Consider the following 72,089-nt stretch of genomic DNA (forward strand, 5'->3'; position numbering starts at 1 on the left):
GTGACTTTTGATTGGACAGAGGAGTGGGACTGCGAGGACCAGCAGTCTGTGCGCGTTATCATCCAGCGCACCTGGGTCCTCTTCCCGCCCCCTTGACCTGTGGCTTTTAACGGGCTCGCGGCCCCCGCTTCGCGGGAGCCGCTCGCAGCCGTGATCTCCTGCTGCCACTTCTCCCGTGTGGAATCTTTTTTAAGGACTCTTGCCTCGTCTTTCTGCCCGTTTGAGGCCAATACCCGCAGTGACTTTTGATTGGACAGAGGAGTGGGACTGCGAGGACCAGCAGTCTGTGCGCGTTATCATCCAGCGCACCTGGGTCCTCTTCCCGCCCCCTTGACCTGTGGCTTTTAACAGCTCGCGGCCCCCGCTTCGCGGGAGCCACTCGCAGCCGTGATCTCCTGGTGCCACTTCTCCCGTGTGGAGTCTTTTTAAGGACTCTTGCCTCGTCTTTCTGCCGGTTTGGGGGCAACACCCGCAGTGACTTTTGATTGGACAGAGGAGTGGGACTGGGAGGACCAGCAGTCTGTGCGCGTTATCATCCAGCGCACCTGGGTCCTCTTCCCGCCACCTTGACCTGTGGCTTTTAATGTCTCGAGGCCCCAGCTTCGCGGGAGCCACTCGCAGCCGTGATCTCCTGCTGCCACTTCTCCCATGTGGAATCTTTTTAAGGACTCTTGCCTCGTCTTTCTGCCGGTTTGGGGACAACACCCGCAGTGACTTTTTAATGGACAGAGGAGTGGAACTGTGAGGACCAGCAGTCTGCGCGCGTTATCATCCAGCGCACCTCGGTCCTCTTCCCGCCCGTTTGACCTGTGGCTTTTAACGGCTCGCGGCCCCCGCTTCGCGGGAACCGCCCGCAGCCGTGATCTCCTGCTGCCACTTCTCCCGTGTGGAATCTTTTTAAGGACTCTTGCCTCGTCTTTCTGCCGGTTTGGGGCCAACACCCGCAGTGACTTTTGATTAGAGAGAGGAGTGGGACTGCGAGGACCAGCACTCTGTGCGCGTTATCATCCAGCGCACCTGGGTCCTCTTCCCGCCCCCTTGACCTGTGGCTTTTAACGGCTCGCGGCCCACGCTGCGCGGGAACAGCTCGCAGCCGTGATCTCCTGCTGCCACTTCTACCGTGTGGAATCTGTTTAAGGACTCTTGCCTCGTCTTTCTGCCGGTTTGGGGCCAACACCCGCAGTGACTTTTGATTAGAGAGAGGAGTGGGACTGCGAGGACCAGCACTCTGTGCGCGTTATCATCCAGCGCACCTGGGTCCTCTTCCCGCCCCCTTGACCTGTGGCTTTTAACGGCTCGCGGCCCACGCTGCGCGGGAGCCGCTCGCAGCCGTGATCTACTGCTGCCACTTCTCCCGTGTGGAATCTTTTTAAGGACTCTTGCCTCGTCTTTCTGCCGGTTTGGGGCCAACACCCGCAGTGACTTTTGATTGGACAGAGGAGTGGGACTGCGAGGACCAGCAGTCTGTGCGCGTTATCATCCAGCGCACCTGGGTCCTCTCCCCCCCCCCTTGACCTGTGGCTTTTAACGACTCGCGGCCCCCGCTTCGCGGGAGCCGCTCGCAGCCGTGATCTCCTGCTGCCACTTCACCCGTGTGGAATCTTTTTAAGGACTCTTGCCTCGTCTTTCTGCAGGTTTAGGGCCATCACATGCAGTGACTTTTGATTGGACAGAGGAGTGGGACTGCGAGGACCCAGAGTCTGTGCGCGTCATTATCCAGCGCAGCTGGGTCCTCTTCTCGCCTCCTTGACCTGTGGCTTTTAACGGCTCGCGGCCCCCGCTTCGCGGGAGCCGCTCGCAGCCGTGATCTCCTGCTGCCACTTCTCCCGTGTGGAATCTTTTTAAGGACTCTTGCCTCGTCTTTCTGCCGGTTTGGGGCCAACACCCGCAGTGACTTTTGATTGGACAGAGGAGTGGGACTGCGAGGACCAGCAGTCTGTGCGCGTTATCATCCAGCGCACCAGGGTCCTCTTCCCGCCCCCTTGACCTGTGGCTTTTAACGGCTCGCGTCCCCCGCTCCGCGGGAGCCGCTCGCAGCCGTGATCTCCTGCTGCCACTTCTCCCGTGTGGAATCTTTTTGAGGACTCTTGCCTCGACTTTCTGCAGGTTTAGGGCCAACACCCGCAGTGACTTTTGATTGGACAGAGGAGTGGGACTGCGAGGACCAGCAGTCTGTGCGCGTTATCATCCAGCGCACCTGGGTCCTCTTCCCGCCCACTTGACCTGTGACTTTTAACAGCTCGCGGCCCCCGATTTGCGGGAGCCACTCGCAGCCGTGATCTCCTGCTGCACTTCTCCCGTACGGAATCTTTTTAAGGACTCTTGCCTCGTCTTTCTGCCGGTTTGGGGCCAACACCCGCAGTGACTTTTGATTGGACAGAGGAGTGGAACTGGGAGGACCAGCAGTCTGTGCGCGTTATCATCCAGCGCACCTGGGTCCTCTTCCCGCCCCCTTGACCTGTGGCTTTTAATGTCTCGAGGCCCCCGCTTCGTGGGAGCCACTCGCAGCCGTGATCTCCTGCTGCCACTTCCCCCGTGTGGAATCTTTTTAAGGACTCTTGCCTCGTCTTTCTTCCGGTTTGGGGCCAACACCCGCAGTGACTTTTGATTGGACAGAGGAGTGGGACTGCGAGGACCAGCAGTCTGTGCGCTTTATCATCCAGCGCACCTGGGTCCTCTTCCCGCCCCCTTGACCTGTGGCTTTTAACGGTTTGCGGCCCCCGCTTCGCGAGAGCCGCTCGCAGTCGTGATCTCCTGCTGCCACTTCTCCCGTGTGGAATCTTTTTAAGGACTCTTGCCTCGTCTCTCTGCCGGTTTGGGGCCAACCCCCACAGTGACTTTTGATTGGACAGAGGAGTGGGACTGCGAGGACCAGCAGTCTGTGCGCGTTATCATCCAGCGCACTTGGGTCCTCTTCCCGCTCCCTTGACCTGTGGCTTTTAACGTCTCGCGGCCCCCGCTTCGCGGGAGCCTCTCGCAGCCGTGATCTCCTGCTGCCACTTTTCCCGTGTGGAATCTTTTTAAGGACTCTTGCCTCGTCTTTCTGCAGGTTTAGGGCCAACACCTGCAGTGACTTTTGATTGGACAGAGAAGTGAAACTGCGAGGACCCAGAGTCTGTGCGCGTTATCATCCAGCGCACCTGGGTCCTCTTCCCACCCCCTTGACCTGTGGCTTTTAACGGCTCGCGGCCCCCGCTTCGCGGGAGCCGCTCGCAGCCGTGTTCTCCTGCTGCCACTTCTCCCGTGTGGAATCTTTTTAAGGACTCTTGCCTCGTCTTTCTGCCGGTTTGGGGCCAACACCCGCAGTGACTTTTGATTGGACAGGGGAGTGGGAGTGCGAGGACCAGCAGTCTGTGCGTGTTATCATCCAGCGCACCTGGGTCCTCTTCCCGCCCCCTTGACCTGTGGCTTTTAACGGCTCGCGTCCCCCGCTTCGCGGGAGCCTCTCGCAGCCGTGATCTCCTGCTGCCACTTCCCCTGTGTGGAATCTTTTTAAGGACTCTTGCCTCGTCTTTCTGCCGGTTTGGGGCCAACACCCGCAGTGACTTTTGATTGGACAGAGGAGTGGGACTGCGAGGACCAGCAGTCTGTGCGCTTCATCATCCAGCGCACCTGGGTCCTCTTCCCGCCCCCTTGACCTGTGGCTTTTAACGGCTCGCGGCCCCCGCTTCGCGAGAGCCGCTCGCAGTCGTGATCTCCTGCTGCCACTTCTCCCGTGTGGAATCTTTTTAAGGACTCTTGCCTCGTCTCTCTGCCGGTTTGGGGCCAACTCCCACAGTGACTTTTGATTGGACAGAGGAGTGGGACTGCGAGGACCAGCAGTCTGTGCGCGTTATCATCCAGCGCACTTGGGTCCTCTTCCCGCTCCCTTGACCTGTGGCTTTTAACGTCTCGCGGCCCCCGCTTCGCGGGAGCCTCTCGCAGCCGTGATCTCCTGCTGCCACTTCTCCCGTGTAGAATATTTTTAAGGACTCTTGCCTCGACTTTCTGCAGGTTTAGGGCCAACACCCGCAGTGACTTTTGATTGGACAGAGGAGTGGGACTGCGAGGACCAGCACTCTGTGCGCGTTATCATCCAGCGCACCTGGGTCCTCTTCCCGCCCCCTTGACCTGTGGCTTTTAACATCTCGCATCCCCCGCTTTGCGGGAGCCTCTCGTAGCCGTGATCTCCTGCTGCCACTTCGCCCGTGTGGAATCTTTTTAAGGACTCTTGCCTCGTCTTTCTGCGGGTTTGGGGCCAACACCCGCAGTGACTTTTGATTGGACAGAGGAGTGGGACTGCGAGGACCAGCAGTCTGTGCGCTTTATCATCCAGCGCACCTGGGTCCTCTTCCCGCCCCCTTGACCTGTGGCTTTTAACGGCTCGCGGCCCCCGCTTCGCGAGAGCCGCTCGCAGCCGTGATCTCCTGCTGCCACTTCTCCCGTGTGGAATCTTTTTAAGGACTCTTGCCTCGTCTCTCTGTCGGTTTGGGGCCAACACCCGCAGTGACTTTTGATTGGACAGAGGAGTGGGACTGCGAGGACCAGCAGTCTGTGCGCTTTATCATCCAGCGCATCTGGGTCCTCTTCCCGCCCCCTTGACCTGTGGCTTTTAACGGCTCGCGGCCCCCGCTTCGCGAGAGCCGCTCGCAGCTGTGATCTCCTGCTGCCACTTCTCCCGTGTGGAATCTTTTTAAGGACTCTTGCCTCGTCTTTCTGCCGGTTTGGGGCCAACACTCGCATTGACTTTTGATTGGACAGAGGAGTGGGACTGTGAGGACCAGCAGTCTGTGCGCGTTATCATCCAGCGCACCTGGGTCCTCTTCCTGCCCCCTTGACCTGTGGCTTTTAACGTCTCGCGGCCCCTGCCTCGCAGGAGCCTCTCGCAGCCGTGATCTCCTGCTGCACTTCTCCCGTGTGCAATCTTTTTAAGGACTCTTGCCTCGTCTTTCTGCCGGTTTGGGGCCAACAACCGCAGTGACTTTTGATTGGACAGAGGAGTGGGACTGCGAGGACCAGCAGTCTGTGCGCGTTATCATCCAGCGCACCTGGGTCCTCTTCCCGCCCCCTTGACCTGTGGCTTTTAACGGCTCGCCGCCCCCGCTTCGCGGGAGCCGCTCGCAGCCGTGATCTCTAAGCATGGGCGTAAAATCCGCTCCGATCGCGGATTTTTCGGATTTTCGGCAAATTCGCAATCCGCGAACTCTCGCGAATTTGTCGAAAAGCCGTGAATCCGCTCGCGGCGGATTTTTTGCTTGGTGTCGGCGCGCGGCGTGGTGCACGGCGTTCACTTTCCGTCATTTAGCGTTTGCCGAGTTGTTTTTCTTTGCGAGTGCCGCGCCATTTTGGATCTTGCTGCGTGATCCCGCGGGAGTTTGGCGCCCGCGAATACGTAATCGCGGCTTGCCACCTTGCACAGCACACCTCGCGAGAGTTCGCAATTGCGAACACGTAGTTGCGGCGGAAAGGAACAATCTTGCACTCGCGAAATAATGATTTTGCAATTCTGCACAAGAAAATCACCAGCAAACAGGATAAACCTTCAGAAAATTATGATTTTTATCAGAATCACTCCTCAGGTTGACATTTGCATGGCCTTTTTTTTTTGCAAGGAGTCCATTTTTGGGGGGGGGGAGGAAGGAAGTGCCCCACAGTCTCCAACTTCCTGTTCCTGTCCAGCAGGCTCCTCCCAGTGCTTTGTCCATCTCCTGGTCACTTTCATTTGGATCTGGAGCTGGAAGGATTACTTTTTGTGGGTGCTGCTGGATATTTGGATTTGAGGCCTTTTTGACTGTCTTTGGATCACTTTTGGATTAGAAATCAACTTTCACAAGTAAGTTTGTTTGGGGCATTACAGTTGCTGCAAGTACAATTTTGGAACTTTTTCAGAACATTAAATAAATTATATTGTGGGTAGCCACAGTATCCAGTAGGACCAGGGTTGGTTAGGGGTGCATGATACAACTGTTTTGTTGAATTTAAACACCATTGAGGCCATGGATGGGCTGGGATTGTGCTGATTTTTGTCGTTTTTTTGGGCCTTCTGGTGTGGCCCTTTGCCCAGGGGTGGTGAGTGTTGCATGGGCCTAGTCTTTCTGTGGGGTGTCTTCTTGAATTTAAACATCATTGAGGCCATGGGTGGGCTGGGATTGTGCTTATTTTATTGTTTTTTGTCGTTTTTTGGGGGCTGCTGGTGTGGCCTTTTGCCCAGGGGTGGTGGTGCATGGACTGAGTGTGCCTGTGGTGTGGTCTCACTCTCTTTAATGTAAACATCATGGATGGCATTGGATTGTGGTGATTTCTGGCTGGTTTTCTGTTTTTTGGGGGTGTACTGTTGATGTGGACTGGCCATGTGGGTGGTGGTGGTGGCCATCTTGAGTGCTGGCTGGTACAGGCAACATGTGCTTGGGGTGTAAGGGGCCATTTTGAGGAGAGGCAGTGTCTGAGGCCTGCACTTATTTTGTCTACTTTTCATCCATTATGCCCAGGGGTAGTGAGTGTTGCATGGGCCTAGTGTTTCTGAGGGGTGTCTTCTTGAATTTAAACACCATTGAGGCCATGGATGGGCTGGGATTGTGCTGATTTTATTGTTTTTTGTCGTTTTTTTGGGGCTGCTGGTGGGGCCCTTTGCCCAGGGGTAGTGGTGCATGGACTGAGTGTGCCTGTAGTGTGGTCTCACTCTCTTTAATGTAAACATCCTGGATGGCATTGGATTGTGGTGATTTTTGGCTGTTTTTCTGTGTTTTTTGGGGTGTACTGTTGATGTGGACTGGCCATGTGGGTGGTGGTGGTGGCCATCTTGAGTGCTGCTGGCTGGTACAGGCAACATGTGCTTGGGGTGTAAGGGGCCATTTTGAAGAGAGGCAGTGTCTGAGGCCTGCACTTATTTTGCCTACTTTTCATCCATTATGCCCAGGGGTAGTGAGTGTTGCATGTGCCTAGTGTTTCTGAGGGGTGTCCTCTTGAATTTAAACACCATTGATGCCATGGATGGGCTGGGATTGTGCTGATTTTATTGTTTTTTGTTGTTTTTTTGGGGCTGCTGGTGGGGCCCTTTGCCCAGGGGTAGTGGTGCATGGACTGAGTGTGCCTGTAGTGTGGTCTCACTCTCTTTAATGTAAACATCCTGGATGGCATTGGATTGTGGTGATTTTTGGCTGTTTTTCTGTGTTTTTTGGGGTGTACTGTTGATGTGGACTGGCTTGGGGTGTAAGGGGCCATTTTGAAGAGAGGCAGTGTCTGAGGCCTGCACTTATTTTGCCTACTTTTCATCCATTATGCCCAGGGGTAGTGAGTGTTGCATACTTGCATGTCCCTAGTCTTTCTGTGGGGTGTCTTCAATGTAAACATCATGGATGGCATAGGATTGTGCTCATTTTTCTGTGTTTTGTCGATTTTTTGGGGTGTATAACTGAACTGATGTTCCTCTGTCTTCCATTGCTTTTAGGTGCACAAGACTCAAGAGAACCACCAGTGCCAGGAAGAAGTCCTGCAGCGGTGTGTGTGTGCAGCATAACGTCAAGCGACGTCACGTCTGGACACAGACAACTCTGCAACTCGTGCAACTGCTGCCTGCTGTTCTGACCTGCTCTGAAGAAGATGGCCCCAAAAAAAGTAACCCGTAGCTCCTCTAGCAAGAAAGGTGCCAGTAAGGAGCAGAAGAAGCAAGTTACCAAGGAGACTGGTGTGCCGTCCGCCCCTTTTTTTGGGAGTAAAAAAAAAAGTATGCCTGCAGCAGCAGCGGGATCTGCTTGGGACCAAGCTGGCAGCAGCACCCCCACTCCATTGGGCTCAGTGCCACCACCACCACCACGCCAACTTAAGTCCAAGCCCTTGAGTGCTGCAGAGGCAGCCAGTATAGTTCTTCAATCACCATCGACCAGTGATGTTGGCTCATCGCAAGAAAGCAGCAGCAATGTCCCTCAATCAACACAGGTTGTTGTAGCTCATCTGACGAGTGTTGAACAACCACAGCCGCAACAACAATCACATGTGCAAGTACAAGCCCAAGTACATGTGGAAGGAGAGGCAGCGCAAGGAGATGCGCAAGCAGAGGTGCATGGAGGGTCACAAGTGCCCACAATAGTTGTTCCTCCCGAAGTAGGGGCACATCAGGAAATCGACAATCAAGGCGAGGTATCATTTGAGGAAGCCACTCCTCCTGATGATCCTTCATTGTCTTCCACACCCCTAGCAAGGAAGAGATCAAGGGTGGTGTCTACATCTTCTTCAAGCACACCTCCTTCTGATGATACGGATCAAACTTGGGAACCAGCACCACTGCCGTCTGAGAGTGAGGCACACCATGATCCGACAAAGGTAGTTAAGCGTAAAAGGAAGCTCGTCCAAAGTCTCAGAGTTATGGAGTGTGATGAGGTTCAACAAGAAGTGGCGGATACTGCTGCTGATGAAGACTCTGCCAACGACGACCCAGTCATCATAAAGGTCACTGCAGCCCCAGCGGGCATGCAGCAAACAGACATTTTGACCCTAGCCCGAAGAGCTGCTGAGCGTGAATGTGGAAAAGTAAATTTTGCCATGTTATATGTGCCTACGTGTTCCCCATCTTATGCTATATGTGCATGATCGATATGCGTGTATTCCCTTCTGATCGATTAAAGACGCAATTACAGTTGTGTCCATCTCTAGTATGCCAGTTTCCAGTTATCGTGAATACAACTAATATTAGGCCTATGTAAAGTTATGTTGCCACGTTTCACAGTGTGCACGTTAATTCATTGAATTATCCCCGTTTCTAGGCCTCAAAAGGGCCCGGACTCAGATTCAGCTCCTGTTTCCTGAACCCTCTCCGAGGAGCGATACAGCCCCCACCTGTATCCCTGACCCTTAGCTTACTTTCATGCCTCGCAGTGCCCGGCTCGGCCTGGCTCTGCCTCCCAGTCTGCCAAGAGTATGTTATGATTCTAGTTATCAGTCCAGCCCTCCTTCTCTGCATTCCTAAGCTACTGAATCGCATCAATAGTTTCCGTCATGGTCTAGCCTTTATGTCTCCATGTAAGAGAAATACTGTATTAATATTCATAGAATATTCCTCGCACACACACTACATGTAGGATTATGTATGCACCAGTCTTAATGTCTGTTAGCCTTTGCCCTGATAACTTTTGGATTCTATCAACATGTTCTCTAAACACCAGATACTAGATAGGCTCTAGGTACATGTCGCTCTGACACTCCAGACTTTAGTCTCCTCTTCTAGCGCAGAAGTCATAGCCCCCCAGTTCTCCCTGGTAACACGTCATTGTCAGTTTGCGCGCACCACTAGGTTAGAGGTCCCAGCTGCTCAGGTAGCCCCCTCCATGTTTCCGCCCCTTTTATGACATATTCTGTTACGTTTGCATCACATGTCTATGTATACGCCCTGTACACGCCTTCTTGTTACCTCATTCTGCTCTTATCTTTCGCGACTGCTACAAACCCCGCCTACTGCTACGCCTACTGTATTGACTGTAATGTATTTGTTTAACTATAAATATTGTGCACTGTTATTAAAAGTTATCCCTTATGCTCCCAGATCCTGCCCCCGGCAGCTGCCATCGAAGTCCCATGCAGGCTGTCCTGTTCCAGTCCTTTATGCTTGATTAAAGCCTGTATACTCTAGCTACCTCGTATCTTGACTCTTATTTATTGAGCTAACTGTTTATTAATTATAGTCAAAAATAGAACCGGTAATTAATTATTTATTTACCACATAATGGCGCCCGAACAGGGACTTGCCCTTTCCCCACGCGCCGGAGAAGCCACGCAGGCCCCATGATCCTCTGCAGCCGTGACGGAACCATACTGGCCACGTGCAGATATTTCTGCTTCAAGTATCCCTCAGGCCCACGGAGGAGACGGAGGTTGCGGTCCAGCGTCCAGACGAGGCGGTGGAGGAACGCGGCGAGTCCCGACCAGAGCCCAAGCCGAGAGTCCAAGGTCCGAGGTATCCGGAGGCCCACCCGTAACTGAAGTCCGAAGTTCGTCCGTCCGTCGTCGTAGCAGTCCAGTCCAGTCCGAGGCCTTCCGTTCTTGCTGCCCGGTGAGTACCGTTGCTGGGGTAGTATCTAGACAGGGTCAATTAATTTGTCTCTGGTCCGTGGGTTTGGGTACACAGATCCAACACGAAGTGTCCACCTAGGTGGATGCGGGTCCTGACGTGTCTCTTTATGGGACCGGTAAGTTTCGTGCTGTTTTAGCAGTACATCTAGTCATTCCAGTAAGTTCTGTTTCTCGAGAAATTCATGTGTTCTGTTTTCAGTATTCCAGGTAGTATTCTGTCCGAACTGTTATTATAAATGTTATTTCATGTGTTTTCAATGTCGTGGTATGAATGATTTGTCTTCAAAGTTATTATTGTGTTTATCGTGTATTGTATTGAGTCCAGCCTTAGTTATGCCTCTGTTCACGAAGTTACGTCAGTTAAAAACTAGAAAAGGTCTGCTCGAAGAAGCAGTTCCTGTCCCGCCTAGGGACAGTCCAGGTCATTTTATGTATCACAAGCATGGCATAAGTGCCATATTATATCTAGATTTATGGGTAGAGTACACCAAGGAATTAGAGGAGAAATATAGATGGCCTGTATCAGGTACATGGGATGCCGAGTGCATCATGCGAGTAGAAGAAGTATTATGGAAAAAGAAATCCAGACAGTCCCAGAAAGATGCCATCGAGTTATGGCGCAAAGAATCTCATAAAAGAACCGAAAAAGAAATCAGAAAGTCAGAATTAAGTAGAGAATCCTCTGAAAGAGCCCAAGAAAGGGAATTAATTGAAATAGGTGAACGAGTTAAAGCCGAACAGTCAGACCGACAGAGAAATGCCCTCATTAAGGGTATGTATCCTCTTCTTGCTGAGGGCTTGCCGAAAGCTACCCCGGAAGCACCATGTAATTTCCCGCCGCCATTAGTTCCGATTAAGCTACGTCACAAACCGACCGCAGCTGATATTTTTCTCTCGTCCTATTTGGACGACACAGTCCCAGAATATGCAAATCCTGTTCCGCCAGCTCCTGTAAATAATGTGATTCCTGTTCTCCCAGCCACCGGGGCACCTGTTACAGCACCTGTTACGGTACCCCCGGTCCAGCCCATCGTACAAGTTCCCGCTACCTCAGTCACTCTGCCAGCACGAAGAGTATCAGTCGACGATTCCAGTTTAGGGGCCGCGGGGGGAGGTCCTCCTGGTACCCCGCCGCCACACAAACGTGTAACATTAGTCGAGTTACATGAACGTGCGTTACAGCGTACGCCCAAATATCAGTCTGTTGCAGATATCAGACGAGCTCTTACCGAATGCCGTTATGATCCAGTCCCAGGCGATGATAATATGGTCATATATTCATTGCGCGTAAGACGGGTGACCGAGTATTTGGACACCCTACCGAATATGAAAGAGGATCTAGACAGAATATATCGTTTCATCCGTACAGGAGACGATCCAGAAAGTATTAGCGAAATCATGTCTCTAAGGAAAGCTGAGACCCAGCTCATGTTATTAAAGTTTCTAATCAATTGTTTAATAAGGGAACAAGATTATCCGACTAAAGATCCGACCGAAATGAAAGTCCTGACAAGGTGGAGTGATAATATAGCCGAGGGTAGACACAAGACACTCAGTAGTATAGAGAGTATGTACAAGAAAATACGTAAGGAAATAATAAGGTTACACGAGAAACGCAAAGAAGCACAAGTAAGCGAGAAAGAAAACGACTCTTCTACTGAAGAGGTAGACGACGAGAATCCCGCCAGAATAGCGTATGTAGGTAAATCTAGATTTCCAGACCGACATTTACGCCTAGAACACAAGAAAGTCTTTCATCTTCCAGCACCAGAACAAGGTTCTCTGGAACAAGTATTTCAAGCTACCGATCACATTCTGAAATCACGAATCGGTTATAGTGAACTTAGTACCATGCATGAACAAGAACTAGCCCGATCAGCAATCCGATGGGTTACTGATTCTACCACTTTTCCAGACGAAATAGTGGCACAAATGTTTCTGAAACTGCCCCCAGCCGAGCAGCGACTGGTGGGTATGTATATGATCCAGCACCTCATTACACTGTATGAGGGTCAACATTCTGATCCAGGTCCGTTACATGATGTTCTGAACGAGCTACTCCAGTATAAATGGAAAGGTTTAGGTACTGATTTAATTAGTGTCATTCTAGAACAGCGCCACAAATATAGAACGTTTCTGAATCCGCATTTTGTTCACGTCTCACCTCCAGAAAGTAAACCATTTTACATGGATAGACAGAATCCGTTACGAGAAGTACATCCAGTTAGGACACCGGATGGTGAAATGCAACGAGTATTTGTTTACACCCCTCTCACAAAAATGGAACTCTTAGAGATGAAGAAATTAATTCCCTGTCACGACAAAGATCCAGCAGGGTTCCATCGAGAATTAAAAGACATGCTCCGTATGGGAGAATACACGTATCCAGATATTATTAAAATGTTAAAGGTCCTGTTGCCCGCAGGGGTATATGAAAAACTCAAGGAAAAAGAATGGGAGGTGGGAGAGAAAAAGATCGATTGGACAGCTCTAGAAGCTGAAGATAAAATACGAGTACCAGGTACCGGTCTTGGGGACAAATGTAAAGACTTGCCAGAGTTATTGATTCAAGTTTTGCCAAGGTTATTAGCCACGCAAAAGGAAGATTGGGATGCAATCTCAGCATGCAAACAGAAACAGGATGAAGATACTAGTGATTTTTATTCTAGATTCGAAAAATGTTTCATTATCAACAGTGGTCTGAAGACAGGTAGCGAGTCATACCCTCATCTTTTTGTTACTAAACTAGTCGAGAATTCAAGCCCACAAGTTAAAAATCGAGTTTTGAAAGTCGAAAGTACTTGGCAAGCTAGTACCCCGTCACAGATGCTCCAGATGCTCCAGTATTACCAGAACAGAATCAGGGAAGAGCAAGAACACGAAAGGAGACGTATGAAAGACACGAAAATGAAAGTATTAGTTGCACAATCTGTTCCACAAGACAGTCAGAAGAGGGGTCTGAATCAAGCCAGTCATCCTGCAGCTCCTGTTAAAGGGACATGCAATTATTGTAAACAGCCAGGTCATTTTATAAACGAGTGTGCAGTTCTGAAACACAACATAGCTACTGGTAAAACTAAAGAAAGACCACGTCCGCCTAGACAAGAGCAAGTTTCACAGACTTCTCAGCCACCACAGAATGCACAACAGACAGTTCCAGCACCGCAGCCTATTGCTGCAACACAGCATGTTACACAGCAGATGTACCAGTATGCTCAGACAGAGTATCCAGAGTATCAACCGTATTCATGAAACAGCCTAGAGAGGGAGGTAGGCTTGCCTCTCATCGAGATACCTGTAGATCAAGAGGGTCCCTATGTACACAGTCAAGTATTAGGGAAAGACAGAAAGTTTTTGATTGATACAGGGGCAAGTAGGACTACTATCAGTCATGACGAGGTTCCAGGGGCTCCGCTCTCAGGCTCTAAAAATGTTTCCCTTGGATTTTCAGGAAAGCCTATTGTAAACGAGATATCAAAGCCAGTTACTCTAGAAGTTGGTCCATTGTCCCGAACTACTGATTTGTTACTTACCAAGTCATGTCCAGAAAATTTGTTAGGTATTAAGACATTGAAAGAATTAGGTGCAGTTATTTGCTGTTCCCCAGAGGGAATACGTATGTTTTTAAGGGATTTTAAAGGTCACTATGTATTACGTGATTTTGATCCAAGATTGTCCAATGTACCGCAGCATTTATGGGCGCAAGGTCCAACTGATGTAGGTTTTATGCAAATCACACCCCATCGTGTGACTCTCAAGCAAGGTATAGTCTTGCCACGAATCAGACAGTACAGATTGCCACCTGAGGCTGTAGCAGCCTTATCCAAAATTATTGACGAGCTCATTGCTCAAGGAGTGGTTGTAGAAACTGACTCCAATGTATGTAATTCTCCTATTATCCCAGTCATGAAACGTACTGATCCAAATGCACCTCCAGTATATCGATTAGTGATTGACCTTCGAGAACTTAATAAATGTATCATACCCCAGTATCCAGTAGTCCCAGATATTTCTTCCTTATTGACAGCTATTGATTCTGAAGCTACATTTTTTACTGTAATAGACCTCAAAAATGCATTTTTCAGTGTCCCGATTCATCCAGACAGCCAGTATCTTTTCGGTTTTTGTTTAAATGGAAGGAGCTATAAATTTACACGAGCTCCTCAAGGTTTCACTGAAAGCCCTAGTATTTACAGTCAAGCACTTAAGAGACAACTAGACAACATTCACATGCCAGCTGACACTGCCCTGCTCCAGTATGTCGATGATCTACTGATCACAGCCCGTTCTGAACGTGACTGCGAGCGAGCGTCACTTACAGTCCTGTATTTCCTAGCCGAGATGGGGCACAAGGTGTCCCCTTCGAAGCTTCAATTCTGTGTCCAGCAAGTGATCTACTTAGGCCACTTACTGTCCAAGTGGGGTAGGCAGTTGACACCAGACCGTATCCAGTTAATAGCGAGTCTTCCACAGCCCAAGACACAGAAGGAGGTACGAGCTTTTATTGGCCTCACTTCTTACTGCAGACAATGGATTCCTCAGTATGCATTCCTAGCCAAGCCACTGATACAGTTAACGACACAGGAGGCAGCCGTATCGACTGTCCTCCCTTGGACATCTGAACATACACTTAGTTTTAATGAATTAAAGAAAGCCTTATGCCAAGCACCTGTTCTAGCTACACCGAACTACAGTAAGCCTTTTACACTTTTTGTCACAGAACGTAATGGTACTGCATTATCTGTTCTTACACAAGATCAAGCAGGACAGTACAAGCCCTGTGCTTATTTTTCGAGCACATTAGATCCAGTAGCCCAGGCTTTGCCTGCGTGCCTCAAGTCAGTTGCAGCCACAGCTCTAGCAATCAGACAAAGTGATTCCATAGTATTAGGACACTCCCTGACAGTACAAGTTCCACACTCTGTGGAAGTTCTTTTAAACCGAACACAGACTCAGCACTTGACCATTGCACGTTTAACAGGTGATGAACTGACACTGTTCCAGCCACACATAGAAATCAGACGCTGCAACGTTTTAAATCCTGCTACACTGTTACCGTCAGTTACTTCAAATCCTGCCACACATGACTGTGTGGAAGTCATTAACACTATGACTAAGCCAAGACAAGACCTGACAGAGATTGCATTACCTGATCCCGACCTGACACTTTATGTGGATGGTTCATGTATGAGAACTAGTACAGGAGAACTAGTAGCCGCGTATGCAGTGACTACTGACACAGAAGTTATTGAAACACACCGTATTGACACCCTGTCTGCTCAAGCAGCAGAGCTAGTTGCTCTGACCCAAGCCTGCATACGTGCCAAGAACCTGAAAGTAAACATATATACAGATTCACGTTACGCATTCGGAGTTGTACACGACTTCGGAGTGCTCTGGCAGGAGAGAGGTTTCATGACTTCTCATGGAACCAAGATTCAGCATGGTCTCCTCATTCAAGCTCTGTTAGATGCAATACATTTACCGACAGCTATCGCTATCATGAAGTGCAAAGCACATACGAAAGTTACTGACATCATCTCCCAAGGCAACGATCTAGCAGATCGAACAGCCAAGCTTACAGCTCAGACTCCAGACATTCCAGTTAACACGACACAGACACTCACTCCAGATCCGACTACTTGTATGACAGTTAAGGACCCTACACAAGATGTCATAGACATACAGTTACATGCTACTCCCGAAGAAATCAAGAAATGGTCCGAACAAGGAGGGGTCCAGACAGATCAGGGATGGGTGACGAAGGGAAAAGCCACATGGTTTCTCCCCGACTCTATGGTTCAAGTCATTATTAATACCGCACATAGTCCAGCACATCTAGGAGAAAAAGCTATGTTAGACAGTATACAGAACCTTTGGTTCAACAAGCACTTACGAGCTGCAGCCAAGCAGAAAGTCCGTACTTGTATGATATGTTGCCAGTTCAATCCAGGTAAAAGTGTCCCGGTGGAACAAGGTGGATTCCAACCCCCTGACCACCCTTTTGAAGTCCTCCAGATGGATTATATTCAGATGGAGCGATGTCGAGGTTTCAAGTATGTTCTTGTAGTTGTATGCGCTTTGTCCAGGTGGACAGAAGCATATCCAGTTCCAGATTACACAGCAGCGACCACTGCCAAGCAGTTGGTTCGTGAATTCTTCCCCCGTTATGGACTCCCTAGGGTCGTGTATTCTGATAACGGCCAGCCATTCTCATCTGAGCTCATGAAGCATGTTTCCCTTTTGTTAGGATACCAGTGGAAGTTCCATTGTGTGCGCCATCCTGAAGCAGCCGGTCTCGTAGAGAGACATAATCAGACCCTGAAAATCCGTATTGCCAAGATATGTCAAGAGAAAGGTGTAGACTGGCTAGTTGCCCTGCCAGTTGCTCTATTCTTTATGCGCATGGTCGCACACTCCAGATCAGGTCTGTCCCCTTATGAGGTCGTATTCGGCCGCCCCCCAAATATGTGGGGTACACCTAGACCCCGCAGTATTACAGATGTTTCCAGTAATATGTTGACAGATTACCTAGCTTCCTTGATGTCTGCCCTACACTCTTGTCGTTCACAGGTTGCCGCCGCATTTCCAGACAATACCGAAGTGAAACCGCATGAGGTCATTCCAGGAGACCTCGTGCTAGTAAGGAACTTTGATCGTTCGAGTCCACTGGAGCCTCGCTGGAAGGAGCCGAGACTAGTCCTTCTGACCACCCGTACGGCCGTGAAGTTGGAGGGCCGCAAAGGTTGGGTCCATCTGTCGCATGTCAAGAAATTTCATGAACTCCGTGATAAAACTTTTGCCAAGAACATTTCCAAGGACTGTTCCATCATTAAAGACTGCCTGAATCCAGACTCCAAATCAGACATTAACACAAATCCAGAACTGAAAGTTCCTCTGTTTGAGAAAACTCCGCAGCAGGAGTATAAGTTAAAGCTCCGGTCTAGTAAAATAAGTCAGCCAGTTTAATTGTCTAAGTCCCCCTCGGGTGAAACGGTTAGACAGGTATCTGACATGTATGAGATAGACCCCCATAGCGAGAGAGTTAGTCAAAACTCTATCCGATGTATCGTTTTTCTAAGTTTTATATTGTTTCTAAGTTTGATGGTTACCTGCACAAGTTATGCATTACATTTATGTTTTCCAATTTCTCATGTAAATAAGTTTTCTAATGCTACAGTAGAGCACACATTTAGTGATCTGCCTCCTCACGAGTTATCCTATCGTCTTGCTATGAGAAATAACACATTCATTAGAATGTTACACTATTCACACCAGACCAGCAATGCTACTAATTGTTGGGTGTGTGGTCGACTCCCCCCTTTCCAGACACCGAAGGGAGTTCTGCCACTCTTTCCTTATCCGTTCTCACATAATGGTTCGTGTGGAGCATGGTCCACGTTAACGTCATCTTCAAATGATATATCCCTTCTGAATAGAACGTGTTTTCCAGACAAGCAAGGTCTCTCCCATAGAACAGGGTTAGATCTAGAAAATGAAGTATATAATTTAGGTAATTATTCTTCGAATTTTATGATCCTGAATGTTCAGTCTGATACTACTCCAGACTTACCTGCTATTTCAGTACTACCAGTCAAAGGCGAATTATGTGTCAGAAATAATGGTTCCACACATGTAGGACATAGTGATTGTACTACTACTGTCGAGTATAGTGACAGTGGGAAATCTCTTTTCAAAGCCTCACGTCATTCTTATTTTGTTTGTGGTCAGACCGCATATGTTCGTCTGCCCCTCGATTGGGATGGAACATGTTACATTGCCTTCCTACTGCCACCAGTTTTTCTAGCCCCATCTGATTATCACAGAAACACACATCTAGTACACGTCAGACATAGAAGGGAGATCGAGTCCCCAATTGTCGATCAAACTGAAACTACTCTAGAACAGTATACAGATTTCAATAAAGGTTTCTTCTTCTTTATAGGACCTGTCCAGAATAGTAAGTTAATACGTAGATTAACCAGAACCCTTGAAGCAGTAGTGAATGAGACTACTTCTGCTCTAGGTAACTTAACTGAAGAGCAATCTGCTATGAGATTTGTTGTGCTCCAAAATCGTCTCGTTCTTGACGTCATACTGGCCGATAGAGGAGGAGCATGTAGAGTCATCGGATCTAGTTGCTGCATTTTCATTCCTAATAACGCGCCGTCTGTTTATTCAGCTATAACCAGACTTCATAAAATTGCCCATCAGTTACACCAGAATCCAGGCACCTGGACATGGTCCGGTTGGCTCTGGAGTATCATATCTGCCTGGGGATGGAAAGTATTGTCATTCCTAGGTATTGCAGTAATGATCATATTCAGTTGCTGCCTCTGTATACAATGTGGCCCTGCGATTTGCGGCATTTGTGCTACCTCTGGTATCCCTAGTCCTAAGTCCCGTTCCAAGACAATCCGAGACGAGCAAATGATGCTGTATGAAATGATAGATGGTATCATGAGTATTGATGTTTCCTGATGGAAACGTAGGGCACAAGGAGGGAATGTGGAAAAGTAAATTTTGCCATGTTATATGTGCCTACGTGTTCCCCATCTTATGCTATGTGTGCATGATCGATATGCGTGTATTCCCTTCTGATCGATTAAAGACGCAATTACAGTTGTGTCCATCTCTAGTATGCCAGTTTCCAGTTATCGTGAATACAACGAATATTAGGCCTATGTAAAGTTATGTTGCCACGTTTCACAGTGTGCACGTTAATTCATTGAATTATCCCCGTTTCTAGGCCTCAAAAGGGCCCGGACTCAGATTCAGCTCCTGTTTCCTGAACCCTCTCCGAGGAGCGATACAGCCCCCACCTGTATCCCTGACCCTTAGCTTACTTTCATGCCTCGCAGTGCCCGGCTCGGCCTGGCTCTGCCTCCCAGTCTGCCAAGAGTATGTTATGATTCTAGTTATCAGTCCAGCCCTCCTTCTCTGCATTCCTAAGCTACTGAATCGCATCAATAGTTTCCGTCATGGTCTAGCCTTTATGTCTCCATGTAAGAGAAATACTGTATTAATATTCATAGAATATTCCTCGCACACATACTACATGTAGGATTATGTATGCACCAGTCTTAATGTCTGTTAGCCTTTGCCCTGATAACTTTTGGATTCTATCAACATGTTCTCTAAACACCAGATACTAGATAGGCTCTAGGTACATGTCGCTCTGACACTCCAGACTTTAGTCTCCTCTTCTAGCGCAGAAGTCATAGCCCCCCAGTTCTCCCTGGTAACACGTCATTGTCAGTTTGCGCGCACCACTAGGTTAGAGGTCCCAGCTGCTCAGGTAGCCCCCTCCATGTTTCCGCCCCTTTTATGACATATTCTGTTACGTTTGCATCACATGTCTATGTATACGCCCTGTACACGCCTTCTTGTTACCTCATTCTGCTCTTATCTTTCGCGACTGCTACAAACCCCGCCTACTGCTACGCCTACTGTATTGACTGTAATGTATTTGTTTAACTATAAATATTGTGCACTGTTATTAAAAGTTATCCCTTATGCTCCCAGATCCTGCCCCCGGCAGCTGCCATCGAAGTCCCATGCAGGCTGTCCTGTTCCAGTCCTTTATGCTTGATTAAAGCCTGTATACTCTAGCTACCTCGTATCTTGACTCTTATTTATTGAGCTAACTGTTTATTAATTATAGTCAAAAATAGAACCGGTAATTAATTATTTATTTACCACATGATGATGATGATGTTGTCGATGAGGAGGCAGTGGAAACACCACAATCATTGGAGTTAAGTAGTACACCAACTCGTCCCGCTTCCATATTTCTTTCTGGCAAGAAGAGACCTCCATCCACCTCGACCTTAATTAGTGGCGGTGAAAGTGCACAACGTACAAAAGTTGGGCAATCCAGATCCTCCACTTCATCTGGCATTAGCTTCATGACCACCACCACCAGTATCGCCGCCTCCTCCAGGTCCCACAGACACTTCAAGTCCCCAGTTTGGGACTTCTTTACTGTTTGTCAAAAAAATCCAAAGTTTGCCATTTGTACCCTTTGTAAGCTTGCAGTTAGTCGTGGTAAGCCAGGTACCAACTATGGTACCGGAGGCCAGAGAGGTCATCTTAGGAGACAGCACACTGTCCAATGGTTTGCGCACCTAGATGCGATCAAGAAAGGCCGAATTCAAGGAAATGTTGATGTTGCATCTGATGATGACGAGGAGGAAGAAGACGTGTCAAACACTTCCCTTACACCCAGTACCCCTGTCAGCAGCAAACCCAATGTGAGGCACACTAAGAGTGTTGGAGCGAGTGAGACACCAACGCACAAAAGTTCACCAGCGAGCAAAATTGGGTCAACGAAGTCATTATCAGCCCGTAAATGCTTGGTCCAGGGCAACATTAGAACAATGCTTACTTCAGATGTGCCATATGAACGCAACCACCCACTGACGCGTCTGTATAACACTAAGCTGGCTAAAATGCTAGCTGTGGACCTTCTCCATTTTTCTTTTGTAGAAGCGGTAGGTTTTCTAGAATTAGTGGCAACGCTCTGCCCTAAATGGAAGGTTCCTAGCCGGTTCTATTTTGCCAGAGTTGCGGTTCCAGCACTACATGAAGATGTGCTGGAGGCGATTGGGGCAGCTTTGCAGAAGAGTGCTGTTCACACAATACATCTGACAACAGACATGTGGACCAGTGGCGCAGGCGCTGATTACATGTGCATCACTGCACACTGGGTCTCTTTTTCAGGTGTTAAAGCAAAGCTAAACGCAGGTGTTGACCCGGACAAAGTTTTCAAAGCTGCTCGGAAACATGCAACACTAGCCATGTTTGGCTTGGAGAAAAGTCACACATCCCAAAACATTTTGGACGAGTTTGACAAAAAGGTCTTGAAAATGCTATCTCCAAAAAAACGCAAGATTGGTTATGTTTCCACGGATAATGGCGCCAATGTAGTTAAGGCCATGTCGCTGGGTGACTATTTTAGAGTGCCGTGTTTGGCGCACTGTATCAACCTGGTAGTTCAAAAATTCTTGAGTGATAGAGACAGTGCAGCGTTCGCGGTAATGGCCACCTGCCGCAAAATGTGCAACCATTTCAGCCATTCTTTTAAGGCCCGGAAGCATCTGAGGAGGCTGCTACTTCAAAGTCGAATACCAGTGAAAGCACTCATCCAGGAGGTGGCAACACGTTGGAACTCAACCTTCTACATGCTTGAGCGTCTGTATGAGCAGTATACGGTACTCGATCACTATTTCTTCACAGAGGGTACATCTCAGAAGGAGGACATGCGGATGGGTGCGGCGCAATGGGACATAGTTAAAAGCCTGACAGACATGCTTTGTCCTTTTGAGTTCTTCACGCGTGCAGTCAGCCAGGAGGACTGTAATTTGGGAAAAGCTATCCCATTGTTGTGCATGCTGGAGCACCAACTGATGGCGGTGTCTTCTGAGTTTGAAAAAGATGAAAAAAAAAGACCATTTTATTTTGTCTGAGAAATTATTAGAGCGCCTACGTGGTGATGAACGTCTTCAAAAGATCAAGTCAGAACAGCATTACATTTGTGCTACTATTCTGGATCCACGCTACAAAAAGGCGCTGGCAGGCGAAGCATTCTTTCCTTTTGCTGATGCAGATGTTCAAAAGTACAAACATTGGTTAGCCTGGTCAGCCAAGAGGTTTGAAAAAGAACGGCAGGTTATTGAAGGAGAAGACAGTACATCAGATTCAGCATCAGCAGGCCATCCCCAGTCACAAGAATCCACTTCTGCACCTGTGGCTGGGGCACAAGTGACCTCTCAGCCGTTAAAGACACCGGCAAGTGGATCATCTGCACCACACACAATGACAACACTAACAGTGGCTGCGGAGGAGGATTGGCTAAGTTTGATGGGGTATGGTTCTTGAAAAAATGTCACAGGCACGGCAAAAAGTAAGCAAAGTGGAGGAACCGTTGATGACCTTGAGTCGATGGTGCAGGACTATCTGAATGACTCAACAGAGGTCTTTCTTAATGATGAGCCATTGCAGTATTGGCATGGCAAAAAACAATTGTGGCCACAGCTCTCCAACCTGGCTATAAACTATGTGTCTTGCCCACTCGCAAGTGTGTCTTCTGAACGTGTTTTCAGTGCTGCTGGTGGCATTGTAACTCCCAAACGGAGCCGGCTCTCGCCCAAAAATGTGGAGCGGCTGACAATGATCAAGATGAATCAGCACCTCATACCACCAGATTACAAAGTACGAGAAAGCACGCCGCATGAAGACGAGGAGGACGGCAACGTAGAAGAGGGGATTTGTTCTCTGTTCGGTGGCACTGACCTCATCCTGCCTGAATTCGCAGAGTATGATGACGAAATCTTCTTCTTATTCCCTGACACCGAGCCCTGAAAATGAGACAATGAATCAATAACTTTCTTTTTCGTCCTTATTCACTTTTATTCCTGTGTGTCTCTCTTTCTTTGTTTTGCACAGTTAATTTAATTCATACTTTAATCGCCTAATCCCAAAAACAAGACCATCAGCAGAACTGTCTTCACTTGTTTGCTTATTGATTTGAAGGTGCCGCAGTCTACATTCCTCAGGTTCACAAGTTCTGAAGAACATGCTCCTCTATCCTCCTCCTCCAGACTGCGATTTCCCTCAAAGCAGAGTGCTGGATTACGCCCAATGAAGAAAGACTCAGCACTTGTGGGGGTGTTCTACTTCTTTGCGGGTGAGTTGACGGATTTGGGCCCATTGCTGTGAAGCTCTAATAATGGATAAAAGTGTTTTGGACCAAATATGAGGTGGAAATTTCTTGCCGTTTTTGCTGACTTGCTTGCCTTTGAGGTGCTCTTTGGCGGGGTTCCGGGTGTTTGTGGGTGAGTTTTGGGGTCTGGGAGCACTGCTGCGACAGTCTAATCTTGATTGCATTTGCTTTTCAGGAAATCCGTGGTGGAAAATAGGAGTTATGATGATTGATGATGACCTAGCTGCACAGCGCGTTTGGACCGAAGGCCGAGAGATATTGTAAGTATGAGATTTAGCTTTTTCGCTGTTTGGGGGTGTTTTCGCGTGGTTTTTTGCGGGTGGGTTGGCGGGTCTTGGCTGGGGCATTCCGGGGGCATTCCTGGGAAGGTCTAATGCCGGATAGAAGTGTTTTGGACAAAATCCTTAAGGAAAAGCCTTTTTTTTGCTATTTCTTCTGACATCTTGCTCAATGTAGCGTTTTGGGGGGCTTCCTGCTGTCCGTGGGTGGGTTGCGGCCGGGGTCTCTGTCGAAGCACTGCTGCGACAGTCTAATCTTGATTGCATTTGCTTTTCAGGAAATCCGTGGTGGAAAACAGGAGTTATGATGATTGATGATGACCTAGCTGCACAGCGCGTTTGGACCGAAGGCCGAGAGATATTGTAAGTATGAGATTTAGCTTTTTCGCTGTTTGGGGGTGTTGTCGCGTGGTTTTTTGCGGGTGGGTTGGCGGGTCTTGGCTGGGGCATTCCGGGGGCATTCCTGGGAAGGTCTAATGCCGGATAGAAGTGTTTTGGACAAAATCCTTAAGGAACAGCCTTTTTTTTGCTATTTCTTCTGACATCTTGCTCAATGTAGCGTTTTGGGGGGCTTCCTGCTGTCCGTGGATGGGTTGCGGCCGGGGTCTCTGTCGAAGCACTGCTGCGACAGTCTAATCTTGATTGCATTTGCTTTTCAGGAAATCCGTGGTGGAAAACAGGAGTTATGATGATTGATGATGATGACCTAGCTGCACAGCGCGTTTGGACTGAAGGCCGAGAGATATTGTAAGTGTGAGATTTAGCTTTTTCGCTGTTTGGGGGTGTTGTCGCGTCGTTTTTAGCGGGTGGGTTGGCGGGTCTTGGCTGGGGCATTCCTGGGGCATTCCTGGGAAGGTCTAATGCCGGATAGAAGTGTTTTGGACAAAATCCTTAAGGAAAAGCCTTTTTTTTGCTACTTCTTCTGACATCTTGCTCAATGTAGCGTTTTGGGGGGCTTCCTGCTGTTCGTGGGTGGGTTGCGGCCGGGGTCTCTGTCGAAGCACTGCTGCGATAGTCTAATCTTGATTGCATTTGCTTTTCAGGAAATCCGTGGTGGAAAACAGGAGTAATGATGATTGATGATGACCTAGCTGCACAGCGCGTTTGGAGGCTGAAGGCCGAGAGATATTGTAAGTATGAGATTTAGCTTTTTCGCTGTTTGGGGGTGTTGTCGCCTGGTTTTTTGCGGGTGGGTTGGCGGCCCGGGTCTTGCCTGGGGCATTCCTGGGAAGGTCTAATACCGGATAGAAGTGTTTTGGACAAAATCCATAAGGAAACACCAGTTTTGGCACTTTTTGTAAGTTAGGGTTCGTTAGGGTTAGCCCTAGCAGCAGGATTGCATGTGTTTCGGGGTTTTCTATTGCAACGCAGTTCTGGGGTTTTAGAGCACTGTTGGAGCGATGCTGGCTATGGATACTTTTGCTTGCTTGCAAGTGGTTTGAATACAATCCACGGTCTGTATTTGGGCCTACTGTTACTTTCAAAGTACGTTTTGTCTCCATGTTTCTGCTAGGCATCGTTTTTGGAGATCTGATTGGGGGTCTTCTACATTTTTGCGACTGGCTTTAGTAAGGGTCTTGGTGGGAGCATTTCTGGGAAGGTCAAATTTTGTTCTAAAACACAGTTTACAGTACACCTACCTTGAGGGAAAAGATCCGCTATAATATTTTGGCCATACTTATTTATCCTTAAAAAGGTGACTCAGACAGAGCACGCAATTTCAAAAATATTCTACTGTCTATTAGGGAAATCAAAGTGTGACTTTTTGCACCACACAGCGTGCATACCTTTTATTTATTTATCAGTGGTATTGTAATAGCACTTCCTGTTTTCCGTTCAATAATTACAGGCCGGGTTTCAGTCAACATCCGCCAGGCAGGCAGTGGACAGGGTGTCTTCTGTCAGTGGTCACCAACATTGATGGACGAAGCATCAGCTGGAATGGAGGAGTGCCGCTAATAAGAGGAATTGTTTGCTGCATGCAACTTACTTACCAAATTCAACAGGACAACTCCAACAACATACAGAATACAGATACAGTATCCATTGTTTTCTTCTATGAGTGTGACTGCATGTGCTTAGCTTTAGTTTGTACCCAAATATTTCTTTATCTTCAATTATTGTTTGTCCAGGCTGTGCTTTTTTTTTCTTCTCTCAACAAAACCTACCCAAAAAGAAACCCCCATTCCCATCCATTTTCCAAACCCTAATCCTCTTCCCCCGGGCTGTGTTGTTTTGCTTGATGTCTGACTAAAATGACATCAATAATTCCACACACTTGCTGGGGAGGATAAGGTCATAGCAACAGGCTGGTGAAGGAATACGAGGATATCTTCTAGACTTACTCAGCTTCAGTACTATATCTTCTAGTAGTAGGAGCCAATGTCAAATAAATTCAACGCAAGTACTAGTTATACTTGCAAGCAAATACTTTACCATTTGTTAGGCTACATTATGGCACTGTTCTAGTGTACTGTCACCTGCTATATTCTCGATCGTACCGTAACCGTTCTAATGCTACAGTAAGGACAAACCAGGTTTCGTTTTCTTTTTTTCCATAGGCATGCAACTGCCACTGTGTCACACCACTAGTAACACCGCAATGAGGAAATTTCACCCGCCCAGGATTGCCAACGTTAATCCCCATTTCACGTGGAGCCAGCCCTGGGCCTAGCCCTAATTTCTAACACAAATTACAGGTAAGATAAGCGTTTGGTGGGAGTTAGTATAATGGAGAATTATTTAGGACTAGACGAGAGATTGACGGTAGTACTACTAAAGTCCTACGACTGTTCAGGAAAACAAACTTACTGTTACACCCCCGTCCCCCACCCACCAGACTGAAAAGCAGTAAAAAACAGGTATGGTCAGATCAAGTTTAAAAATGTATATTTATGTAGCCCTAACAAAATAATCTCCCTCAAGACCCACCCTAACCCCAACGATTGTCTTTGAAAAGTCCCAAAACGATCCCAACTCCCAAATCCCACCCCCCAAAAGTATATAAAAAAAGGGCAAGGGACACTCCACTACTGGAGGGTGCTGGTGCATTTTGCGGCATGGGCATCATACTCCTTGCGGAGGGTGGCAAGCTCGAAGCGGAGGCCCTCCACCAAGTTCTTATAGTTCTGGACCTCCTGCTCCAGGTAGGACATTCGGACTCCTAGGCGGCGTTGGCGTGCCTTGCAGCTCCTGTGGGGGGCAGCTGGTCTTTCTGTTGCTTGGCGGTGGCGGTTGGCTTTGTTAGCCCGGCTCGGTCCCGCTGGAGCACTTCGCATGCTGGCGTCCCGTGGGGTCACGGAGGAGGATGCAGCTGTCCCAGTCGAGGATGTTGTTGTTGCACCGGTCGACTGCGTGTCCTCCTCCTCCTCCAGGGCCACCAGCCGCCGATATTCGGCGACAGTGGCATCCAGCCTCCGTTGCCGGGCCATTCGAGCCTGCTCCCTCCGTGATGTTGATTTGGAAGGAGCAACTATATGAAGAAAGAAAGACATAGTCTGTAACCAATGCTCCTTAGCATTAATAACACAAAGTGATTGAGCCAAAAGTTGGGTCACAGTACAAGTAGCAAATTGAAAGCACAGTACATAACTATTGAGGACAGTATCTATGTAACCTCCCACTTCTGCATCCTTGCTCTAACATTAGTGGTAGTTTAATGAACAAATTCTACGACCACTATGGACTTCCATTACAGTCGACTATGACAGTACACCAGTCTTATTCTTCTTCTTCTCTCTTGTTTAGGAAAATTGGTACGTTATCTTATGCAAGGCGGCAGAATGGCAGCACAGTGAACTTTCACCCGAGAAAAACAGTTGCACACCATGATGAGTGAGACAGACTTGCGTTACTGTACCGGTCCAGTACATGCAGGTGGTGAAGCTATTACTTTTCTATTACGGGTGGCACTGAGAATACTCTGTTACAAGGGCTACTGCTTAATTAATTTACCTTTCACCCTACAGTGCAAATGAGTACTAGAAAAGGAAAATGAAGAAGCTAAATAATTTGATTATCTATCACTTCACATGGGACGTATTTGATGACATATGGGATGACTTTAGGTGCTTTGCTTAATATTGAGTGAACAGTGATACACCCACACATGAATGACGTACTACAACTAAACTAAAGTTATTAAGAGAGGTACGGAGTGTCCACCGTAATAACCAGATATATGCTGTGCTTGCAGTTGCAATACAAAGTACTGCTACTATTCATGGTAGTATTGGACAAATTTACAATTTCTTTTCCTTGCCTTCCCTACACTGGAACGGACGTGCGGGTGCGGTGGTACATGCTCTTCAAGGTAACACTTAGTTCATCCAGCGACCATCTACTCTCTCTAGATACACATGTGCTATCTAAGAGTCAGAGAATACCATGCTCCAGGCATCCATTCATTCAAAGTATACGCACACATACAGTTTCTGTTTCACCCACCCAGGCTGATGTCCTTCCACCCATCCTTGCTTCATCATTGACCCAGCCATGCACCATACCATATTCTTTCCTTCCCAGCCACCTCGGGGGCCAAGCAAACACATATCGTTCTCCTTTGCCAGCCATCATACAATTTCGCGTCCCACTTACTTACACCCTTCTTTCGCTTTTCGTTCATCCATTCCATCACGTTCGTCTAAGAACTTATTGGGATTCTTCTCACCAAAAACTTCACAGCTAAGGCGAAGTACATTTCGAGGAGGCTACTACATGGTTGATTTGTAATACACCTGTGCAGAAAGCACACTATGCAGTCTTCAATCTCAATAAGTAAGGAATATATAGCTTACCTGTTCCCGCCACCACCGTGCGAACCCCCACAGGACCGTCCGCCGGCTCTTGCACCGCCTCCTCCCCAGAGTCCTCGCCCAACACCGCCACCTCCGCGCTGGCCCCGTCACCAGATGTTCCACCTACAAAGTACATTTAAGAATGTTAGAATACACCACTCACTACTATATAATATTTGGTCTAGGAGTAATCAAGAAATGTTAAAAAAACAGAATACAATGTAATAATTTGTGACTGTCTACTCTAAAGTAAAAATGTCCCTTTTTCCAGGGAAGGCTGTTGTCTTGCTGCACTTTTATGCACAACTGATGAATGCTTGCTTTTTATTTTTAACACGCACCACTTTTTCTCCTAACAGACAGAAGCTTGACTCCTAAGAACACGACCAGGATCAAGTTCAAACCAGGTGAGAGCTCGGCTCGACCACAAGAAATGTGTCCAATTAATCGTCAGCACTAAGCACTTTTCCGTTTTCAGTTAAATAGTTTTATGACAAAGTAGATTTTAATAAATGTGTTTACTTTTAATAAAGCTTTTAAACTTAAATAGACTCTGTGGTTTTTGGTCCTCCAGACTAGAGTGGATGAGCTAAAGGTTTTGGAATTTTTGCAAGCATGAGTGCCTCTGACACTTCTTGACTGTGCTGTGACTCTGTACTCTTGTCCTGCGTACGATAATCTAGAGATCATTGGGGATCAATCATCGGTGACTTCGGGAGCTAAATGACTCTGCCACACTATCTAGTCAGTAAGGAGACAGTGCATAGAGCTATTGCTGAATAGAATGGGAGTCCAATGGAATTGCCAAATGTCCAATCTTAGTTAGCTACACAGACAGACTAATAAGAATAATCTAGTAATACCACAGGGAGTCATATTCGAGCCAGGATAAGAATTTATATCCAGTCTACAAGAAGATCAAAGACGATTTAGAAAAAATCGAATGAGGAACGCTAGGAAAAAATAGGTACTCTTTATTACAATTAAAACTTACTGGGGCCAGCAAAGGAGCCCTCGCCTGCCCGATCCTGGCCTGCATCCTCCTGAACAGCACCCTCCTCCTCCTGTGTCCTCTTGCCCTTGGGGGGAGCTGATGTACAACATGAAAGAAAGAAAGACCAGAAAACATGGATGAGATTTGTCAACCAAATCAACCATTTCAAAAGAACAATAACAAAATATTTTGGAGAAATAGCAAATAGATAGACAACTATTCCACGGGATCTATCTCATGTGGTATACTACGTTATTTGTATTGCCTGATTTGCGGACCGTTGACTTAGAAAGTTCCTATGTAACTCAATAAACAGACTACTAAAGAGGTTTGCCTAGGCCTGGCACTGCAGGCAGCAGTCCGCAGCACGCGAAGTGACAGACAAAGTCCATCCTGCTTGCAGATCAGTGAATACTCAAACTATCAATCCACCCACCACCACCACTATTTCTTCTTATAGCCATGTGTCTAAAGGAAGGACTGGACTTCAGTCTGTTGGGGCTGATTTAGAAGTCCCTTGCGGCTCATTTTCCTTCATTGTTGCGTGACTTTTGTGACGCAGCGGCAGAACAAAAGACTCGCCATGGTGTTGGTGCGGCGTATATATTAAAAAAAAAAAATTATGGGCGATGCATCACGTTGTAAAGCCCTGCGCCATCAGGGGGCGTTCCGGCGCAAGGGAGGGCGTACCTGCGCAGGAACGAATCCTAAAAGTGGCTGAGGGAAATCTACAAGATGTCAATCAGTCACTTTTAGGACAATGATGCATGACTCAAACCCTGCGCGCTTGAAGCCGACATACGGCTTGATGCAGCATTGGGGAGATAGGGTACCCCAGAGCATTGCTGGAGCTGCGCCATCGTTGGCACGCAACTCCAGCAATGCGCCGCCTTTACGGCACAGATGCGTAAGGCTTATGTGACATTTTGGGCCAATGGGTGGTGGTGGCATGGCACACAATTACTGCCGCACCCCTGCTACTTTGCAGGGATGCGCCGGTAATTGAAAATATGACCCTTAGTGTCTAGCATTACGCAGTTCTTATCTTTACACTACATTCATACATAATTTCTCAGGCCAATGAAATGAACACAAAATACAAAACAAATAAGCATAGTAGCAAGCAAGGCTACTGAGAAGGAGAGCAGTGCACCTGAAATGCATAGAAGATTTAGAAATATAATTTACCTACAATGTAATCGGCAGCATTATTGCTCTTGGTAAAGAACAAAGATTTGCAAATGACAGAGCCGAATAAAACTGAGTAGTGAGTGATGAATAGCTACTACTACTCACCAAGCCCGGGGACCTCTACGCCGAGCGCGTCCAGCAAGTCCCGCTCCCGGTCCATGACATCTGTCCAGCGGTGGGTGGCCTGGTTATATGTGCGCCGGACCCCAGAGAGCTTAAACATGGCCCGGCACACCTTCTCCCACCGCTTCCGGCGCTCCCGGATGCCATAGCCGGTTGCGATCTTGCCGCCTCCCAGGATCGTCTTGGGGAGGCGGCGCTGGACGTGGAAGATGAGTGCAGCCACCTCCTCCGCGCTAAAGATCTCCCGTGGCACCACTTGCTCCCCCCTCAAACACCCGCACGGGAGCCGGTCACGGGGTGCAGGAACCTTCCCCTTCTCAGGGTGCTTCCCGGCTCCCTTTACCATGGTCTGGGCAGAAATAAAGTTAAATGATAAAGAAGAAATAGATTAGTGAAGAAGAAAAGAAAAGAGTTTAAAAAAGTAGTTTAAAAGTAACTAAAAGCAGCAGAAAACACAAAAATATAGAGCTAGAAAAATAGAGGGATAGATTAATAAGTAAAATAGATCAAATAAACTTCAAACAAGCAAAGGATGGCAGAGATTCAGAGAGGATACAGAAAGCATGTCCAGAACCATAGCAATGAATGAGAAACAAGATGGCCGCGCCCGTTCCCGACCGCGTGGGTAAGTTCGCGCGAGATTTTCCTCGCGAGCACGCGCGAAATTGTACTAGCGAGCAGCACACTTTGCGAGATTACACATAGCGGCCGGAAACGGAATTACGTCACGCAAACAAGATGGCCGCGCCCGTGTACGACCGCTAGGGTAACTTGGCAAACGTATAGCTACAAGCGCCTCGCGAACACGCACAAAATCACGCAAACATTCACGTCGCAAAAAAAAAATTAGTGTATTCGCAAGCATTCGCGGCTTCCGAAATCGATCTCGCACGGATTCGCGCCCCAAAAAACGCGCGAAATTGCAGAAAAAACGATTTTTGCTAAACTGAAAGCAATGAGCAGGTGCAAAAGTTCAAACTTAACATTTGTAACATTCACTGTAGTGCTTCCTGAGGGGCCCCTCCAGAGTTTGCAACTATTCTATGACCCAAACAGCAGGCTCATAGAATAGCTACAAGTAGACCATAAAGGTCCTGTGAAAAAAAATTTCACTGCAACAGAAAGCAAATTACAGATAAGGAAGGAAGCAGGTGCCAGCCAGACTGGAACTTTCTAAATAACTGACACATTAATCAACCCCAAATTAATTCATGGCAGTTGAAGTAGGGGAGGTGTGCTTGCTTTTTTCACCCCCCATAAACTACAGTGATAAACAAACCTAATGGGTGGCAGTGAGGATGTACCAGAGGGTGGCATGGGTGTCCCAGAGGGTGGCAGTGGTGAAACAGAGGGTGCTGTGAACCTGTGATGATAAACCAGACGTAGAAACAACATAGTCGCGGCCGTTGCGAGACGAAAAGTAAGTTCGCAATTGCGAAATTGTCCCAAAATCGGCGCGAACGCGCGCCAACACAAAAAACGGGCAAATCCGCAAATCCGCGAGAGTTCGCGTATCTTCGCGGATTGCGAATCCGTAAATCCGCAAATTCACGTACGCGAGATCCGCTAGATCCGCCCATGCTTAGTGATCTCCTGCTGCCACTTCTCCCGTGTGGAATCTTTTTAAGGACTCTTGCCTCGTCTTTCTGCCCGTTTGAGGCCAATACCCGCAGTGACTTTTGATTGGACAGAGGAGTGGGACTGCGAGGACCAGCAGTCTGTGTGCGTTATCATCCAGCGCACTTGGGTCCTCTTCCCGCTCCCTTGACCTGTGGCTTTTAACGTCTCGCGGCCCCCGCTTCGCGGGAGCCTCTCGCAGCCATGATCTCCTGCTGCCACTTCTCCTGTGTGGAATCTTTTTAAGGACTCTTGCCTCGTCTTTCTGCCGGTTTAGGGCTAACACCCGCAGGGACCTTTGATTGGACAGAGGATTGGGACTGCGAGGACCAGCAGTCTGTGCACGTTATCATCCAGCGCACCTGGGTCCTCTCCCCCCCCCTTGACCAGTGGCTTATAACGACTCGCGGCCCCCGCGTCGCGGAAGCCGCTCGCAGCCGTAATCTCCTGCTGCCACTTCTCCCGTGTGGAATCTTTTTAAGGACTCTTGCCTCGTCTTTCTGCCGGTTTGGGGCCAACACCCGCATTGACTTTTGATTGGACAGAGGAGTGGGACTGTGAGGACCAGCAGTCTGTGCGCGTTATCATCCAGCGCACCTGGGTCCTCTTCCCGCCCCCTTGACCTGTGGCTTTTAACGTCTCGCGGTGCCCGCTTCGCGGGAGCCTCTCGCAGCCCTGATCTCCTGCTGCACTTCTCCCGTGTGGAATCTTTTTAAGGACTCTTGCCTCGTCTTTCTGCTGGTTTGGGGCCAACAATCGCAGTGACTTTTGATTGGACAGAGGAGTGGGACTGCGAGGACCAGCAGTCTGTGCGCGCTATCATCCAGCGCACCTGGGTCCTCTTCCCGCCCCCTTGACCTGTGGCTTTTAAGGGCTGCGGGCCCTCGCTTCGCGGGAGCCGCTCACAGCCGTGATCTCCTGCTGCCACTTCTACCGTGTGGAATCTTTATAAGGACTCTTGCCTCGTCTTTCTGCCGGTTTGGGGCCAACACCCGCAGTGACTTTTGATTGGACAGAGGAGAGGGACTGCGAGGACCAGCAGTCTGTGCGTGTTATCATCCAGCGCACCTGGGTCCTCTTCCCGCCCCCTTGACCTGTGGCTTTTAACGGCTCACGGCCCCCGCTCCGCGGGAGCCGCTCGCAGCCGTGATCTCCTGCTGCCACTTCTCCCGTGTGGAATCTTTTTAAGAACTCTTGCCTCGACTTTCTGCAGGTTTAGGGCCAACACCCGCAGTGACTTTTGATTGGACAGAGGAGTGGGACTGCGAGGACCAGCACTCTGTGCGCGTTATCATCCAGCGCACCTGGGTCCTCTTCCCGCCCCCTTGACCTGAGGCTTTTAACGTCTCGCGGCCCCCGCTTCGTGGGAGCCTCTCGCAGCCGTGATCTCCTGCTGCCACTTCGCCCGTGTGGAATCTTTTTAAGGACTCTTGCCTCGTCTTTCTGCCGGTTTGGGGCCAACACCCGCAGTGACTTTTGATTGGACAGAGGAGTGGGACTGCGAGGACCAGCAGTCTGTGCGCGTTATCATCCAGCGCACCTGGGTCCTCTTCCCGCCCCCTTGACCTGTGGCTTTTACCAGCTCGCGGCCCCCGCTTCGCGAGAGCCGCTCGCAGCCGTGATCTCCTGCTGCCACTTCTCCCATGTGGAATCTTTTTAAGGACTCTTGCCTCGTCTCTCTGCCGGTTTGGGGCCAACACCGGCAGTGACTTTTGATTGGACAGAGGAGTGGGACTGCGAGGACCAGCACTCTGTGCACGTTATCATCCAGCGCACCTGGGTCCTCTTCCCCCCCCCTTGCCCTGTGGCTTTTAACAACTCGCGGCCCCCGCTTCGCGGGATCCGCTCGCAGCCGTGATCTCCTGCTGCCACTTCTCCCGTGTGGAATCTTTTTAAGGACTCTTGCCTCGTCTTTCTGCCGGTTTGGGGCCAACACTCGCATTGACTTTTGATTGGACAGAGGAGTGGGACTGCGAGGACCAGCAGTCTGTGCGCGTTATCATCCAGCGCACCTGGGTCCTCTTCCCGCCCCCTTGACCTGTGGCTTTTAACGTCTCGCGGTGCCCGCTTCGCGGGAGCCTCTCGCAGCCCTGATCCCCTGCTGCACTTCTCCCGTGTGGAATCTTTTTAAGGACTCTTGCCTCGTCTTTCTGCTGGTTTGGGGCCAACAATCGCAGTGACTTTTGATTGGACAGAGGAGTGGGACTGCGAGGACCAGCAGTCTGTGCGCGCTATCATCCAGCGCACCTGGGTCCTCTTCCCGCCCCCTTGACCTGTGGCTTTTAAGGGCTCGTGGGCCCCCGCTTTGCGGGAGCCGCTCGCAGCCGTGATCTCCTGCTGCCACTTCTACCGTGTGGAATCTTTATAAGGACTCTTGCCTCGTCTTTCTGCCGGTTTGGGGGCAACACCCGCAGTGACTTTTGATTGGACAGAGGAGTGGGACTGGGAGGACCAGCAGTCTGTGCGCCTTATCATCCGGCGGACCTGGGTCCTCTTCCCGCCCCCTTGACCTGTGGCTTTTAATGTCTCGAGGCCCCCGCTTCGCGGAGCCACTCGCAGCCGTGATCTCCTGCTGCCACTTCTCCCTTGTGGAATCTTTTTAAGGACTCTTGCCTCGTCTTTCTGCCGGTTTGGGGCCAACACCCGCAGTGACTTTTGATTGGACAGAGGAGTGGGACTGCGAGGACCAGCAGTCTGTGCGTGTTATCATCCAGCGCACCTGGGTCCTCTTCCCGCCCCCTTGACCTGTGGCTTTTAACGCCTTACGGCCCCCGCTCCGCGGGAGCCGCTCGCAGCCGTGATCTCCTGCTGCCACTTCTCCGGTGTGGAATCTTTTTAAGAACTCTTGCCTCGACTTTCTGCAGGTTTAGGGCCAACACCCGCAGTGACTTTTGATTGGACAGAGGAGTGGGACTGCGAGGACCAGCACTCTGTGCGCGTTATCATCCAGCGCACCTGGGTCCTCTTCCCGCCCCCTTGACTTGAGGCTTTTAACGTCTCGCGGCCCCCGCTCCGTGGGAGCCTCTCGCAGCCGTGATCTCCTGCTGCCACTTCGCCCGTGTGGAATCTTTTTAAGGACTCTTGCCTCGTCTTTCTGCCGGTTTGGGGCCAACACCCACAGTGACTTTTGATTGGACAGAGGAGTGGGACTGCGAGGACCAGCAGTCTGTGCGCGTTATAATCCAGCGCACCTGGGTCCTCTTCCCGCCCCCTTGACCTGTGGCTTTTACCAGCTCGCGGCCCCCGCTTCGCGAGAGCCGCTCGCAGCCGTGATCTCCTGCTGCCACTTCTCCCATGTGGAATCTTTTTAAGGACTCTTGCCTCGTCTTTCTGCCGGTTTGGGGCCAACACCCACAGTGACTTTTGATTGGACAGAGGAGTGGGACTGCGAGGACCAGCAGTCTGTGCGCGTTATCATCCAGCGCACCTGGGTCCTCTTTCTGCCCCCTTGACCTGTGGCTTTTACCAGCTCGCGGCCCCCGCTTCGCGAGAGCCGCTCGCAGCCGTGATCTCCTGCTGCCACTTCTCCCATGTGGAATCTTTTTAAGGACTCTTGCCTCGTCTCTCTGCCGGTTTGGGGCCAACACCCGCAGTGACTTTTGATTGGACAGAGGAGTGGGACTGCGAGGACCAGCACTCTGTGCACGTTATCATCCAGCGCACCAGGGTCCTCTTCCCCCCCCCTTGCCCTGTGGCTTTTAACAACTCGCGGCCCCCGCTTCGCGGGAGCCGCTCGCAGCCGTGATCTCCTGCTGCCACTTCTCCCGTGTGGAATCTTTTTAAGGACTCTTGCCTCGTCTTTCTGCCGGTTTGGGGCCAACACTCGCATTGACTTTTGATTGGACAGAGGAGTGGGACTGCGAGGACCAGCAGTCTGTGCGCGTTATCATCCAGCGCACCTGGGTCCTCTTCCCGCCCCCTTGACCTGTGGCTTTTAACGTCTCGCGGTGCCCGCTTCGCGGGAGCCTCTCGCAGCCCTGATCTCCTGCTGCACTTCTCCCGTGTGGAATCTTTTTAAGGACTCTTGCCTCGTCTTTCTGCTGGTTTGGGGCCAACAATCGCAGTGACTTTTGATTGGACAGAGGAATGGGACTGCGAGGACCAGCAGTCTGTGCGCGCTATCATCCAGCGCACCTGGGTCCTCTTCCCGCCCCCTTGACCTGTGGCTTTTAAGGGCTCGCGGGCCCCCGCTTCGCGGGAGCCGCTCGCAGCCGTGATCTCCTGCTGCCACTTCTACCGTGTGGAATCTTTATAAGGACTCTTGCCTCGTCTTTCTGCCGGTTTGGGGGCAACACCCGCAGTGACTTTTGATTGGACAGAGGAGTGGGACTGGGAGGACCAGCAGTCTGTGCGCCTTATCATCCGGCGCACCTGGGTCCTCTTCCCGCCCCCTTGACCTGTGGCTTTTAATGTCTCGAGGCCCCCGCTTCGCGGAGCCACTCGCAGCCGTGATCTCCTGCTGCCACTTCTCCCTTGTGGAATCTTTTTAAGGACTCTTGCCTCGTCTTTCTGCCGGTTTGGGGCCAACACCCGCAGTGACTTTTGATTGGACAGAGGAGTGGGACTGCGAGGACCAGCAGTCTGTGCGTGTTATCATCCAGCGCACCTGGGTCCTCTTCCCGCCCCCTTGACCTGTGGCTTTTAACGGCTCACGGCCCCCGCTCTGCGGGAGCCGCTCGCAGCCGTGATCTCCTGCTGCCACTTCTCCGGTGTGGAATCTTTTTAAGAACTCTTGCCTCGACTTTCTGCAGGTTTAGGGCCAACACCCGCAGTGACTTTTGATTGGACAGAGGAGTGGGACTGCGAGGACCAGCACTCTGTGCGCGTTATCATCCAGCGCACCTGGGTCCTCTTCCCGCCCCCTTGACTTGAGGCTTTTAACGTCTCGCGGCCCCCGCTTCGCGAGAGCCGCTCGCAGCCGTGATCTCCTGCTGCCACTTCTCCCATGTGGAATCTTTTTAAGGACTCTTGCCTCGTCTCTCTGCCGGTTTGGGGCCAACACCCGCAGTGACTTTTGATTGGACAGAGGATTGGGACTGCGAGGACCAGCAGTCTGTGCGCGTTATCATCCAGCGCACCTGGGTCCTCTTCCCCCCCTTGACCTGTGGATTTTAACGACTCGCGGCCCCCGCTTCGCGGGAGCCGCTCGCAGCCGTAATCTCCTGCTGCCACTTCTCCCGTGTGGAATCTTTTTAAGGACTCTTGCCTCGTCTTTCTGCCGGTTTGGGGCCAACACCCGCATTGACTTTTGATTGGACAGAGGAGTGGGACTGTGAGGACCAGCAGTCTGTGCGCGTTATCATCCAGCGCACCTGGGTCCTCTTCCCGCCCCCTTGACCTGTGGCTTTTAATGTCTCGCGGTCCCCGCTTCGCGGGAGCCTCTTGCAGCCCTGATCTCCTGCTGCACTTCTCCCGTGTGGAATCTTTTTAAGGACTCTTGCCTCATCTTTCTGCTGGTTTGGGGCCAACAATCGCAGTGACTTTTGATTGGACAGAGGAGTGGGACTGCGAGGACCAGCAGTCTGTGCGCGCTATCATCCAGCGCACCTGGGTCCTCTTCCCGCCCCCTTAACCGGTGGGTTTTAAGGGCTCGCGGGCCCCCGCTTCGCGGGAGCCGCTCGCAGCCGTGATCTCCTGCTGCCACTTCTCCTGTGTGGAATCTTTATAAGGACTCTTGCCTCATCTTTCTGCCGGTTTGGGGGCAACACCCGCAGTGACTTTTGATTGGACAGAGGAGTGGGACTGTGAGGACCAGCAGTCTGTGCGTGTTATCATCCAGCGCACCTGGGTCCTCTTCCCGCCACCTTGACCTGTGGCTTTTAACGGCTCGCGGCCCCCGCTACGCGGGAGCCGCTCGCAGCCGTGATCTCCTGCTGCCACTTCTCCCGTGTGGAATCTTTTTAAGAACTCTTGCCCCGACTTTCTGCAGGTTTAGGGCCAACACCCGCAGTGACTTTTGATTGGACAGAGGAGTGGGACTGCGAGGACCAGCACTCTGTGCGCGTTATCATCCAACGCACCTGGGTCCTCTTCCTTCCCCCTTGACCTGAGGCTTTTAACGTCTCGCGGCCCCCGCTTCGTCGGAGCCTCTCGCAGCCGTGATCTCCTGCTGCCACTTCGCCCGTGTGGAATCTTTTTAAGGACTCTTGCCTCGTCTTTCTGCCGGTTTGGGGCCAACACCCGCAGTGACTTTTGATTGGACAGAGGAGTGGGACTGCGAGGACCAGCAGTCTGTGCGCGTTATCATCCAGCGCACCTGGGTCCTCTTCCCGCCCCCTTGACCTGTGGCTTTTAACGGCTCGCGGCCCCCGCTTCGCGAGAGCCGCTCGCAGCCGTGATCTCCTGCTGCCACTTCTCCCATGTGGAATCTTTTTAAGGACTCTTGCCTCGTCTCTCTGCCGGTTTGGGGCCAACACCCGCAGTGACTTTTGATTGGACAGAGGAGTGGGACTGCGAGGACCAGCACTCTGTGCGCGTTATCATCAAGCGCACCTGGGTCCTCTTCCCCCCCCCCTTGCCCTGTGGCTTTTAACAACTGGCGGCCCCCGCTTCGCGGTAGCCGCTCGCAGCCGTGATCTCCTGCTGCCACTTCTCCCGTGTGGAATCTTTTTAAGGACTCTTGCCTCGTCTTTCTGCCGGTTTGGGGCCAACACTCGCATTGACTTTTGATTGGACAGAGGAGTGGGACTGTGAGGACCAGCAGTCTGTGCGCGTTATCATCCAGTGCACCTGGGTCCTCTTCTCGCCCCCTTGACCTGTGGCTTTTAACGTCTCGCGGCCCCCGCCTCGCGGGAGCCTCTCGCAGCCGTGATCTCCTGCTGCACTTCTCCCGTGTGGAATCTTTTTAAGGACTCTTGCCTCGTCTTTCTGCCGGTTTAGGGCCAACACCCGCAGGGACCTTTGATTGGACAGAGGATTGGGACTGCGAGGACCAGCAGTCTGTGCGCGTTATCATCCAGCGCACCTGGGTCCTCTCCCCCCCCCTTGACCTGTGGCTTTTAACGACTCGCGGCTCCCGCTTCGCGGGAGCCGCTCGCAGCCGTAATCTCCTGCTGCCACTTCTCCCGTGTGGAATCTTTTTAAGGACTCTTGCCTCGTCTTTCTGCCGGTTTGGGGCCAACACCCGCATTGACTTTTGATTGGACAGAGGAGTGGGACTGTGAGGACCAGCAGTCTGTGCGCGCTATCATCCAGCGCACCTGGGTCCTCTTCCCGCCCCCTTGACCTGTGGCTTTTAAGGGCTCGCGGGCCCCCGCTTCGCGGGAGCCGCTCGCAGCCGTGATCTCCTGCTGCCACTTCTCCCGTGTGGAATCTTTTTAAGGACTCTTGCCTCGTCTTTCTGCCGGTGTGGGGCCAACACCCGCAGTGACTTTTGATTGGACAGACGAGTGGGACTGCGAGGACCAGCAGTCTGTGCGTGTTATCATCCAGCGCACCTGGGTCCTCTTCCCGCCCCCTTGACCTGTGGCTTTTAACGGCTCGCGGCCCCCGCTCCGCGGGAGCCGCTCGCAGCCGTGATCTCCTGCTGCCACTTCTCCCGTGTGGAATCTTTTCAAGAACTCTTGCCTCGACTTTCTGCAGGTTTAGGGCCAACACCCGCAGTGACTTTTGATTGGACAGAGGAGTGGGACTGCGAGGACCAGCAGTCTGTGCGCGTTATCATCCAGCGCACCTGGGTCCTCTTCCCGCCCCCTTGACCTGTGGCTTTTAACGGCTCGCGGCCCCCGCTTCGCGAGAGCCGCTCGCAGCCGTGATCTCCTGCTGCCACTTCGCCCGTGTGGAATCTTTTTAAGGACTCTTGCCTCGTCTTTCTGCCCGTTTGAGGCCAATACCCGCAGTGACTTTTGATTGGACAGAGGAGTGGGACTGCGAGGACCAGCAGTCTGTGCGCGTTATCATCCATCGCACCTGGGTCCTCTTCCCGCCCCCTTGACCTGTGGCTTTTAACAGCTCGCGGCCCCCGCTTCGCGGGAGCCACTCGCAGCCGTGATCTCCAGCTGCCACTTCTCCCGTGTGGAATCTTTTTAAGGACTCTTGCCTCGACTTTCTGCCGGTTTGGGGCCAACACCCGCAGTGACTTTTGATTGGACAGAGGAGTGGGACTGCGAGGACCAGCAGTCTGTGCGCGTTATCATCCAGCGCACTTGGGTCCTCTTCCCGCTACCTTGACCTGTGGCTTTTAACGTCTCGCGGCCCCCGCTTCGCGGGAGCCTCTCGCAGCCATGATCTCCTGCTGCCACTTCTCCCGTGTGGAATCTTTTTAAGGACTCTTGCCTCGTCTTTCTGCCGGTTTGGGGCCAACACTCGCAGTGACTTTTGATTGGACAGAGGAGTGGGACTGCGAGGACCAGCAGTCTGTGCGCGTTATCATCCAGCGCACCTGGGTCCTCTTCCCCCCCCTTGACCTGTGGCTTTTAATGTCTCGAGGCCCCCGCTTCGCGGAGCCACTCGCAGCCGTGATCTCCTGCTGCCACTTCTCCCTTGTGGAATCTTTTTAAGGACTCTTGCCTCGTCTTTCTGCCGGTTTGGGGCCAACACCCGCAGTGACTTTTGATTGGACAGAGGAGTGGGACTGCGAGGACCAGCAGTCTGTGCGTGTTATCATCCAGCGCACCTGGGTCCTCTTCCCGCCCCCTTGACCTGTGGCTTTTAACGGCTCACGGCCCCCGCTCTGCGGGAGCCGCTCGCAGCCGTGATCTCCTGCTGCCACTTCTCCGGTGTGGAATCTTTTTAAGAACTCTTGCCTCGACTTTCTGCAGGTTTAGGGCCAACACCCGCAGTGACTTTTGATTGGACAGAGGAGTGGGACTGCGAGGACCAGCACTCTGTGCGCGTTATCATCCAGCGCACCTGGGTCCTCTTCCCGCCCCCTTGACTTGAGGCTTTTAACGTCTCGCGGCCCCCGCTTCGCGAGAGCCGCTCGCAGCCGTGATCTCCTGCTGCCACTTCTCCCATGTGGAATCTTTTTAAGGACTCTTGCCTCGTCTCTCTGCCGGTTTGGGGCCAACACCCGCAGTGACTTTTGATTGGACAGAGGATTGGGACTGCGAGGACCAGCAGTCTGTGCGCGTTATCATCCAGCGCACCTGGGTCCTCTTCCCCCCCTTGACCTGTGGATTTTAACGACTCGCGGCCCCCGCTTCGCGGGAGCCGCTCGCAGCCGTAATCTCCTGCTGCCACTTCTCCCGTGTGGAATCTTTTTAAGGACTCTTGCCTCGTCTTTCTGCCGGTTTGGGGCCAACACCCGCATTGACTTTTGATTGGACAGAGGAGTGGGACTGTGAGGACCAGCAGTCTGTGCGCATTATCATCCAGCGCACCTGGGTCCTCTTCCCGCCCCCTTGACCTGTGGCTTTTAACGTCTCGCGGTCCCCGCTTCGCGGGAGCCTCTTGCAGCCCTGATCTCCTGCTGCACTTCTCCCGTGTGGAATCTTTTTAAGGACTCTTGCCTCATCTTTCTGCTGGTTTGGGGCCAACAATCGCAGTGACTTTTGATTGGACAGAGGAGTGGGACTGCGAGGACCAGCAGTCTGTGCGCTCTATCATCCAGCGCACCTGGGTCCTCTTCCCGCCCCCTTAACCGGTGGGTTTTAAGGGCTCGCGGGCCCCCGCTTCGCGGGAGCCGCTCGCAGCCGTGATCTCCTGCTGCCACTTCTCCTGTGTGGAATCTTTATAAGGACTCTTGCCTCATCTTTCTGCCGGTTTGGGGGCAACACCCGCAGTGACTTTTGATTGGACAGAGGAGTGGGACTGTGAGGACCAGCAGTCTGTGCGTGTTATCATCCAGCGCACCTGGGTCCTCTTCCCGCCCCCTTGACCTGTGGCTTTTAACGGCTCGCGGCCCCCGCTACGCGGGAGCCGCTCGCAGCCGTGATCTCCTGCTGCCACTTCTCCCGTGTGGAATCTTTTTAAGAACTCTTGCCTCGACTTTCTGCAGGTTTAGGGCCAACACCCGCAGTGACTTTTGATTGGACAGAGGAGTGGGACTGCGAGGACCAGCACTCTGTGCGCGTTATCATCCAACGCACCTGGGTCCTCTTCCTTCCCCCTTTACCTGAGGCTTTTAACGTCTCGCGGCCCCCGCTTCGTCGGAGCCTCTCGCAGCCGTGATCTCCTGCTGCCACTTCGCCCGTGTGGAATCTTTTTAAGGACTCTTGCCTCGTCTTTCTGCCGGTTTGGGGCCAACACCCGCAGTGACTTTTGATTGGACAGAGGAGTGGGACTGCGAGGACCAGCAGTCTGTGCGCGTTATCATCCAGCGCACCTGGGTCCTCTTCCCGCCCCCTTGACCTGTGGCTTTTAACGGCTCGCGGCCCCCGCTTCGCGAGAGCCGCTCGCAGCCGTGATCTCCTGCTGCCACTTCTCCCATGTGGAATCTTTTTAAGGACTCTTGCCTCGTCTCTCTGCCGGTTTGGGGCCAACACCCGCAGTGACTTTTGATTGGACAGAGGAGTGGGACTGCGAGGACCAGCACTCTGTGCGCGTTATCATCAAGCGCACCTGGGTCCTCTTCCCCCCCCCCTTGCCCTGTGGCTTTTAACAACTGGCGGCCCCCGCTTCGCGGGAGCCGCTCGCAGCCGTGATCTCCTGCTGCCACTTCTCCCGTGTGGAATCTTTTTAAGGACTCTTGCCTCGTCTTTCTGCCGGTTTGGGGCCAACACTCGCATTGACTTTTGATTGGACAGAGGAGTGAGACTGCGAGGACCAGCAGTCTGTGCGCGTTATCATCCAGCGCACTTGGGTCCTCTTCCCGCTACCTTGACCTGTGGCTTTTAACGTCTCGCGGCCCCTGCTTCGCGGGAGCCTCTCGCAGCCATGATCTCCTGCTGCCACTTCTCCCGTGTGGAATCTTTTTAAGGACTCTTGCCTCGTCTTTCTGCCGGTTTGGGGCCAACACTCGCAGTGACTTTTGATTGGACAGAGGAGTGGGACTGCGAGGACCAGCAGTCTGTGCGCGTTATCATCCAGCGCACCTGGGTCCTCTTCCCCCCCCTTGACCTGTGGCTTTTAACGACTCGCGGCCCCCGCTTCGCGGGAGCCGCTCGCAGCCGTAATCTCCTGCTGCCACTTCTCCCGTGTGCAATCTTTTTAAGGACTCTTGCCTCGTCTTTCTGCCGATTTGGGGCCAACACCCGCATTGACTTTTGATTGGACAGAGGAGTGGGACTGTGAGGACCAGCAGTCTGTGCGCGTTATCATCCAGCGCACCTGGGTCCTCTTCCCGCCCCCTTGACCTGTGGCTTTTAACGTCTCGCGGTCCCCGCTTCGCGGGAGCCTCTCGCAGCCGTGATCTCCTGCTGCACTTCTCCCGTGTGGAATCTTTTTAAGGACTCTTGCCTCGTCTTTCTGCTGGTTTGGGGCCAACAACCGCAGTGACTTTTGATTGGACAGAGAAGTGGGACTGCGAGGACCAGCAGTCTGTGCGCGTTATCATCCAGCGCACCTGGGTCCTCTTCCCGCCCCCTTGACCTGTGGCTTTTAAGGGCTCGCGGGCCCCCGCTTCGCGGGAGCCGCTCGCAGCCGTGATCTCCTGCTGCCACTTCTCCCGTGTGGAAACTTTATAAGGACTCTTGCCTCGTCTTTCTGCCGGTTTGAGGCCAACATCCGCAGTGACTTTTGATTGGACAGAGGAGTGGGACTGCGAGGACCAGCAGTCTGTGCTCGTTATCATCCAGCGCACCTGGGTCCTCTTCCCGCCCCCTTGACCTGTGGCTTTTAATGTCTCGAGGCCCCCGCTTCGCGGGAGCCGCTCGTAGCCGTGATCTCCTGCTGCCACTTCTCTCGTGCAGAATCTTTTTAAGGACTCTTGCCTCGTCTTTCTGCCAGTTTGGGGCCAACACCCGCATTGACTTTTGATTGGACAGAGGAGTGGGACTGTGAGGACCAGCAGTCTGTGCGCGTTATCATCCAGCGCACCTGGGTCCTCTTCACGCCCCCTTGACCTGTGGCTTTTAACGTCTCGCGGCCCCCGCTTCGCGGGAGCCTCTCGCAGCCGTGATCTCCTGCTGCACTTCTCCCGTGTGGAATCTTTTTAAGGACTCTTGCCTCGTCTTTCTGCCGGTTTGGGGCCAACAACCGCAGTGACTTTTGATTGGACAGAGGTGTGGGACTGCGAGGACCAGCAGTCTGTGCGCGTTACCCTCTAGCGCACCTGGGTCCTCTTCCCGCCCCCTTGCCCTGTGGCTTTTAACGGCTCGCGGCCCCCGCTTCGCGGGAGCCACTCGCAGCCGTGATCTCCTGCTGCCACTTCTCCCGTGTGGAATCTTTTTAAGGACTTTTGCCTCGTCTTTCTGCCGGTTTGAGGCCAACACCCGCAGTGACTTTTGATTGGATAGAGGAGTGGGACTGCGAGGACCAGCAGTCTGTGCGCGTTATCATCCAGCGCACCTGGGTCCTCGTCCCGCCCCCTTGACCTGTCGCTTTTAATGTCTCGCGGCCCCCGCCTCGCGGGAGCCACTCGCAGCCGTGATCTCCTGCTGCCACTTCTCCCGTGTGGAATCTTTTTAAGGACTCTTGCCTCGTCTTTCTGCCGGTTTGGGGCCAACACCCGCAGTGACTTTTGATTGGACAGAGAAGTGGGACTGCGAGGACCAGCAGTCTGTGAGCGTTATCATCCAGCGCACCTGGGTCCTCTTCTCGCCCCCTTGCCTTCCATATAACATCGGATACTCCCGCGGTACGCGGGACGTACGCGGGACGCAGATCCGGGCGAAGCCCGGGCAAAGGGCGGGCCATCTGAGGCCGTCCGAGGACGGTCAAGGCCGGGCTGGGCCATCCCCTTTTGATTTCAGGTTTCGTTCCCACTTTGTGTTATTATATTCCATAAAAATCTAGAGCTTTTCCCTTCTAAAAAGTGTTTATTGATAACTGTTGATCGGTAGTCATGGCCTTACGTTCAGGGAAAAGTAGAATTGTTACTGTAAATACTAATGCAGGAATGGTTACGGGCTCTTTGGATCAGTTTTTTAAACTGGCTACCGGAATTTTAGAGAAGGAAATAGCTTTTGCAGAAAAGCGTATGTCGATAGATATCCTAAGAGGCAAGCGGTCTTCCCTGGGTGTGATCGGGTCTGCTGTAACACCGGCCCATTGTAGTGACCCGGTTGTTCTTGTAGATACTAGCCCAATCCCCTGTTCTTTGGAGGAGGGGACAGCTGGAATTGCTACTGGCTCTATCTTGAGCTCAACTTCACTTAGTCTTCCCTCTAGTGACTTGAGCCATAGAACATCCACACCAACACCTCCACCTCTTGCTCCTCGGACAGAACAAGATCAGGTGTCGAGGAGAGTAAATAAGAAATACATTGTAACCCCTAAGCATGTAAAAAATAAGAGAGGGGGAGGCAAGAAGATGGGCGGTGGTATAAGACTTGCCAAAACTCAACATCCCAATGATGCTTCACAGGTTGTAGTTCAGTCTCCTATCCTAAATAACGTATTAACTAATACTGATCCACCTCTGATTCAACAGAACCCTAATGAGGATCTTCTTGCCAAAATGGAAACATTAGTTAGGTTTCTAATATTGCCCCTGATCAATCGAACAAAATCAATCAAAGAAAAATTAGATCAGTTAGAACTAATAACAAAAGGGAACACTTCAAAACTTGATGCACTAATTAAGAGTGCAAAAAGTAAAGATGTCAGAGCCCCTTCCACTATATCCTCAGGAAACGTTAAGCCTCCTAAAGCTGCCCCTGTGGCTCAGAATATTCAATTAGCTACAGGGGAAGAAGGTGTAGCAAGTAGAAAGGCCGAAGCCACTGAGGTAGTCATGGCGGTTGCCCCTAAACAGGCTCCAAATAAAAAACAAGCGGTCAAACAGCCTTTAGTAATGTCCCTCAGGGCAAAGAAGTGCAAAGAAAGAGGCTCCCGTGTGTAAATCTCCCCCCGGAATCTATGCCTCTGACTATTATTCTAACAGGGGTACCAGAAATTAACTCAGACTATCAAGAATCAGATAGGGAACTTAAGAATAAAGTTATTTTTTGGCTTAGCAAGAATAGGAGATTACCTCCGGGTTCTAATTCGGAGATCTTAGGTGTAAGGCGAGTGGCATGGTTAGGCCATAGCACTAAGGATCTCGAGGGAGATTGCATTGTCGTTAATTTTAGAAACACATGGGTTGTAGACCACATACGTAGGGAACCAAGGTTTGCCAGATTAGGTGACATTCAATCACTAGGCTTAGATTATTTTTACCCACATACGGTTCTTAGTTTACCATGTCTATCACAGACCTTTGGTAGGGGTAAACTTACTGGTGTCAACAGATTGGATTGGGTACCACAGTATCTACCACTAAGAAATAGGTTTGACCCACTCATGGGACTGGAGGGGGTGGACTGACTCCGGAACGCCTGCATTTCCAATAGCGGGGCTGAAGACATAGATAGGGATAGGACTGTTAGCCCAATGAGGCAAAACCCAGATGTAGTAGCTAGAACTTGGGCAGAGACGGTTAGCAACATACATTTATCTCCTACTTCATTGATTGTTTCCATAGTAGCGGCGAGGGGAGAGAGCGATGGGGCTGAACAAACAGAAATGGTACCCTTGGATCTAGACAATACTCATATAGCAGCAAATCAGGGTGGGAGAGTTAACACTGAGCAGGTAGAATTGGCACCCTTGGATGCAGATATTGGCCCTGTAGCAACAACTCAGGGTGAGAGTGATGCGATCCAGCCGAAAGTAACAACATCCCTGGGGGAAGTAGATGGTCTGGTTGAGGGTCGTCCTTTCCGCCTGATCTCATGGAACATAGCTGGTTTCACCAGGAGGCTAGAGGATCCAGTGTGGTTAAAATTTGTCGAATCCTTTGATATAATCTGCTTCCAGGAGACCTGGAGCAGAGGGGACCATAGCTTGGATGGATACCAAATGTTTAATGTTCATGCCAAAGCCTCACATGCTGGAAGAGCCAAGGGTGGTCTTATGACAGCTATCGCTGTGAAGTACAATATGATAAAAACTGTCACATTGGTGGAATCCCCCTGATGCTTATGATCAAGGATTTATTTCCAGTGCCTCTCCTTCTAATTAATTGGTATTACAATATATTTGCTGCCCATGAAACATCGGTTATTGAAAAATTACAGGATGAGATTGTCTTGGTAACTAATATTGTACTTCCTCTTTTTGTTATGTTGGTAGGTGACTTTAATTGTACCTTGTGCAAATTTAGCGGAACCAGAGTCTGTGGTTTGGTAGATTTAAATGACCAGCCATTGGCTCATTTTGAACATTCAAAACAAGGGGATGCTTTGAATAATATCATTATGATTAATGAACTTTGTGTCCCGGATATGTCTAATTTTTCAAGACCTTTGGGCATACCCACCTTCCAAGGCACAAGGGGCCAGATGAGCATAATCGATTCTGCTATGGTCTCTAGCAGGTACGCTCACCTTGTAAATAACTTCGAGATTGAAGTGAATCCTGCTAGTGACCATAACCCTCTAATTTTAAGTTTGAGTCCTGCTCTTGAGAGAGTTCAGACCCTAGAACACCCAATAAAATGTAGTCAGAATAAGGGGGTTACCCTAAAGTGGGATAAGGTAGACGCAAGACAACTGGAGATGGAAGTTTTTAAAGCTAACAAACTAAGGATAGATGCTTGCTTAACCGCCACCAATGAGCCGGATGTAATAATTGAGAATTTTGAGGCTCTTTTAGGCAATGTAGCATCTCACCTTTTAAAAACTGTGGGTAAAAAAAAAAGAAAATGGACGCAAATGGTTTGACGCAGAATGTTCCAAAGCACAAACAAGACTAATGAAGGCACTACGACAAGTGCCACGGGATAGACAGCTGGTTAGAAAGTCAAGGAAACTTTATAGAGATGCCATTATTAGGCGAAAATTAGACTTAAGGAAAAAGGCATGGGATGATTTAGGAAAAGCTTCAGAACTTAAGGATAGTAGGCTTTTTTGGGAGGTATTAAACCGCCCATTCCTAAAGAGCGACGAAAAGGGCGAAATGTTGGTGCATATATCAGGGGAAACCTGGGAAGCACATTATGGAAGAATTTTCAACCCAAAAGGGGTGACGCTGTCAACTCTCAATGAGGTTGCTAAAGACTTTAACATGGAGTCAGCCCTAACGCTTAGCCTTTCGCTCACCATCCCAGAGGTAGAGGACGCTCTTAGGAAGGGTACCCCACTAAAGGCCCCGGGCCGGATTCAGTCCCTCTGGACCTTTTAAAATACAACGTTGAGGTGTGGGCACCACTTTTATTAAATCTATTCAGAGCAGTTGTGGTAGGGCGTATTCCGCCCTCTTGGCAAGAGGCTGTAGTGGTACCAATATTTAAAAAGGGGGACAAAGCTGATCCGTGCTGCTACAGACCGGTATCGTTAATAGATGCGTCCTGTAAGTTCATGGGAAGGGTGATATTGGCACGCTTGGAAACCTGGGCTGAGTCATCAGGTATTATTGTGGATTCCCAGTAAGGGTTTAGGAGGGGTAAAGGAACCACAGAGCAGTGCCTTAATTTGGCATTAATTATGGGTAAGTACATGAAGGCCAAGCGTGGTTGTATCCACTTCGCCTTCATGGTCTTATCCAGTGCCTTTGACACTGTTTGTAGGGTCAAACTGTGGCAGATGATGGAGACCATGGGGTTCGAAGAACCGTTGGTCACCCTTCTCCGCAGACTGCATGCCGCCACAACAGTGAGGATCCGATTTGGCCCAGGTGGGGAGAAGACAAAGCCTATCCCATCGACTGAAGGTGTACGCCAGGGATGTATCCTAGCTCCTTTTTTGTTTCTGGTGTACACCAACGGCTTGGAAGGCTATCTGTTGGAAACCTGTGCAGACTTCCCCCAGGTTAATGGTAAACGGATACCGATGTTATCTTATGCAGATGACACGGTGTTAATGACCCTAACCTCCAATAGCATGCAAACGTGTTTGAATGCTTTTGACGCTTTTATGCAAGGATTAGATCTAAGGGTCAACTTCACAAAGTCTTTTGCCATGGTCTACGGCACTAAAGGGGTAAAATCTCGTAGGTATATGGTGAATGACTCAATTATTGTGAAACTCGATAATTTTAATTATCTGGGGAATTTATTCAATAAAACTCTGAGTTGGGATCCTTTAATATCAGCCCGTACTCAAAAGGCTACGCAATCTATAGAGGCCCTTTTCCATTTTGCAAGTAAATTGGGTCAAAAGCCGGCTGCAGAACAACATTTTTTATATAAAGCAAAATGCATCCCTGTTGCAACTTATGGCGCGGGAGTGTGGGGGATACAAAACTGTAACAAAATTCAAGTCATGGAAAATAAATTCATTAAGCGCCTTTTATCTGTCCCATCTGGTACTTCAAATAGCTTCTGTCATACTGAGGTGGGTCTTGAATTTGTGAGCGATACTATCCATGTCTCACCTTTGCTGCTATGGAGCAAGGTTTGGAGATCTGATGAACTGAAACTCACAAAGGAAATCTTGCAAGACTGCCTTAAGCTTGACCATTCAATGGAGATACCATGGCTACTATATGTAAGGGAAACCTTTCACAAGATTGGATTGGGACATATATATCTAAATCCCGAAACTGTTGGCAGGGAGATCAAACTAACAATTAAGGATGCCTACCGTACCAGCTTAGGTATGTTAAGAAATAGTGAGCATGCAGTATATGATAGGGGTAAGCTGCAACAGCAGCCTTATCTTTCATATATTATGCATGCCCAATGGCGTTTTTACTTGACAAGGTTTCGCCTTGTTACGTTGCATTTCCTTTTTGCTTTTCCAAAGCAAGCAGGGTGGTGTGAGAGACTTCCGCCTTGCCCCTGTAATAATAAAGTTTCACAAAATACTGTGCACCTCATTCTTTTTTGTAATCTATATAAAGATCCAAGAAATCGGTTCATTAAGCCTGTTTTGTTAACTCTTGGATCCCGCTATTACAAAGAGGGCTATGAACACTTATTATCTTTATGAACTCCAGCCATATGTAGTGCTGTGCTTAGCTTAGATTAGCGCTCACTATCAGAAATCGATATTGAACAGCATTATTGTATACCAATAATTATTATCTGACATACATCTAGCAGATTATTGTATATATTGGTATTCAAATGGAATGCACATGCACTTTACAATATTTTCTGTTTATATATGTGACCCTTTTACCCTGAATGTATTGCAAATTTAAACTGGATATATAATATGTGTTTTGGATGTTAATATAACTGTATGGCTTCTTCTGTTATAATTATATGTGTAACCTTCTCTTTTAATCTGTTTATACTTTTATGATTCTATTTTGAATCGAAATAAAGTGGGGTAGGTGCTGGACACTGACCCTAATTATTTTACTATTCCCACTCCAATCTGTATTTAATTGAGGTAGATGCTGGACACTAACCCTAATTAATTTACTATTCCTACTCCAATCTATATTTAATTGGAGTAGATGCTGGACACTGACTTTAATTAATTTACTATTCCATCTCCATTCTAAAATTAATTGGGGTAGGTGATGGACACTGCCTTCAATTAATTTACTATTCCCACTCCAATCTATATTTAATTGGGGTATGTGCTGGACACTGACCCTAAATAATGTACTATTCCAACTCCAGTCTACATTTAATTGGGGTAGGTGCTGGACACTGACCCTAATTAATTTACTATTCCCACTCCATTCTAAAATTATTTGGGGTAGGTGCTGGACACTGACTTTAATTAATTTACTATTCCCACGTTAATCTATATTTAATTGGGTTAGGTGCTAAACACTGACCCTAATTACTTTACTAATCTAACTCCAGTCTAAATGTAATTGGGGTAGGTGCTGGACACTGACCCTATTTACTTTACTATTCCCACTCCAGTCTAAATTTAATTGGGGTAAAGTGCTGGACACTTACCCTAATTTATTTACTATTCCTACTCCAGTCTAAATTTAATTGGGGTAGATGCTGGACACTGATCCTAATTAATTTACTATTCCCACTCCAGTCTATATTTAATTGGGGTAGGTGCTGGACAGTGACGCTAATTAATTCACTATTCCTACTCCAGTCTATATTTATTTGGGGTAGGTGCTGGGCACTGACCCTAATTAATTTACTATTCCCACTCCAATCTATATTCAATAGGGTTAGGTGCTAGACACTGACCCTAATTAATTTACTATTCCCACTCCAATCTGTATTTAATTGAGGTAGGTACTGGACACTGACCCTAATTAATTTACTATTCCTACTCCAGTCTAAATTTTATTGGGGAAGGTGCTGGTCACTTACCCTAATTAATTTACCATTCCTACTCCAATCTATATTTAATTTGGGTAGGTGCTGGACACTGACTTTAATTAATTTATTATTCCCACTCCAATCTATATTTAATCGGGGTAGGTGCTGGACACTGACCCTAATTAATTTACTATTCCAACTACAGTCTAAATTTAATTGGGGTAGGTGCTGGACACTGACCCTAATTAATTTACTATTCCCACTCCAGTCTATATTTAATTGGGGTAGGTGCTGGACAGTGACGCTAATTAATTTACTATTCCTACTCCAGTCTAAATTTTATTGGAGATGGTGCTGGTCACTTACCCTAATTAATTTACCATTCCCACTCCAACCTATATTTAATTGGGGTAGGTGCTGGACACTGACTCTAATAAATTTACTATTCCATCTCCAGTCTAAATTTAATTGGGGTAGGTGCTGGACACTGACCCTAATTAATTTACTGTTCCCACTCCAGTCTATATTTAAATGGGGTAGGTGCTGGACAGTGACGCTAATTAATTCACTATGCCTACTCCAGTCTATATTTAATTGTGGTAGGTGCAGGGCACTGACCCTAATTAATTTACTATTCCCACTCCAATCTATATTCAATAGGGTTAGGTGCTAGACACTGACCCTAATTAATTTACTATTCCCACTCCAATCTGTATTTAATTGAGGTAGGTACTGGACACTGACCCTAATTAATTTACTATTCCTACTCCAGTCTAAATTGTATTGGGGAAGGTGCCACACACTTACCCTAATTACTTTACTATTCCCACTCCCATCTATATTTAATTGGAGTAGGTGCTGGACACTGACTATAATTAATTTACTATTCCAACTCCATTCTACAATTAATTGGGGTAGGTGATGGACACTGACTTTAATTAATGTACTATTCCCACTCCAATCTATATTTAATTGGGGTAGGTGCTGGCGGCTTATGGTGCTCTTCGGTGGTGAACTGGAGCGTTATCTTGGTTTTTCCACCCCGCCTACTGAACAAATGTGTGCTCCATATCCATATCCCCCCTCTCCCCCTTGATCTTAATCTCCTTTTTCTCTCGTACGTTTATTTGACAATTCTACATACGTGTCTCGCCGCCGGCAGCCTCCGCCTCGGAACACCGCGGATGGTTAACAGTGGGGAGGGCGGCCCCCTCACAGAGCCTGCCTCGCTCTGGGAGCTCGGCGCTGCGAGACCTTGGCGGCGAAATCTCGGAAGACTCATAAAGACTGTCTACGTGGCGGGGGTGGTAAGCCCAGTCTCCGGTAAGGTCCATGCGACGTATAGATACTTCTTTCATGAACGTTATAACCACTCTGAAGATACTGCCCTGAACTCTCCTGCATGGTTTAGAAGGGCAAGGGTAATTCAGAGGTGTGGGGGGGAGGAAGCTTGCAAAGGCGTATTTGCTATTGAGGGCAATTTAGATCCTACCTTAATCGGCGACTCACAGGATCCTGATAGTGAGGCGAGGAAGCCCTGCATGGAGAAAGGCGGTGACAGTGCTGCCGCTTTAGACCCTAATACCTCTTTTCTAAAATCAGGCTCTGCTTCGGCCTCAAGTGCTCCATACACTTCCCAAGCAAAAGTTAGTCGCTATACATTGAGAAGTCGGTGTGCCAATATAACACCAGCCCACTTAAACCCGTCTATCTCTCCCCCAGTAATCCAAGTTAAGGCCACCTCCCAGAGGGGGAAGGGGAGGGGGGCCACATTGGTACAGATACCCCTCCTCGCTACGTGCGGCTGATAGGGAATCGGATGCTGCCAGTAATGTAGGTATTGTGCTTGCGTACTGTAAGCATAGAGTTCGAAGTCCGGAGCCCCTAAGCCACCCTGTGTAAAGGGTAAAGTCAATACCTGCCAGGAAACTCGAGGCTGTTTACCCGACCATATCAGAACCAGCACCGCAGTGCGCAAGCGTTTGAAAAAATGCGAGTTCAATGGAATGGGCAGATTTACAAAAAGATAGAGCAGCTTGGGGAGAATTATCATCTTTGCAATGGCGATGCGCCCCGTCAGAGACAACGGTAGGTTTTTCCACAGCGTCACCCTGCCCTCTATCCAGTCTATTGCTCTGCCATAGTTCAGCGTCCACAGTTCTTGTAGTGAGCGACTCAGCTGAATGCCCAGATAGCGCACCTCCTCAATTGCCCACGTTATAGGAAATTCAGAAGTAATCAGAGCTGTGTCATCAGTCAGTGGGAACATAAGGGATTTGGCCCAGTTAATCTGTATGCCTGTTAGGCCACCGTATCTGATAAACTCGCGCATTATCGTGTCAAAGTTGTCACGAGGGTTATTGAGATAGACTGTGATGTCATCTGCGTATAGGGAGATGAGGATTCCACGCGTTGTGAAACCTATACTTTTATGGGCATGTTGCTGTCTTAATTTGGCCGCTAGGGGTTCCGTTGCGATAGCAAATAGCAGGGGAGACAGTGGGCATCCCTGCCTTGTGCCTCTAGTAATGCTGATGGGCGCAGACGTGCGACCATTCACTCGAATCCTGGCAGAGGGTGCAGTGTACCTGAATTTGTTTTAGGAATAGAGGGCTGAAACCCAGCCGCTGCAGCAGGGTAAACAAGAAATTCCACTCCAGGGAATCAAACACCTTTGTGGCGTCCAGCAGAGCAGCTGTTGCCTGCACGTGAGGGGCCAAATAGTGGAGCATACCAAAAAAGGTTCTCAGGTTATGCGCTGTGGATCTTCCCGAGACAAATCCTGACGGATCAGTCAATGCGATTTGCGGTACCATAGGTGTCAATCTATCCGCGAGCAATTTAGCATAAATCTTAGCATCCAGATTAATGAGGGACAGCGGACGATATGAGTCCGTCTTAGTAGGGTCTTTATCTGGCTTCAGAATCGTGATGATTATGGCTTCTTGGACAGTGGGCGGCAGTTTACCGACCTCTAGTGCCTCTTGATACATGCAATGCAGCCAGGGAGCCAGTATGTCAGCATATTCCTTATAAAAGGCAGCTGTGAGCCCATCTGCTCCCGGAGCCTTGTCCCCTGGCATAGCACCTATTACCTTTCTTATATCTTCTACCGTGAGCGGTAGTTCCATGTATTGCTGTGCGCCATCATTGAACCACGCAAGACATATCTCATCTAGATAGTTTGTCACATCAGTCTGCGATGGGGATATTTTAGAGGTGTATAGTTCTGAGTAGTAATCAGTAAATTCCTTCAGTATGTCCGGCGGCGCACGCACTTTTGCACCATCCGACTTCTGTATCTCTGCTACATAAGAGTTGCCTCTGGGTGCCCGGAGTAAGTTTGCAAGTGTCCTGCCAGGTCTGTCACTTTCGCCATATCTCCTTGCTTGTGCGTGTTTATGTATGTATACCACCTCCCTTTCCGCCTCAGTTTGAAATTCAGTGAGTTTGGATCTAATGTGTGCTAGAGTGTCCTGTGATGGCCTATCTGCTTGCCGTCTCTCAAGGTCTTGTATGTCTCGCTCCAACCTCTGTAAGGTATTTCTTATGTCTTGCAGTACTCCAGTCTTCAAGGCTATGCAGTCTCCCTTCACAACAGCCTTAAAGGCCTCCCGTAACACCCCAGGGGAGTCCACCGAGCCCTAATTTAGAGTGAAATATTCTTCAATTTTGGCTCTAAGATCCTCACAGAAGACCAGGTCTCGCAAGGCTTCAGACGGGAACCTCCATGTAAAAGGCTGGGTGTACGCCGGGGGGACCCCTATGTTTATCAGTACAGGGGCGTGATCCGACAGAGTGCGAGTGAGGTGTGAGGTCTCAGTCACCCAAGCATGTAAATCTCTAGTAAGTAACCAGTAGTCTATTCGTGGCCAAGCATGTCTGTGGTGTGTTATACAGGTGCCCTCTCTGCGCGTCGGGTGTGCTACTCTCCAAGCATCTATCAGAAGGAGATCATCTATTATTTCATGTAGTAAGTCTGCTGCTTTGGGATGGTGTGCTCGTGAGGCCCCTTGTCTGTCCAGTTCCGCAGATAGGGGAATATTGAAGTCTCCTCCCCACAGGATCGCCGTAGGGCCCAACTTCTGAAGTTCATGCCATATCGTGCTATAAACATCAGGGCTGTCAGTATTGGGTCCATATATGTTCACTAGGGCGATAGATGTATTATAAAGTGCTCCCACCAGTATTATGTATCTGCCATCCCTGTCTGCAATTGTGTTATGTGTTCGCCAGTGTAGGCCCTTTCTTATCATTATCGCTACCCCCCTGGAGTAGCTAGAGAACCCAGCCGCAGCAATCACCTCCCATCTCCTGTTCCTTAAAGTGGTTGTGTCAGTTCCGAGTAAGTGCGTTTCCTGTAAGAAACAAATATCAATACCATGCCTTGTTAAGTACGAGTGTGTAAGTCTGATTTTACGTCGATCGTTAAGGCCTCTAACATTCCACGTGAGACATTTCAATGTGTTAATAGAAAGTGCTTTCGTGTTTTTCTACCATCCCTCAGGCCATAAAAAATCATCTTCAGGCGGCATCCACCAATACGTCAATTGGCGTGCGGACCTGCCAAGTAGCATTTCAAGAGTTTCACACTCAGCAGACGGCAAACATATAGCATATATCGTACCCCAGACAGTCTCAGAGTTCCATCTTATTGGCATGCATGGTGACCCAGTAAATAACAATAGTGCAAAGAAAAACAGCGGAAGTCCCATCCCCCCATCCCCCCACCTCCCACACCAACCCCCAAACTAGGTAGTGCAACATTTCCCTCCCCGTCCCATGGCACGTCCCAACTTGCAGTGAAAGAACAATCACCTGGGATCAGTTCAGCTAGTGTAGTAACAGCGGGAGTCATCCCAGAGGGTACGTAGGGTGACCACCTTCTTGCCCCGTACTTGTGACAGGGTGACCAAGCGCAGCTAAGAACGCTGCCTCTCCAGGACCCCCCCAAACCATACCGTACATCATGTCAGGTGATTTGTCCAGCCCTCTCCTCCTCACGGTCATGCCTCTTTTCACTCTGTTGTGTCATGACATCAGCCATCTACTTCAGTAAGTCAGTGCAGGGAGCGTAGCCATTATTCAACATCACTCAGCCGGTCCAGAGTATCCTGCTCCCCCTGATTATTAGGCCTTTGTTTCTGCTCTTTCGCCAGGTGCTTGGCATATTGAAGTGCGGCTTTCGCATCAACAAAAAACGTTGGCTTCCCGGGACCCTGTACTCTGAGCTTCGCCGGGTAGATTAATGCATATTTCGTGCCCGTCTGTTGAAATATCTTCTTTGCAGGTATGAATTCCCTGCGGGCTGCTTGCACCTGGAGAGTGAAGTCGGATACATTTCTATGTTATTGCCTTTATATTGTATCTTGCCTTTTTCTCTGGACAGTCTCAATATCGCGTCCCTGTCTCTATAGTTCAGGATCCGGGCCAAAATCGGCCTTGGCTGGGCTCCCGGTTCGGGCTTAGGGCCCAGTGATCTGTGCGCCCTTTCTACTAAGAACATCGGGTACAGGCCGTCGTCAAAAAGGTCCCTCAGCATGGTCTCCATATATCGCTCCATGTTCGATATATCCGTGGATTCTGCCACGCCCGTGACGTGTATGTTATTTCGGCACGTTCTCGCTTCCAAATCCTCATTTTTTTGTTGAATTACTTCCAGGATCTTATCCATGCCTCTTACTTCCTTTTCCAGTTCTGTCTGGCCATCCTCCGTTTCGGTCACTCGCGTTTCCAGCACGCTCACCCTGCCTTCCTGCTTGTCCATGCGCCTCGTGATGCCATCCATTCGGGCGGCCAGGGTGTCCATCTTAGCATCGATGGCCTGCAGGCTTGTTTTCAAGTCCTGGAACATGTGGCGAATATCCTCGGCTGGGTACTGTTGTGCACTCTTACCTCCAGTGTCTGACTCAGCCTGATCCTGATTAGCCGCTTTCTGCTTCGTTTTATCAAATGTGATCTTCGGTTGTCTCGTGTCCGGCTTTCCCATGTTGTCTCAGACGACAGAGCTAGGCGTCAGCCAGACCCCGTCCAGGTATGCCTCTCTCAGCTACTCACTCCACTCAATTAACAGGCCTGGCTAAGCCTGCTGCAAACGTGCAAGCAACGTGCCGCAGTTGCCAAGGCGTCGCTGCTCAGTAGATTTGCCACCAGGGTCACGCTATTCACAAGGTCAGTACCCACCGCATCACAGGGATAAATTCAGGCTATAGGCGTCTCTCTCGCAGTACCGTCACACAGTCCACTTGTCTGCATACGGATTTCGCCGTTGCACGTGTGGTATCAGGGCCCAAGTCTTGGTCCAAGTCCTGGCCTGCTCGATCTCTCCCTCCCTCAAGGCGCGGCTCGTCACGTGTCGTTATGCCACCGTTCCAACTTGTCCAGCTAGCAGTTACTGGGTTTCCCTGGCCGGGCTCGGAGATATCCTCGCTCCCACCACTATCCACCAGCAGGTATGTTTCAGCCTGGCAGAGCGGGCCGATTCGTTTCAAAATGGCGGCCCAAGTGCAGCGCTCCTCGCAGGAGAGATAGCCCCGATGATTTCTGCCCCGCGATCCCGCACTGCAACGACGCAGTCACTGGGCGCCGTGGCAGATCAGCGCGAGTCCGGATTGTCTTCTCCCCGCTTGTACAGTTTTGCGCTGAGCCCCAGTCTCATGCGGTTGGGCCCGGCAGGGGCGCCGCGCGTCCTTCTGTCTCTTCACGCTGCGGCCGCTCCGCCCCGGCCCCCTCCGATGTCCCGGTCTCTTAGGCGTCAGCGGCAGCACTCACCCCGTCCTGCGGCAGCTGGGGGGGTCGCGCTCCGGCCGGTAGCTATGTCCGCGCCTCAGGCGCCAGCAATGCTCCGCTCCCGTTTCTACCGCAGCTGCGGCCCCGCTCCTCTTTCCCTCGGGCTGGACGAAAATCCAGGCCCCGGCTCGGCACCTCACACAGGCCGCACCTCCTCAGCCAGGCATCGGGCAGTGTGGCTGTTTTCTCACGTTCCGTGGCACTGGATCCGTTGGGGTATCAACCAGAGGATCGTATAGGTAGGCAGGCTCTTTGGGGGTCCGAGATGCAGCGTCTTTTGGCAGGATATATGACGGATTTATGGCTTGGTCTGCGGAGCCGCTGAGTTAAGCAGCCATTCCGCTCGGCAGTCAAGCCACGCCCCCGGACACTGACCCTAATTAATGTACTCTTCCTACTCCAGTCTAAATTTTATTGGGGAAGGTGCTGGTCACTTACCCTAATTAATATACCATTCCTACTCCAATCTATATTTAATTCGGGTAGGTGCTGGACACTGACTATTATTAATTTACTATTCCCACTCCAATCTATATTTAATTGGGGTAGGTGCTGGACACTGATCCTAATTAATTTACTATTCCAACTCCAGTCTAAAATTAATTTGGGTAGGTGCTGGACACTGACTTTAATTAATTTACTATTCCCACTTTAATCTGTATTTAATTGTGGTAGGTGCTGGACACTGACCCTAATTAATTTACTATTCCAACTCTACTCTAAAATTAATTTGAGTATGTGCTGGACACTGACCCAAATTAATTTACTATTCCAACTCTACTCTAAAATTAATTGGAGTATGTGCTGGACACTGACCCAAATTAATTTACTATTCCCACTCCAGTCTATATTTAATTGGGGTAGGTGCTGGACACTGACCCTAATTAATTTACTATTCCAACTCCACTCTAAAATTAATTGGGTGTGGGTGCTGGACACTGACTTTAATTAATTTACTATTCCCACTCCAATCTATACTTAATTGGGGTAGGTGCTGGACACTGACCCTAAATAATGTACTATTCCAACTGCAGTCTAAATTTAATTGGGGTTGGTGCTGGACACTGACCCTAATTAATTTACTATTCCCACATTAATCTATATTTATTTGGGTTAGGTGCTGTACACTGACTTTCATTAATTTACTACTCCAACTCCACTCTAAAATTAATTGTGGGAGGTGCTGGACACTGACTCAAATTAATTTACTATTCTCACTTTAATCTATATTTAATTGGGGTAGGTGCTGGACACTGACCGTAATTAATTTATTAATCTAACTCCAGTCAAAATATAATTGGGGTAGGTGCTGGACACTGACCCTAATTACTTTACTATTCCCACTCCAGTCTAAATTTAATTGGGGTAGGTGCTGGACACTTACCCTAATTTATTTACTATTCCTACTCCAGTCTATATTTAATTGGGGTAGGTGCTGGACACTGACCCTAATTAATGTACTATTCAACTCCAGTCTAAAATTAATTGGGGTAGGTGCTGGACACTCAATCAATCAATCAATCAATCATAACATTTGTATAGCGCACTACTCACCCGGAGGGGTCTCAAGGCGCTTGGGGGAAGGGGTCTGCTATTGCTCGAACAGCCAGGTCTTGAGTTGTCTCCTGAAGGCGTGGTGGTCCTGGGTCAGTCGAAGGTGGATGGTGAGGGAGTTCCATGTCTTGGCCGCCAGGTAGGAGAAGGATCTACCTCCGGCGGTGGCTCTTCGGATGCGTGGTACGGCGGCGAGGGCGAGGCTTGTAGAGCGTAGCTGGCGGGTGGGCGTGGAGAAGGTCAGGCGGTCGTTGAGGTACTTGGGGCCCAGGTCGTGGAGAGACTTGTGTGCGTGGGTGAGGAGCCTGAACGTGATCCTCTTGCTGACGGGAAGCCAGGGCAGGTCCCTCAGGTGGCCGGAGATGTGGCTGCGTCGGGGGATGTCCAGGATTAGTCGGGCAGAGGCGTTCTGGATGCGTTGGAGTCTTTTCTGTAGCTTGGCTGTGGTTCCGGCGTAGAGGGTGTTTCCGTAGTCCAGTCGGCTGGTGACGAGTGCCTGGGTGACCGTCTTCCTGGTTTCGGTTGGGGATCCATCGGAAGATCTTGCGGAGCATGCGTAGGGTGTTGAAGCATGATGAGGAGACGGCGTTGACTTGTCTGGTCATCGAGAGGGAGGAGTCCAGGATGAAGCCCAGGTTGCGTGCATGGTCTGTTGGCTTGGGAGTGGTGCCCAGGGCGGGGGGCCACCAGGAGTCGTCCCAGGCGGAGGGCGATGGTCCCAGGATGAGGACTTCCGTCTTGTCTGAGTTCAGTTTCAGGCGGCTGTTCTTCATCCACTCGGCGACGTCTTTCATCCCTTCGTGTAGGTTCGTTCTGGCGGTGGCGGGGTCTCTGGTGAGGGAGAGGATCATTTGGGTGTCGTCGGCCTAGGAGATGATGTTGAGGCTGTGTTGGAGTGCGATGGCTGCAAGAGGTTTCATGTAGACGTTGAAGAGGGTGGGGCTGAGTGATGATCCTTGCGGTACGCCGCAGATGACTTCGGTGGCTTCGGATCGAAATGGGGGGAGGCGGACTCTCTGTGTTCTTCCGGCGAGGAACGAGATGATCCACTCCAGTGCCTTCTCTTGGATACCGATGTTGCTGAGTCGTTGAACTAGGGTGCGGTGGCAGACAGTGTCGAACGCTGCAGAGAGGTCTAGGAGGATGAGGGCCGCTGTTTCCCCGTTGTCGAGCAGGGTTCTGATGTCATCGGTGGCTGCGATGAGGGTGGTCTCGGTGCTGTGGTTGGCTCGGAAAGCGGACTGTGAGGGGTCGAGGGATCCGTTCGTCTCGAGGAAGGCGGCAAGCTGTCTGTTGACGGTCTTCTCGATGACTTTGGCAGGAAAAGGGAGGAGCGAGATGGGGCGGAAGTTCTTGAGGTCGGTGGGGTCCGCTGTTGGTTTCTTCAGTAGGGCGCTGAGCTCGGCATGCTTCCAGCTCTCCGGGAAGGTGGCGGTGTTGAAGGAGGTGTTGATGATGTTCCGGAGTTGGGGTGTGTAGTATTCTAGTATCCTATCAATGCATTACATGTTATATCCCTTTCTACCCTAGCTTGTGGAATGTTGCAGCTATGATGCATTGTGGAATGTTGGGGCTCTGTGGACTGAAGATGTCAGTTGGCATTGGGCTGAGCATCATGTCAGATGTTCCTGGTGGGGCGTTATTACCATCTTAACTGCTTAATTATAAATAAACATCTTTAAATCATCATCTGTCTGGACATCATCACTACATTATTTATGGCAACGAGGACTAGAAGAATCTACGCTTAAATCAAGGTACAAGTGACTTAGGAAACCTCTACATTACGTCCATACAGCTGTTGGCGCAATTTACAGCAACTAGACATGACGCAGATTTCAGCAAGAAGCCACAACAAACGTGAGCAACATGAAACTAATGAAAAAAATAAGGAACATGAAAAGCCAAGAACCATCGAGCCACAAAGGGAAAATCAGCACGCTTTGAAGCCCCACCAGTGTTTCTCAGATCGGACAGTCCTGCCCAAGCGTGTTATGCATGACTCACCTGGACATTCAACAAGAGTAAGCACGTTTTTGTTCCTTGTTTGTGCCAAACAAACGTGCTGTACATCATCTAAACAGGTCATTTCTACAACCTACTTCCAAGACGCTGCGCAAACTGATCTTCAATGTACAGTAAGACTTTATTTTTCTTACATCGTTTCTGCACAGATTGTGTACATGATTGTGGCAGCTTTGGCTTATTGGACTAAACTGCAGTCAAGGTCTATCAGTTGTGGTCAGTCCAAACGTTTTTTCATCAAAGGAAAAGAAGTGTTTCAGCTTTGCCTTGTGATGCCAGGGTTGCCAAGTCAACGAATAGAAGACAGGTGGGGCATGAAGGTTGAGTTATGTTTCCGTTTTGGCACAGTCTGTTCTCAGTGCCATACAACTCGACTAAACGATAAAGGAGCTAAGTCAGTTTCTCCTCATGGCCTCTCAGTCAGGGGAAGACGGTATCCTGAAGGTACGGTTTATTAACTCAGGCCAAGATGTTTTTGTGCAGGACGGCGGGCATCGAGTTTTGGCTGTCGAGCCAAACGGACTCTCGAGCCAGGCACACTCTCAAGCCAAACAGTCAGATTTTTTATTTTTGTTTTTGCATATTTCCAGTGTTATACTTGATAGTCATTCAAGTGTGTGTCGCATATTCTAACTGTCACTCTCAAATTCAAATGAATTGTGCTCGTGCTTACCTCGTGCACACTCTGGAGACATCTTCATTCTCTTGACAATTGACAGTGTGACGCATCGACTCCAGCGCTTCCGTCAAGCGTCTTGGTGCACGCTGTTGACTTGAACCATCCGGCACGGCGTCAGATAACGTGGCGCCATCATGGAGTTGGCAGTTTTGTGTTTTTAGTAGTTTCTCCTTGCCTGCCAGTCTGACTATTTTCCAACCACGTTTTTTTTTGCTTTGTTCTTTATTGGCGGCGCACGACGAGGACAATATTCAAGCTGGGAGATTCTCACACGAACGTTACATGGACGTTTAACAGGAAAACTTTGGTGCTCACATGACAGCAGCGGCTCCAACACGGACATTTAACAAGGGAAAAAGGTCTATGCCTCACGAATCAGACAGGTACTTAATGTTGATATGTCAAAATGGAGCATTCATCTATTGTCTGGCGGCGTCTTACTTAAGCCTCGTGAGGAATCTGCAACATCAAGTCATTTCCTTCTTCGAATTGGCTAAACATTCTTGGAACGTGGTCTATCTGAGCAGTAGTGTTGGTTTAACGCTATCTATTGCTGCCATCTAGTGGCTATATTTCAAGTACAGTTTAATGCCATATATGCTTTACAGTATAGTCTTTTTCCTAGTTCAGTTTATCAATTAACTGTGTCATGGACTTCACTATATCCAATTTTACGTTTTTGTTTTGATGTATTCGCCATCTTGCTGATGCTTTGCGTTTTTGTCTTAAGGAATGGGTTTTAGTCCCATGGTCCTTAGGTGTGGGTTTTAAGTCCCATATCCTATTTCTAAAGTCTTATGCTGACACTGTGTGTTTTTGTCTGTAGGAATGGGTTACAGTCCCATAGTCCTTAGGGGTGGGTTTTAAGTCCCATATCCTATTTTTAAAACCGGTGGTTTTTCTGGGTTTCAAGCTCATTTGTAAACTTTTAGGGGGTTTGAGTCCCACCTATGCTCTAAATTGGTTTAGATCCTATTTATCCAATTTTTAGGGGGTGTTAGTCCCACCTGTTTAGGGGGTGTTAGTCCCACCTAGGTTTAGGGGGTGTCAATCCCACCTGTCTAGGGAGTATTAGTCCCACCGATGTTTTTAATTTTTGTGTCTTAGTCCCATTTTACTAGTGCTGGGAGACTTACCTATGTTTAGGGGGTGTTAGTCCCACCTAGGTTTCTAATTTTAGGTCTAAGTTCCATTTTCTTAGTACTAAGGGACTTTTGTTGGGTTTTATTCCCGTATATGTAGTCTACATTCTACTTCTTCATTGTAATAGTTTTTCTACATGCTTATGTTTAACTTTTTGGTGAGAGAATAGGTAATTTTGTCTTCTTTTGATGTTACAGTTTTTACCTGTTTTCTCTTGTAATTATACTATTCCTACTCTCATGTTGTATTTCTTTACCATATATAATTGAGGGTTGGACTTTTAACACTATCTTGGTTCTTATACTTGTGTCTATCCGTCCTGCATTCCGGTCTGGCCAGTAGGTATGTATGCCGGTTAGTCGTTGGTATTTTCAATTTTCGTTTTCTTATCTTTCTTCTGTTGTGGAAAGGAGAGTGGATAGGTTCTTGTAAGTTTGCTTGCTTCTTTTTGTCTTCCGTACGTTCTCTTGTTTCTATTTCAAAGGAGGATGGGTTTTATTCTTCTGTCAGTTTTATCTTCTTTGGTTCTTTCTTAACGAGGTTCTTTTTGATCCATGTTCTTTCTCTGTTTGTTTTCAATTCGGACAAAAGGGGAAATGTAGTATTGTAGTATCCTATCAATGCATTACATGTTATATCCCTTTCTACCCTAGCTTGTGGAATGTTGCAGCTATGATGCATTGTGGAATGTTGGGGCTCTGTGGACTGAAGATGTCAGTTGGCATTGGGCTGAATCATGTCAGATGTTCCTGGTGGGGCGTTATTACCATCTTAACTGCTTAATTATAAATCAACATCTTTAAATCATCATCTGTCTGGACATCATCACTACAGGGTGCGATGGTGGAGTCGGCCTTGTTGAAGACGTGGTGGGGGCAGGGGTCGGTTGGATATCCGGAGTGGATGGTGTTCATCGTGCAGGCTGTGTCTTCGGTGGTCACCGTGGTCCAGGTGCGGAGGGTGGCGATGGGGGGCGTTGGTTCGATGGTTGGGTACGTGGATGGTGCGCCGAAGCTGTTGTGGATGTCGGTGATCTTGCGGTGGAAGAACGAGGCGAGAGAGTCGCAGAGATCTTGTGAGGGAGTGATGTTGTTGTTGCCGGTGCTGGGGTTGGAGAACTCCTTGACGATGCTGAAGAGTTCCTTGCTGTCGTGGGCGTTGTTGTCCAGTCGTTCCTTCAGTGATTTCTTCTTGGTGGTTCGGATAAGCTGGTGGTGCTTGCGGGTGGCGTGTTTGAGGGCGGTCATGTTGTCTGTGGTCTGGTCGAGGAGCCAGGCTTTCTCGAGGGTGCGGCAGTTCTTCTTGGAGTCCTTGAGTTCGTCGGTGAACCAGGAGGCTTTCTTGCTTCTGGGTCTGCTGGGAGGGTTCTTCAGTGGCGCGAGGTTGTCGGCGCAGGCGGTCAGCCACTGTGTGAAGTTGCGGGCTGCTTCGTTGGGGTCCGTTGTGCTGGCGGGTGGGTCTTGGCTGAGGGAGGTGGTGAGCTGCTCGGCGGTGATCTTGCTCCAGCTCCTGTGGGGAACCTGTTGTGGGTGGTAGTGGGTCGTGGTTCTTTTGAAGCTGAAGTGGACGCAGCTGTGGTCGGTCCAGTGAAGTCCGGTGGAGTGGCTGAAGGTGATGTGCTTGCTGGATGAGAAGACAGGATCAAGCGTGTGGCTGGCGTAGTGGGGGGGGGTGTTGACTAGTTGCTTGAGTCCGAGGGTGGCGAGGTTGTCCAGCAGGGCGGCGGTGTTGCGGTCCTTGTTGTTCTCCAGGTGGAAGTTGAGGTCCCCTAGGAGGATGTAGTCAGTGGAGGGGAGGGCGTGCGGGCTGATGAAGTCTGCGATGTCCTCGCTGAATTGTGTGCGTGGTCCCGGGGGTCTGTAGACGAGGGTGCCTCTGAGGGTCGTCTTTGGGTCGGTGTGTATCTGGAAGTGGAGGTGCTCGGCGGCGGGGAAAGTGTCGTTGGAGTCGGTCGTGATGCGGATGGTGTTCTTGTGTACTATGGCGATGCCTCCTCCAGTCTGGTTGGCGCGGTCCCTCCGGGTGATCTTGTATCCGTCTGGGATTGCAATGGCGATGTCGGGTGCCGAGGAGGCGTTCATCCAGGTTTCTGTGAGGAAGGTGACGTCTGGTGAAGTTGTGTCAAGCAGGTTCCAAAGTTCGATGGCGTGTCTGTGGATGGAGCGGGTGTTGAGCAGGATGCACTTGAGGTGGCTGTTGTTGGTGCTTGGCTTGGTGGCTGTGGTGCCGGTCCGGAGGCAGGTGAACTTGCAGGCTTGACAGGTGAAGGGTCCGTGGGTGCGTCTCGGGGTGGCTCGGTGGCAGGCTCTGGATTGGTCGGGTTTGAGTGAAATGAGGGTGGCAGCGTCGTAGGTCCGTTGTGTGGGCGGGCATCGTCGGGGGCCAGGGGTCCTGGCGCTGGGCGCGGTCCAGGCGTGGATGGGCGCAGACGGGCTTACCTTTGGCGCGCCTTCGGCGCACAATCGGCGTGCCCGCTGCGCGTCCGTGCGGTCTCCATTTAAGGCCGAGTGGGAGGGAGGAGCAGCTGGGAGGCGGGAGCAGGGAGGGTACAGAAGAAAAGGGGGCGGGGCCACAAACTCACGGTGGCGGGAAGCGGGGAGCGGGGGATACACCAGGGGGGGGTCAGTGAACCTGGCACAGGGGTACAATTTGGACAAACAAACAAAATATTGAACATCTACAGCGGGGTAACAGGCAACAACAGTAGGCAGTGAACAGGACAAAAGAACAGGAAAAAAGAAACCAGCAGATCGACGCTGCGAGCAGCAGCAGTGAGGGGGCACACACACAACTGGAGGGCCGTGCGGCGCGGGGGTGTCCTGAGGACAGGTCACACTCACCTGCGCTGCGCGGTCCCCATTTAAGGCCGAGTGGGAGAGAGGAGCAGCTGGGAGGCGGGAGCAGGGAGGGTACAGAAGAAAAGGGGGCGGGACGCGAACTCAAAGCGGCGGGAAGCGGGGAGCGGGGGATACACCAGGGGGGGGTCAGTGAACCTGGCATTGGGGTACAATTTGGACAAACAAAGAAAATATTGAACAGCTACAGGGGGTAACAGGCAACAACAGTAGGCAGTGAACAGGACAAAAGAACAGGAAAAAAAAAACGCCAGATCGGCGCTGCGAGCAGCAGCAGTGAGGGGGCACACACACAACTGGAGGGTCGTGCGGCGCGGGGGTGTCCTGAGGACAGGTCACACTCACCTGACTTTAATTAATTAATTTACTATTCCCACTTTAATCTGTATTTAATTGTGGTAGGTGCTGGACACTGACCCTAATTAAGTTACTATTCCAACTCTACTCTAAAAATTAATTGGGGTATGTGCTGGACACTGACCCTAAATAATTTACTATTCCAACTGCAGTCTAAAATTAATTGGGTGTGGGTGCTGCACACTGACTTTAATTAATTTACTATTCCCACTCCAATCTATATTTAATTGGGGTAGGTGCTGGACACTGACCCTAAATAATGTACTATTCCAACTGCAGTCTAAATTTAATTGGGGTTGGTGCTGGACACTGACCCTAATTAATTTACTATTCCCACTCTAATCTATATTTATTTGGGGTAGGTGCTGTACACTGACTTTAATTAATTGTACAGGATTTTAATTGGTTGTTATATGTATGTATGTATGTGTAAGATGAGAGGGAAAATTTTCAATTTCACAGTTGTGCTGCAAACAATGAACTAGAGAGATTTTGTAGAAGAATATCCACTGTGTGAGTGGTATTCTTGTTAATCTAGAATTCAATTTGAAAGGTGAGTTGAAAAGTTATATGGGAGTGGGTGTGTGCGGTGTATCTTTGTACATTAAGGAATTATGGGGTATATTATCAAGACCCGGCGATACAATTATCGCCACTTTATCGCCATGAAACTGCCGATAAAATGTTAATAATGTTATCGCTTATATTGATAATATGGTCCTATATTCGTCCGTTGTTAAACGTTTTATAGTAGTAAATGTGTTTTGCTATAATGCTTGCTGTTATGTTTTTTTGTTTAATATAATTTTGTGCGTCTCTGTACATTAAGGGATTATGGGCCATATTATCAATAAAGGACGATACATTATCGCCGCTTTTATCGTCAGGAAACTGTCGGTAAAGCGGTGATAACGGTCTCGATAATATATCCTTGTGAATTCCCATAGAAGCCCAGGTTATGATGTTAACCTGGGCTTCTATGGGAATTCACAGGGACATATTATCGAGACCATTATCGCCGCTTTAGTGGCAGTTTCCTGCCGGTAAAAGCGGAGAAAATGTATAATGTGGCACTTACGGGCATATTATTAAGGACCGGTGTTAAAATTATCGACGTTTTATGGGCAGGAAACTAAATCTAGATTTAAAGACAAATATTAAAACTATTGGTGTAGAAAATGTAGAGGATGAACCTTTAGTTATTCTTGTTAATGGCGTTCCTACTAACAGTAAGACAATCTGGCAAGAATTAGTGGATGTTAGGAAAGTGAAAAAGGCAACGTTGTATCTGGTAAAAAATAATCAATATTACAAAAATGTGTATGTGGGAGAAGAAGTAATAACTGTACAAGAAGATAGTGACTTGCCATCTGGACAAATTGAAAAAGTGGATGTGTCCAGAACTAAATAAATCTACGAACATTACAGTGTTCATCCATTTTGAGAAATGATGGGGAATGCTATAGAGTTATTTCAAATGAACGAAGCAAAAGGAAGTCGCATTAGTGTATGGGGAAAAAAGCTTGGAAGCTCGTTGTTTCCTACAGGAAAAGGAGGACGATATGGCGAATGACCTGTGCAGATTCCTGCATCTGAATACCGGACATCAAGATTATATGCAGAAGATCCAAGATTTCGACAATGTATTCCGTATTTGTTTCATCTTTTGTTTGAGAGTGATTTGTCTGGACTTTCTTATGCAGTAAACCATACATTGAAAACAGGTGTATATCTGCAAAATGTTTCAGCAAAGGAATTTATGGATAAAGTACAGCAGAAAGATAATTTTTGGGAATCTCAGCTGATTAATCTGAGCGCATGTCAGCGTGGTACTAATGAGTACTGGTACCGTCGTCACGGTGAACTCAAATGTATGCTAAGGAACTTAGGAACTCCTACATGGTTCCTTACTCTAAGCTGTGCTGAATATGCTTGGGATGATTTACTTCAATTTCTTCGAGAGGCAAATCCAAATATACTAAATATCGAATACAAGACACCTGGAGAATTGTGCTCTTTGGATCCTGTTAATGTATGCAGGTATTTCAATCATAGATTCAAAGATATGATGTCATTTATCACCAATAAAAAAATCCTCCTCTTGGAGAGGTTCTGGATTTCTTTTGGAGAAAGGAGTATCAAGCGAGAGGTGCTCCTCACATATATATGCTATTACGGATCAAAGAGGCTCCCAAATTTGGAACAGACTCAGATGATACTGTGATGTCTTTTATTGAAGAACATGCTACATTTGAAGTACCCAAAAGTACACAAGATAAGGACTTAAGACAACAAGTCTTATGATTCCAAAGCCATCGTTGTGGGAAATACTGTCGTCGAAAGTACAAATCTAAGGCCAATTCTACAGCAAATGCTGATTTGCATTTCCTCGACCTGTAATATCGAAAGGAAGAGTGAACAGTTTTATGTCATCTTTGCGACATAATATCACAAGAAAGTCTCCAATAAATACCTACAACTTAAGAAGAAATGAAGAGTCAAAATACATAAATGACTATAACTCAGTCATTTTGTCTATGTGGAATGCTAATATGGATATTCAATATGTTGCAGACAATTCCATTGCTGTTGCTCGATATGTGACATCGTACTTAACAAAGTCAGAAAAGACGGAATTGAAGGAAATGTGGGAAGAGATTTCCTATGAGAAGAGTCTAAGTAAGAAATTATACAGTTACAGTTTGAAGATGTTATCTCATCGAGAAATTGGAGTGTATGAATGATCAGATCGCTTATCATCTGCAAGTCTGTACTCTAAATCTAGAAGAATCATTTGGGTGAGTCTAGGTCTTGCTGCAACACGAAACCGAGTTCTTAAATCTGTACAAGATATTGAATATTTAGCTGAAAAAAAGACAGAAAGTACTGATATTGTGAAAACAAATATGTTGGATGCATATTATCCAAATAGAAGTCATCATCATGAGAACATTTGTCTCTATGAAGTGCTGCAAAACTATATTTTTAAACGGAATATTACCGAAAACATTAATAATGGTATATATGCCGTTATTGGTTCTGAAGGATGTCTGGTGAAACAAAGAAAAAGACATTTGATTAATCACTGTAAACTGAGTTGCGAAACACCTGACAAAAGGGAATTTTACTATTTAGCTCTTTTGCAACTTTTCAAGCCATGGCGTTCAGAATTGGAATTACTTGGAGATTTTGAGAGCTATAAAGATTCCTTCAACGCAACTAAAGTTACTATAGAATGTCCTGTTTTTGCTAATTATGTGAAAATGTTGAATGACGAAATTGAGCAAGAAGCTACAATTGCAGCTGAGATTGCTAGAGACAGTTCTCAAGACAGTCAAACTTTTGCTCCATTGAGTCAGGACCCATTAGGAGAACCAGTTGTTCAAAATGAAGCAGCAACTGCTATGGAAGAGGTGGAAACAGCAATGTATCAAGGTCAAGAAGATCTAAGAAACTTAGAAAACTTGGAAGAACAACTAAATCTTGAGCAGAAAGAAATATATGAGCAAGTGAGAGAAGAGATTGACCATGGATTATTTCATGAAAAGAAAGAGTGCTCTTGCTCATCATTTGAACCTATCCGTATGTATGTGAGTGGACAAGCTGGAACAGGAAAAAGTTTTTTAATTAAAGTAATCAAGTTTTCTACAGAAAAGAACTAAGTCGCATTCAATCAATCAATCAATCATGCCATTTGTATAGCGCACTACTCACCCGGGAGGGTCTCAAGGCGCTTGGGGGGAGGGGTATGCTACTGCTCGAACAGCCAGGTCTTGAGTTGTTTCCTGAAGGCGAGATGGTCCTGGGTCAGCCGAAGGTGGATGGGGAGGGAGTTCCAAGTCTTGGCAGCCAGGTAAGAGAAGGATCTTCCTCCGGCGGTAGCTCTTCGGATGCGTGGTACGGCTGCGAGGGCGAGGCTGGTGGACCGTAGCTGGCGGGTGGGCGTGTAAAAGGTCAGGCGGTCGTTGAGGTACTTGGGGCCCAGGTCGTGGAGAGACTTGTGTGCGTGGGTGAGGAGCCGGAACGTGATCCTCTTGTCGACGGGGAGCCAGTGCAGGTTCCTCAGGTGGCTGGAGATGTGGCTGCGTCGGGGCACATCCAGGATGAGTCGGGCGGAGGCGGTCTGGATGCGCTGGAGTCTTTTCTGTAGCTTGGCTGTGGTTCCGGCATAGAGGGCGTTTCCGTAGTCCAGTCGGCTGGTGACGAGTGCCTGGTTGACAGTCTTCCTGGTCTCGGTCGGGATCCAGCGGAAGATCTTGCGAAGCATACACAGGGTGTTGAAGCACGATGAGGAGACGACGTTGACTTGTCTGGTCATCGAGAGGGAGGGGTCCAGGATGAAGCCCAGGTTGCGTGCGTGGTCGGTTGGCTTGGGTGTGGTGCCCAGGGCTGGGGGCCACCAGGAGTCGTCCCAGGCGGAGGGCGAAGATCCCAGGATGAGGACTTCCGTCTTGTCTGAGTTCAGTTTCAGGCAGCTGTCCTTCATCCACTCGGCGACGTCTTTCATCCCTTCGTGTAGGCAGGTTCTGGCGGTGTCGGGGTCTCTGGTGAGGGAGAGGATCAGCTGGGTGTCATCGGCATAAGAGATGATGTTGAGGTTGTGCTGGCGTGCGATGGCTGCAAGAGGTTTCATGTAGATGTTGAAGAGGGTGGGGCTGAGTGAAGATCCTTGCGGGACGCCGCAGATGACTTCGGTGGCCTCGGAGCGAAACGGGGGGAGGCGGACTCTTTGTGTTCTTCCGGCGAGGAACGAGATGATCCACTCCAATGCCTTCTCTTGGATACCGATGTTGCTGAGGCGCTGGACTAGGGTGCGGTGGCAGACTGTGTCGAACGCAGCGGAGAGGTCCAGGAGGATGAGGGCCACTGTTTCCCCCTTGTCGAGCAGGGTCCGGATGTCATCGGTGGCTGCGATGAGGGCGGTCTCGGTGCTGTGGTTGGCTCTGAAGCCGGACTGCGAGGGGTCCAGGGATCCGTTCGTCTCGAGGAAGGCGGTCAGCTGTCTGTTGACGATCTTCTCGATGACTTTAGCAGGAAAAGGGAGGAGCATTTGTCTTGTGTTGTCACTGCTCCAACTGGATAAGCAGCTCACAATATTAAAGGAATTACTTTACATCGTTTATTAATGCTACCAGTAGAGCATGACAACAAATTACAATACCACAAGCTATCTGGAGAAACTTCTTGTGAAGTTTTAAGAGTATTAAGGAAAATGAAGCTTCTCATTATTGATGAGGTAAGCATGGTCTCCAACTTAATGCTTGCCTTTGTGCTTTTAAGAATGCAGCAAATTCTTAAAACAGAGTATGACGTATTATTCGGAGGAAAACACGTCATAGTTTTTGGAGATCTTCTACAACTTACTCCTGTAAAAGGACAGCCAGTGTTTAAAACACTGGTGCATGAAGTTGCAAGAAAGTCTTTGGGGAGTATTGGCAATGTAAATATTTGGTCATATTTTCAGTATAAAGAACTTACTACAAATATGCGACAGGCAAATGATGTTGATTATGGAACTATTCTTCAAGATATAAGAATTGGAAAATTGACCAAACATGGCAAACAAGCTTTACAGAGACGATTACTTTCCAATTTGTTTCAAAATGCAAATATTGTCCCAGAGAAAATATACATGAGAATTGCAGAAAACAAATCTGTAATCTGCTTAATGCCAACACTGCGTGAATGTTCTATATTCAATGAAGAAATG

Source organism: Lissotriton helveticus, chromosome 9, assembly GCF_964261635.1.
Source record: "Lissotriton helveticus chromosome 9, aLisHel1.1, whole genome shotgun sequence".
Taxonomy (NCBI): domain Eukaryota; kingdom Metazoa; phylum Chordata; class Amphibia; order Caudata; family Salamandridae; genus Lissotriton; species Lissotriton helveticus.